Source organism: Castanea sativa, chromosome 9 (assembly GCF_040712315.1).
Source record: "Castanea sativa cultivar Marrone di Chiusa Pesio chromosome 9, ASM4071231v1".
Lineage (NCBI taxonomy): Eukaryota > Viridiplantae > Streptophyta > Magnoliopsida > Fagales > Fagaceae > Castanea > Castanea sativa.
In genome coordinates, this window is record NC_134021.1 from 38,212,058 (window position 1) to 38,284,146 (window position 72,089).

General features: G+C 35.7%; 3 long non-coding RNA genes and 1 pseudogene across 3 annotated transcripts; 1 reads left to right on the forward strand and 3 right to left on the reverse strand.

Moving 5' to 3' along the window:
• Positions 1-14,815: 14,815 nt before the first annotated feature.
• LOC142610229 (uncharacterized) lies at positions 14,816-15,356 on the forward strand. Its single transcript, XR_012839791.1, has 3 exons — positions 14,816-14,976; positions 15,070-15,160; positions 15,334-15,356. It is a non-coding gene; the product is annotated as an uncharacterized LOC142610229 (long non-coding RNA).
• A 23,603-nt stretch (positions 15,357-38,959) lies between these two features.
• Positions 38,960-50,569, reverse strand: LOC142610920 (uncharacterized). Its single transcript, XR_012839900.1, has 9 exons — positions 50,484-50,569; positions 50,301-50,329; positions 48,085-48,246; positions 44,798-44,929; positions 43,544-43,689; positions 43,285-43,338; positions 43,089-43,148; positions 39,830-40,281; positions 38,960-39,191 (listed from the first exon to the last, which is right to left on the reverse strand). It is a non-coding gene; the product is annotated as an uncharacterized LOC142610920 (long non-coding RNA).
• A 4,348-nt stretch (positions 50,570-54,917) lies between these two features.
• On the reverse strand, positions 54,918-58,846 carry LOC142609476 (uncharacterized). Its single transcript, XR_012839616.1, has 5 exons — positions 58,719-58,846; positions 57,971-58,176; positions 57,773-57,873; positions 56,582-57,655; positions 54,918-55,029 (listed from the first exon to the last, which is right to left on the reverse strand). It is a non-coding gene; the product is annotated as an uncharacterized LOC142609476 (long non-coding RNA).
• Positions 58,847-66,639: 7,793 nt separating this feature from the next.
• On the reverse strand, positions 66,640-69,889 carry LOC142609175 (syntaxin-51-like; annotated as a pseudogene).
• Between the last annotated feature and the right edge of the window lie 2,200 nt (positions 69,890-72,089).

Consider the following 72,089-nt stretch of genomic DNA (forward strand, 5'->3'; position numbering starts at 1 on the left):
ATGGGCTTTAAATATATTAATTTATTAACAGAGTCCATGTAGGTTTTGCAATGCCTAACAACTTATGGTGCTTATGTGCTGCCTCTTGCCTCTTTAATTAATTGCTAATTGTACGTACCTTATTAGGTGAGAATGGATCATCTTTCCACTTCACGCCTACTGTGAGACTAATGAAGTAACAGAAGATTTGGTAAAAAAGGGAAGTATACAACATATGGCGAGTTGTGAGTGTAGGAAAAAAAGAAAAGTATACAACAAAACATAAATTTTGTGTATAATTCATGCCTGAGTTTTGTGCTTGATAAGTACCTATGAGTAGGTTCCATATAGACATGCTTAGAGAATGCCCCGTTTCTTTATATGTGAACATATAACTGTCTTTTATTTTTTTATTTTTTATTTTTGATAAATCATGTAACTATCTTAAATTAAAATAATACCCCTTTTGTTTAAATATATATATATATATATATGAGATATACTAACAATTATTATATCAAATCCAAGTTATATGGCATCTGTAACTTTCGAAATTACAAGCCATATTATGCAATCTTGCAAAAGAACCATATGCACAGATTAACAATGACAAGGCTATCATTGAACTTTGAAAATTAATCAATCATTGATACACGTGCAATCAAAATCATCAAATTCATGGACTCTCGTTGAAAGAACTTTTTTTTTTTTTACACACTTGTTAATCTATCGATCTATACTATATATAATCGGATTCCCCTTTTATGTGATTCAAAAGTACTCTCATTAATGAAGAATAAGTTCATTTAGAAATAAGATTATAAATGCCAAATAAAAAATTTTATTTTGAATTCAAAAAGATAATTCCCAAAAATTTAGAATTATTTTCCCCTTACATTCAAAAAAGAAATTACAATTACTGTTTATCTCTAAAATTTATCATTTTTATTTGTTTGAAAAATAAATTATATATATTTAAATTATAATAAATATAAATTATTAATTTTTACCAAAAAAAAATAAAGAGCCTATAAGCACATGCATGCTCATAGGCTAGTAGAACATTAATTGTTCAATACTTGCACTAAAACAGGCTGGGTAGTACAATTTAACAAAATAAATTTAAAGTTGGCAGCAATAATCGATTCTATAATTACGCCGAAAGACAAAACATGTGCAAATTCAATAATTTATGCAACAGTAATTATAATTCGACTCTGTATCTACACTGAAAGACGAAACATGTTTGGCAAATTCAATAATTTATGCAATAGTAATTATGAGATCAACAATCATGGTACGATCTCTCGTTCCAGTTGTTAAAATTAAACAAAGTTACATAAAAATTAACGTTGATAGTTGACACACACAACTAAACAAAGTAAACCAAACACGAGATTCCTTTCACAATAATCACAAATATAAATTAATTGAGAATTAATTTACATTTTTTTAGAAGATTTAACTAATTTACTTTTTTGATTATATAAACAAGAATAATATACTAATCTAATCATAATCATAAACAATAGTATAATGATGAACAGCACATAGAAAAAGGATTATAATTCCCATACACAACAAACAAAAATGTCTCTTTCTCTTTGGCTTTATGTAAAATATGAAAATGTGAGAACTGAAAAAAAAGTGTAGGAGCCACAAATTCACTGCTCACAACTTGCCATGGGAACAAGTTATGCCAAAGTTGTATATTTTGTTGTGGTACTGGAATTTATCGCAAAATATAGTTTTATGAAGAAAATATAAAGTAACATTTTGGAAAAACACCACGTTTATTATAAGGGACTTTTTATTTATAATTTTATATTTTGCCTTATGAACAGACACATTAATTGGGACGGCCCACATAGACATTAATAATAATAATAATAATTTATATAATATTGGGACGGCCCACATAGACCCACACTCATCAAGAAATAAATATACATGCACACATTTTAAAATTAAAATTTCAACCTATTTGGGACTCAGATTCTATCAATTCAAATCATCTTCTATTTGGTACTTTAAAAGTCAATTTCTCATTCACTTTTTAAATGGTTTTGGGTAAGTAACCACATAACATTAGTATCCAACAAAACACTTGTTAAAACCAAATTTTCCAACACTTATAACATCTCAACATAGTAAGAAAATAAATCAAAATTTATGTCTAATTTTCAATTATCTTTCCCAAACATGGCTTGAGCTTGCAACTAGTATTTGTTATTTTAAGTTGTTAGCGACACACCTTACGTGGGAGTCCCAGCACAATATAAGAGAATAATAAAAAGTGAAATTGACATTTTACATTTTATGGATGGAAAAAACCGGTACACTCTTGATCTTTTGTTAATGTCACACTATTCCTACCAATTTTTTGTCAGCACCATCGAATTATAATATTGTCTCTTTGTACCCATCATGCTTAAAGCACTAGCATCGGGTGTGCTAAATGCTAAATTTTTAGCATTTAGTACACCAAATACTAAAAAATATATTGCATGAGGTGTTCTAAAAGGTTTTATATATATAACAAAGTTTCTCTCCAAACTATCTCTCCAAACTTTATATTGAGTGTGAATTTTGAAAATCTAACCGTTAGATTGCATGTTCTTATTACATTCTTAATGATTACAAAATTTCAAGAAGATCAAATATCAATTCCTATGTCATCAAATAAATGTTATAATTTCAAGTTTTTGTGATCTAAAATTGTATATAAAAAAATAAGTTAATTGATCAAATAGTAAATAACATCTAATTTGAACTAAATTTGATACGTATGTTAAGAAAATAAGAAACATGAAATTCAACGGTTAGATTCTCAAAATTCACACCCAAAAAAGAAATATATGAGAAGTTTGAAGAGTTTCTTTCCAAACTAGTTTGGAGAGAAACTTTGTTCATATATATATATATATATATATATATATATATATTTCCAAAGTTCTAAAAAAATATTTATTGTTTTTTTATTCTCCCTCAAATATTTTATTATTTCACTCTTTTCTCTCTCTTCCCACTCCTTAGTCCTCTCTGTTTGCGCTCTCTCTCTCTCTCATCTCTCTCCTCTCTCTCTCTTATCTATCACTATCTCTTCTCTCTCCTCTCTACCTCCCTCACCAATCAAGCTACCACCATCCCCGCCGGATTGAAGCCGCCATCACCACCTTAGTTTAAAGCCACCATCTCCACCTCTGCTTAAAGCCCATCTAATCCTCGGTCTGAACCCATCTCAACCACAACCTAAAGCTACCATCATCGTTGGTCCGAAGCCCATCTCTCATAGTATGAAGCCGGTTTGAGCCACTTTGATCTAAAGCCCATCTCTCATGGTATGATGCCGATATAGAGCTTGTGGCTATGGGTTGTTGCGGTGGTAGCTATGAGTTTGTGGCTATGGGTTGTTGCCATGGTGGCTGTGGATTTGGAGTGGTAATGGTTGTGGGGTTGTGGGTATTTGGCTAGATTTGATTTAGTTTGTTTTGAGTTGTGTTTTAGGTTATGGAGAATGCGTTGGTGGTTGGTGGTTATGGCGATGGTTGTTGGGTGATTGGGCTGAGTTAGTAGTTAATTAGTATACATTAAGAAGATTCGAAAAGTTAGTTATTATTATTTTTATTGTCAAAGATACCCCTAATTTAATTAATCTATTCTTATTCCTTAAAAAGAGAAATAAGGTTAAAATGAAAAATCAACTAAAATTTTCACACTACCTTCCCACTTCCCAGCCCCACTACCCCACATTTCTAACCAAAAATAAGAAAGAAAGGCTACCTACCCATGGTTCCTATATATATATACACACACACACACACACTCACACCACATAAAATTAAAAATACACTAGCTTCTGAGCAACTACTCACATCACATAAATTTTTTTCATCACAAGCGCTTAAGACTCATCATACTCTTACGTTTTTATTTTGTGATTGAAAAATATATTAATCCTAAATTATAATTTATGCAAATTATTAACTTGAACCCAAAAAAATAGAAGAGCCTTTAGGCATGCGCATGAGCACGTGCTCGAAGGCTAATATTATTTTAATGTGTTGTATATATTATTTTAATGTATAAAATCGAAAAATAGAAGATGTGATGTAGTATATATTGTAAAATAGTGTGTTAAAATAATAAAGTAGTTTTTTGATATTTTGAAATGGCAAATTTTTGCAATGGCAAATGCTAGTGCTCTTACAAAACATCATGTTCATAAGGGATTAATAATTATCTTATATATAAAATATTTAAATTTCAAATATTTTGCACTTAAATTATATACAATATGTGTTCATGATCGAATAATAAATAATATCTTAAGGCCTGTTCGCTAAGATTATTGATTTTTTTTTTTTTTTACTATAAAATGGTGGGTCCAATATCTGAATCTATTGTTTGGATGCTATTTTCTAAATACATTTGTCAAAAAATTATATCCTATTTTCCATATCCAAAACAAGATTTTTAAAATGGTCGAAAGGATGTTTTCAAGATAAAAATATTTTCAATGGCATAATTGTAGATAAATTGAAAACAATGGACTCCCCAGATTTATCCAAACTCTTCTATCTTTTAGATTAAGGAGCTTATCTTTATCACACAAAAATTCTCATACTTCAAATTTGAAACTTATCATTATAAAAAAATTTTAAAAAAAAGGCACATAAGCCCTATTCCCTTATCATTATATATATATATATAAAGTAATTTACAAATTCTACACGTCACTTTTTATAAATTTTTATTAAAAAAACTCAAAAATAGAAATGGTGTCCCAAGCATCATTTTTTTTTTTAGTATTTTGAATTTTTTTTTTCTTAAAAGTGAGAGCCAAAAACTATAATGTAAAAATTATTATCAGAAAACTAGTTTCAATTTCATTTTTTTGAAAATCATTTTCATACTGTTTTAAAATCAAAAACAAAAACCCTCCCTCCAAACAAGTTCTTATTAACTAGAAATTTGGCATGTATGTAATCCAATCATAGGATTTTCAAAATTTTAATTTAAAAAGAAAAAACTATTAAATAATATAGTTGTTAAGTTCAGCCAATGACTGAAGAAGTTTAAAATAATTACATATTTTTACCTTATGGCCTGTTTGGATGGAAGGGGGAAGGAGGGGGAGTGAAGGGGAGTAGAGTAGTGTTGGCTAAAAATAAACTAATTTTGTGCTAAATCTACTCTACTCTACTCTACTCCCCCTCCCTTTCCCTCAATCCAAACAGACCATTAATCTTCCATTCCGCTTATGCATACCATTCTAATTTATTGAAATGGACAGTTGATTTTCCAAAATTATAACTCTACTTCTCCCTTTGCTTTATGTTTTGGTGTTGTATGATAGAATTTAGCATTGAAAAATCAATTTACCTCTCTCTCTCTCTCTCTCTCTCTCTCTCTCCATTTATTGACTTTTGAGATTGGAGAAATGGGGTAAATTGTCTTTCAATATTTAATTTGGTAAAAATTAACACCAAAATAAATGATAACAAGTAAATTGTAGAAACTTTTTTTTTTTTTGAAGGGGGGGGGGGGGTGTGGGGGGTTCAATTGCAATAATTTAAGAGGTTAAACTTAAAAATAATTGGAGTGAAAGATTAAGGTGGAAAAATGTAATTTTCCATTAGGCTATGTTTAGTTGGAGGTGAAATTCGGAAGATAAAAAAGAAATGAGAGAAAATTGATGGAGGAAGTGTTTGGTTGGGAGGGGGAGGGAAAGAGGGTGGGAGAGAGAATTTTGGTGGGGCCCAAGTGCCTCGAGCCTACCAAAATCTAATCTCTCCAATTTAGAGAGATTTTAGGAGATAAAATGGGGGAAGAGAGGAGCTTTAAGAAAACACCAAAATGACCCCTTCCCCACCACTTTGTACTATGCAAGTGTTTCAACTTTCATGTTTGTTTTGTATTTGGTTCCTATTCTTTACACTATATTTCAATTTGGTCAATATATTTTCAATTGTGTTAATTTGGTTTCTAACTTTTCAATGTTATGTCAATTTAGTTCATGTTGTTATCTCTTTGATAAAAATTGCTAACATGGCTAACGGCCAAAATAAAAATAAAAAAATAGTTTTTGTTGATGTGGCAATAAACTAATTTTTTATTTTGACTGTTTGCTATGTGAGAAATTTTCATCCAAAAAATAATGGCAAGAAGTAAATTGACAAAATATTAAAAGATTAGGGATCAAATTGACACAATTGAAAGAATGCAATTTGCCATTTAACATGATTTTTGAAACATTTTCATTAGTAAGCACATTTTTTAAACTATTTTGTAAACTAGTGTCTCGAGTTCTAATCCAGGCATGGAACAATTTGTTCACGTGGAACTCAAGTTTCTTAAACTCAAGATCTATAGAAGTAGATCTGAAAAAGGAGAAGTCATTGAGACTCGAGTTTGGTGACAAACTCAAGCATTTAAGACTCGAGTTCTAGTACTAGTGTAATTTGTCCACATGATAGGTTCTTGTAACTAATTCAGTAGCTTGCTTATGTAACTATAAATAAGCAAAAATGCCCTCATTATAATAAGTTGAATTTGAATCCAAGAAATCTCTACTTATAAGGTATTATTCCAATAGTGTCTCTTGAAGAACTAGTTCATTCTTTCTTTTCTCTAAGCAACAGCTTTCTAAAGTAGCTTTCCTTTTCACCATTTTCCTCCATCATAATTTGGTATCAGAGTTTAAGATTCATTTGAGAATTCAAGTCCTTCCTAGTCCTTTCTATACTATAGAATAAGTCAAGATTCAATCATTGCACTCATTTTCTTATTCTCTACTAGTGAGCTTAAGGATTTGTGTAGATGACACCAGTAGTATACAATAGAAGGAACAAAAAAGCTTCCGCAACACGTGAACCTAAGGTGCAGGTTCATCCCAGGAAGCTGCAACCAAACCAAGAAAAAAAACCCCAGGTGACATTGGTGCAGACTGCGAAGCTACTAAGGGGGCAGATCGCTACCTTGACTGGGGAAGTAAGGAGAAGTCAGCTTCATCATAACATAAGTGATTTTGAATAATCTGAAAATGCTGATGCAGATAGTAACAGCAACTTCAACAACCCATTAGACCAACCTGTGAAAAGAAATCAACGAGTGCCTGTGCAAGAACCAAGGCCAGGTCTTGTGCATTTGCAGGTTCCTCAAAGAGAAACCAAAATGTGAGCCAAACATCATAGTTGACCTTCCAAAATACAAAGGGAGCCTGAATACTGAAGAATTTTTGTACTAGTTGAATCAAATTGAGAGGATGTATGAATACTATGAAGTCCAAGATTCTAAAAAGGTGAAGTTAGTCTCCATAAAGCTAAGAGGGTGAGCTTCAGCCTGGTGGAACAACTCCAAGTTCAAAGAATTAGGGAGGGTAAAGGAAAGATCCAAGAATGGTTCAAAATGAAGCGAAAATTGCAAAAACAATTTCTAACGTTTTACTATATGCAAGCTATCAACAAAAACGATTCTTGGCAGACCAAGATTGATAAGGGAAATGCAGCAACTAGTTTTTTTTTTTTTTTTTTAATGTGGCATCTGATTCATCAAAGGCAGCCAATACATGCAAAGAAGAAGGTATAGCTTTATTCCTTGATAAGAAGAAGAATAAGTGAGTGATAGCATATTGCCGATTGAAGACAATTAAGAGGAAAGAGGAAGTGAAGTTAGAGTTTCAAAAGGGTGCTTAGGGTTCTTATCAATCAATAGCTTTCATCCATGACTAACTAATAACTACCATTAGTGAAAAGTCCACTACCAATAACATGTACAAATATAATTAGCATATAGGCAAAAGAATGCTAATTCTAGTAAGTCTGTCAGATTGTGCACTATGCATCATTCTAGAACTCCTACAAAATACTAAACAAAACAAAATAAACACATGTTAATAACAATAAAATATTTATAATTATCAAAAACGAATAATAATAACAAATATATTTACATAATACTAACTATTAACTATCTCCAAACAAAGAGCAGCACATCACTCATCCAACAAAACGGTGCTTAGATCCTCCTCCATAGGAAGTAGGCAAGTTGATGCAATTTCTACTATCTCATTCAAAACAAAATGATACTTAAGCATTGAGCAAATAAACAAACAGTTGATGCATACAATAAACAAAATGAACATTTTTTTTCTTACCGGTGTCAATCTCAAAACCCTCCATATCCTCCAAATTATGTTAAGTTCTTGACTATTCAAGAACTTAGGGAGATAAGGGTAGTTACTTCGAGGGAACTGACCTCCAGAATTAAGAACACAAGAAGATGAAGTTATGAAAGAAGATGAGAGAGAGAGATAAGGGAAAAGAGCAAATAGCTGAGTAGTTTCTTTGTTTAGTTCTTCAATTGTGTACTTAAAACTTATATACCCGAGCCTCTCTCTATTTCTCTTCAATTAACAACTAACCAAAACACTAACTAACTTCTCATGCCAGCTCACTTATATGCCAGCTCATCACTAACTACTTGCACCGACTAACAATTACAAGTAAAATATCACTAACTAAAATATCTATGACTAAAATATATAGTCAACACAATACAAACCAGCCAATTAAAATATCCATGACTAATACAAATCAATCCAGATTAGACTATGGCACTGGGATTCCTAACAACTACTCCTCCCCATCAAAACATCTTGCCCACAAGATGTGGAAATTGCCGCTGAAGGGACAAAAGATCCTCCCATGTAGCATCTTCAGGGGAACAGCCTTGTATCTTCTTGTGTTCTTAATTCTGGAGGTCAGTTCCCTCGAAGTAACTACCCTTATCTCCCTAAGTTCTTGAATAGTCAAGAACTTAACAATTGGTATCAGAGCTTGCTTTCCCACGACCATGACTGAAACTAAGTCCTCTGCTTACATCAACGAATCGTTATCCCTTCTCAAAACTACCACAGACCACCATGGTCACTCATTGCAAGAAATCAACAAGCAATTGAATGCCAACACGCAACAATTGAATGCCAACAAGCAGCAATTAGATGTCAACACTCAACAATTGAATGCCATTAGTTTGGCTCTACAAAAGTTGACTGAAGCTGAAGAACAAAGACAGCAACAGGTCATGTCTCCAAAATCTTCATCTCATTCCCCAAATTCTCCAAATGCCCATGTTGTCCCTCTACCTATCTCGCAGCTGTCAAAGGTTATTAGGTTGGATTTCCCTAGATTCAAGGGTGATGATCCTGCTTCGTGGATATACAAAGCAAACCAGTATTTCAGTTTTTATCACACTTCATTCAGTGAAAGGTTGTTAATGGCTTCTTTCCATATGGACAATGATGCACTGGTGTGGTTTCAAGATAGTGATGACAATGGAATATTTGGGACACCCTTTCCAAATAACGTCACTGTGCTAATGATTTCGTTAGTTGGCCGGATTTGGAGAGTATATGGGAAACTAACATCTCGAGTTTCAGAAACTCGAGATTTAATTAAAAAATCGAGTTTTTAAAACTCGAGATATGGTGTTTTGTTACTTCCATTACGTGGCCAAATTTTCCATTACGTGGACAAATTTTCCACCTGGAGGAATTGAGCCACGTAGAAATCGAGTTTATAAGACTCGAAATCTGCACAATATTCTCCCTCTTTCCCTTTCAAATGCAAACACTCTCACTCTCTCAAAAATCCTGAAACACTTTCTCAATCTCTCAACTCTCAGTGTCTCAAACGCTCTCTCTCAATCTCTCAACTCTCAGTCTCTCAAACGCTCTCTCTCAATCTCTCAAACACCGAAACCAGTCACCCTCACCCTCTAACGCGCGCCTCTTTCAGAACCCTCTCTCTCTCGCTTCTCGCCCGCCGCCACACCGACTGCCGGTCCGCCATAACACCGCCGGTAAGCCTCTCTCTCTTCTCTAATTCCATGGGTGCTTACACCTTTTGGTCCTGTTACTCTGTTTTGGTGTAATTTGTTTGAACATGGCTTTTTCTGAAATGGGTTCTTCTAGATTAATTCACAGAGGCATGCATTTAGGAATTTAATTTTGTTTTTACTGATATAGCAACATTTAGACATCAAAAATTGGTCTTCTCCTTTCTTTAAAGGAATTGTTGTAGCATTGATCGCCGGTTGTGTAACAATATTAGCCCGACCTTGTGACAAAATGCTTCAGTATTATGGTTTTTAAATTTGGGTAACGCGAGTTCTTATTTTTTGTTTGAATGTTTATCATAGCTTGTGTTATCTTAATAGCGCATGGCATGTTACTATACTTCCCATCTTGTTAAATTGATTAATCCAGCAAAGCATGAGGAAGCTAATCTGTTGGGCATTGATCAAATTATGTACTTCACAAAAATTGCAAGATATGTTTGATTCATATTAAAGCATGAAGTAGGAAGCAAGATAATTTATGGACAATGAAATTCGTCAAACATAAAGGCTGTTTGCGTATTAGGTCTAGTTGTGATAAACTATTATATTGTAAAAGGAACTTCTCTCTCGGAAAATAATTGATAATTATAACAAAGGCAGTAGATGGGCAGTGTATTCGGGGTTTAGAGTGGCTGGAAGGACAGTCAAGTTGCCGATGATTTCAAGTCTTTTATTTGCGGATGATACTTTGGTATTTTGTGGGAATGATATGGAATAACTTTGCCATTTGAAATGTGTTTTGTCGTGTTTTGAAAGCATATCTGGTTGCAAGATATCTGCTTCCGCCTATGAAATGCTTGGGGTTGTTGTTGGGGGCTAGTTACAACTCCAAAGCGATATGGAAACAGAAGTGAGAAGGATGGAAGAAGCTTTACTTGTCAGAAGGAGATAGAATCACCTTAATAAAGAGTACGCTCTCAATTTTGCCCGCATATTTCCTATCCCTGTTAGCATTGCTAGTTGCTTAGAGAAATTACTAAGAGTTTTTTTGTTAGGTGGATAGGAGATGATGTTAAGTTTCACTTGGTAAATTGGAAGATAGTTTGTGAGCCAATTCAATGTGGGAGTTGCATTAGAAGTTTTGGATGTCCTAATAGTGCTTTGTTTGGGAAGTGGCTTTGACATTATGCCATGGAAAAAGACACATTATTGAGAACTTTGATAGATAAAAAAAATTTGGGTTTGAGGGAGGCAGTGTGTTTTGGGGTAACCAATGAACCCTATGGTGTGTCCCTTTGGAAACATATTTGCAATGGTTGGGACAGATTTTCTAAACTAATCAAGTTTGAAATGAGCAATTTTTATTATTATTATTTTGGCATGATCCATGGTGTCGTGAGGGGATGTGTAAGGAGACCTTGAGCAATTTTGAATAGCCCGAGATGAGGAGGCTTCGTGGTAGGCCGTATGGACTAGTGGAGCTATTCATTGGGACAATATGTTCACTAGAGCTGTCCATGATTGGGAGTTGTCATTTTTACATGTGGACAGCTGCTAGTGGAAACATTCATACCATGGATAACTTGCTAAAGAGAAATATTTGTATTGTAGAGTGGTGTTGCATGTTTAATAGTGTAACAACAATGGGGAGTTTATAGCCCATTTACTTCTTCACCGTGATTATGTGCAAAGCCTATGGTTATTGGTGTTTTAATTGTATGGACTCCAGTGGGTTATGCCTAAGAGGGTAGTGGATTTGTTGGGTTGTTGGAAAGGCGGTTGTGGCGTACATCATTTTGCACGACTTGGGGAAATTCTATGATGCCTCATGTGGACTATTTGGAGAGAATGAAACCAACATACCTTTGAAGGGATTAAGAGTTTGCTGAGTTAAAACTGATTTTCTAATGCTTCATGTATGATTGGATGGCTGCTTTGATTGGAAACTCCTTTTCTACCGAAGGAATTTCTGGATTTATGTAATTTTCGATGATACTTTTAGCGTCCCTAGCACACTCCCTGTCTACATGGGGTGTATACTGTTTTTAATAATTCAATTAAATTCTTCAATTACCTATAAAAAACCGATAATACCCGTGTTGTGTCAATGCAGAAGGGGAATGTCCCTTTTTTAGGGGACTTCTCTCATATGAAACTCAATTATTTTTTCCCCTTCAAATAAGTCCAGATAAGATTCAAAGTTGTCATGGAAGAAATTTGTCTTTTTTTTTTGGGAGAGTTTTAAGTTCATTACTACTCGACCAAAAGGGGAAAAAATCATTACCGGTTTCAAATTGTTTTGTTTTGTTTTTGGAGTGAGACTACTTTCGCAGTATGTAGTGTGGCCGATGTAACGTTGACTTGATGAGCAATACTTGGAAGGTTTGGTAATGGCATTGCCAATGTTGTTGTTGTTGGAGTTGGAGGCTTTGGAGGTGTAGGTGATTGAATTTGAGGATGATGTTCGAAAGCTTCTAATTGATCAAAAAATCGATAGGTTTTTCCATCGGGTTTCCCTGCGACCTTCTTTGGTTCTTTTGTGGTACATGTACACGTTCTCGAATTTCTCCTTGCATTTCTTGGCGCTTCGATTATAACCAAGTTATTTAGAAAATGAAACAAAATAAAAATCCATGAAAAATATTTATTAGAAAATAAAAAAACTCAGTTTCGTTTCTATCACACATTAATTTTAACAAGAAAACAAAGTAGCATTGCCACATAAAATAGACAAGAAGAGTTATGACATAATGAAAACAAGATGCTATAGAAGAGAAGGATGAAACAAAACATATAGGAGGAGTTAAGAATTGGTAGATAACTAAGCACTGTTGTCTCCGATGGAAATTATAGAGCTCAAGCTGGGAGAATTATTCTAGATTTAATTTTCCTAGTACTTTTCGAGAACTAAACTGAACAAGAGTGAACAAAGTGAGATAAGAAAACCAACTGATGTTTATAGACTGAATATAAATTCGATATCCTTTTTGGAATATTGGAAAAGGGGAAAATGCTTGAAAAGAAAACAAACCCGAATTCCATATGCCTAGAATGAACCTTTGAACTCAACCTACATGTTATATGAGAGAGAGGAAATGCGATTAGGTCCAAAGACCCCGGGCAATTTTCCATAAAATTTCAAGAATAGAGTCTTGGCCTTGTGAAAACATAATCAAGCAGCCAAAACCGCAACCCAAATCCTACAATCACAATTTTTTCTCTAAACATACTACTATCATAGGGTGCGAACCAAGTCTAAGTGTTCAAGTTGAACCAGAATTCTGTCAAATGCAACCCAACCATTGACCTTCAGCCTAATACTACACACGGCTTAAAGAGCATCAATCTCCCTTACACTAATGAACACCGGAACAGATTTAGGCACTACAATGACATCAAACCCCAAAGAACACCAGCATGATAAGCAAATCGAAAGAATGCATCTTCCGGTTCAAAAAATACAAACACCAACTTAGAGGGTGCAATTTGCATTTTAGCCTTTATTTTAAGTTTGTGCTAAATTCAAGTCAGTTGACAAGTCTGATCTCACTTTTGACTAGTTGGTATTATTGAGTTAGTTGTCTCTACAGAATCTTTTTTTTTTGTTTGATAGGTCTCTAGAGAATCTTGAAAGTAGTAGGTATTTGTTAGGAGAATATAGAACTATAAAAACCAGGTCTACGGCTAATGTAAGGCGGTCTATTGCCGATTAAGAATACTATATCCCATTTAGGGCTCATGTCATTTCAACCTGTTTTGTCTTCTCATAACTGCTTTAGATTGGTTCCAAGCAACCCTTGGCTGCATTCATGGTTATATAGAAGCTCAAGAATCGAGCCTAGGAAAATTGGAGTTCGGTTACTATATTTCCTAGTTTCGGTAGGAAGAGTAAGAGCCTCCATTTTTTAGCTACATGCCCAAAATCTACAGGTGGAATGCAATCTAATGTGTTTAAATTGTTAGTTTTAGACTTGTTATGTACATACATACATATACACGTGTGTGTGTGCGTGCATACTTCAACTTTAACAGCCTTTTTAAGAAATGAAATAATTATGTATTTTAACAATTTCACTAGGCTTAATATAATTGTTTGTGGGCATTAGAGTTATTTATGAAGACTTAATTCTGTGGAATATTGTTGCACTCTTTGCAGTATGGAGCCTCGGGATCGATGAGGAGCCGTAGATTGTGCGCCCTGGTCCAGAAGATCCTTCATTGTTGACGCGACAACGAAATCATCGATCAGAGGACATTTGGAATGGCGAGGTGAAATATCTAGTTTTAACAACTGCTTTAATTTTTACGTCGTCTTTGACTTTTAGCAAGTTCTTTGAAAGTTGTATATCTAATTCTAACGACCGCTATAATTTTTATCCATTTTACAGGACTCGGGCTCACTTACATGCCGTGGTCGCGCTAAGGAGATGGCAAAGATAACGATGCAAGATAATCGGGTGATTGATATTATCAAGTTAGTGGGGTTAGAAGGATTGTTTAGGGTCCCTTCCAGAGAGATAGATCATTGCCTAATATCGGCCCTAGTTGAGCGATGGCGGCCGGAGACTCATACGTTCCATCTTCCACATGGTGAGATGTCAATCACCCTAGAAGATGTGGAGGTCATTTTCGGACTTCCTATAGACGGTGAGGTCTTGGTTGGGCCGACTACTGTGGTGGATGGGAATTGGAGGCAACTGTGCGTGGAGTTGCTTGGTTTTGGCGTTCCGGAGAATGACAACAAAACTTTGGTGGGGCAAAGAATTCTCATTAGCCGCCTTGTTGAGCGCATTGCGAGCCACCGCCTCATGATGCAACGGAGGAGCAAGTACATCGGTATGCCCGGTGCTATATTTTAGCACTACTAGGGGATAAGATTTTCATGGATAAGTCGGGAGATAGGGTGCATCCGATGTTCTTGGAGTTCCTACGGAACCTTCATGATCCGCCAAAGTATAGTTGGGGTAGTGGTTGCCGGGCATCGTTGTATAGAGAGTTGTGCCGGGCAAGTGATAAAGAGGCATCGCAGATTGGTGGGGCGTTGCAATTGGTCCAGTATTGGGCATGGGCGAGGTTGCCATTCTTGTGCCCGAGGATAGAGCCTCCACCTGGATGCGATTATGGCCCATGGCCAAAAGCTCCACTTGCATTTAAGTAAGTATTCTCCGATACTTAGTGTGTGTTATGCAATTTACTATTCTTAGTAACTAAGTGGTAATATCTTATGTTATTCGATCGTAACTGTAGGTGGGTGCGGGTGCCAAGCCCGAAGAGTAGGCCATCCGGCACGGCGTTGATCCATTATCGTGAGCAATTAGCTAGAATGCAGCCGGACCAGGTAATAATATACAAAATTTCTGTGGAAGTTATGTTAATTTTCCTTAAGAATATGTTGAAATCATTGCTTTAACATATCTTCTATTTTAATTTTTGTTTTTCCCTTTATCTATGTATTCTCCTTTGTTTCACATTTTAAGATGCTATGATAATTGTATTTTGTTTCTACCGTAGATTATATGGCAGCCATATGAGGCGTACTTCGGCCACCTTCCGACTTCTGCGTCGCGAGGAGGGATACGTGGACGGCAAGGGTGCCACCGGTGTGTTTTTGCATAGTAGAGACACACCACCCGGATCGTGTCCTTCGACGGTTTGGGTTGGCGCAAGAGCGGCCCGACCATGTTGTGTACGATGATAGACTGCATAGAATAGACTTACGTGGGAAGGTGGAAAAGAATTGGAGGGAGGAGCATGGACCGTATATCCTTACATGGGATACGAGACAACAACGAGTTTGCCATGCACCTCCTCGCATTGGTGAGATGCCTCGCAATCATGATTATTACCGCCGGTACCGTTCGGTCACTCGAAAGTATGTCGACCGCAACAGCGCTAAATTAGATATAATGGTAATGTGTTAAATTAGATTTTATTGCCTACGTTGTTTTTTCTTCGGTACATGTAGGAACGTAGAATCAATTGATTTCTTTTTTCGGCAAATCTGGTTTGATCCGACCGACCTCCAATTAAAAAGACTTTCTATTACATATAGTATTCTAATAACACTTTTTGTTTTTAGTTGAGTATTTGAGTAGATCAAATCTGATTGTACTGGTTCTTTCTCCGTTTTAGATTGAAAGACATTTAGCACTGTTGGAGATGCTTCCTGTAGGCAGCCGAGCACACAACCATGTCCGACGTGTCCTAAATAATGTGGCCGGGCTTGGTGGTGGTCTTGCAGCAAATGGGCGAGGCAAACAATGGGCATGAGGCTGAGTCAACGGCTACTGCAACCCCAAGCACAAACCCAGCACCCCGAAGTACATCGACCCGTGGTCAAGGTGCTCTGCAAGCCCAAGCACAAGTGCGGCTAGGGGCCGTGGTCGGCCTGCTACAGCAAGCCCAAGCACAAGTGCAGGTAGGGGCCGTGGTCGGCGTGCAACAACCCCTCGGGTTGTAACTAGTCCCGAGGTACCTGCACCCATCCCACACGCATCTCCTCCACCTGAGGTTCCTCCACCCATCCCAGATGCATCTCCTCAACTCGAGGTCCCTTCACCCACCCCTCCTTCGCAGCCTAGTTTTGATCTTGGTTTTGATTTTCATATGACCCCTCCTACGCACCCTGAGACACCCTCATACCCACCCACCAGCTCCAATGCACCCACTTTGCCCATGACAATGATCCCCACTCCTAGCTATACAGAGCATCATTACCCACCTACCTTATCCTCATCCGACCCTTTAGGGCCTCCAGTTGGGATTGACACTGATGTACCGACGAGCATCCCCCTCGGCCCTCACCCCCACGAGGTAGACCACAACGTACTAGAAGAGCACCCACTTGTGGGACTGGTGGACACAAAATAGGACACAAAGGCGGCTCTATGGTATGATAACATTACCAACAATGTAATGATATATCTTGTGGTTCACTTTATTCTTATCATTACACCGAATATTGATTGTATGCATCTAATGTCTTTGCAGCACGATGATGAGCCTAAGGATGATGCCCCACAGCCTCCTCCCCCCGCGCCAAAACATTACATAAGGGTTAAAAAACGCAAAATTGGTGAATCTTGAAAAAGAAGCAATACTTGAAATGTGGTAAATAATTTTATTAGAAATTATTGGAATTTTAAGGTGGGCAATATTTTGCAATAACATTATGCATGTACTTGTGTTCTATTGAGAACTTGTTACTAAACTATGTGTTGGTCTTGTGTGATGGGACTCTTACGTAATCTAGGAAAAAAAATTTATGGCGAATGTGTGTTACCATTGAAAGATTACTGCATCAAAAACGAAGGTTCTTATGTTATTATAATTGATTTTATTATTATTATTGGTCTTGGAACTCGGGTGGTGCCTCGCTTCTACACTTGTTCACCCAATTGCTTATTCTTGCTGCAGGTTTTGGTGATGACGGCTCAAATTCTGTTGAACATTCCGAGACACGGTATAATCAAAATAGAAGCAATTAATCTCCTTATTCTGGATGAGTGTCATCATGCCGTGAAGAAACATCCATATTCTTTAGTGATGTCGAGTTCTATCATACAACGCAAAAGGAGAAGAGGCCATCTGTTTTTGGAATGACTAGGTAAGCAATTTTACTAAAATGCACTCGCTTCTTCTTTGCCGCTGTTTTTGCTTCAATGTTCGACTCCATCTCTAAACTATAAAACTGGGTTTCTTTTTTAACATTAATATATACACATACAATAAAAAATAATTGACATTTGTTGGTATGGACTATGGAATGTTTTTTTGCTTAAAACTCCTCTATTATTTTCATATATGTTCCACAAAACAATTATAGAGATCCTATATCAATTCTTCCGTGATTGGACCCTCGATATATGTATTGTGTACGTCTTTGGCTTGATTTTATTTTCTATCTGTCTAAAAATGGAGATGCCCTTTTGTCCGTTTGGCATTGCTCTAGAAAGTAAAGCTTTAACTGTAGAGCTGTTTTAGTAAAGATGGAGCTTTACTGGAAAAGCTCTTTAGTGTCTTGAGTGTTTGGGAAATTACTACATTTACACGTGTTTTAAAGTCCTGGATTTACAAAGTGAATTGTAGAGTTTTTTAATTCTAAGTTAACCATGAATTTATGTGGACTGTTATCCAGGTTGGCCCTTGTTAGTGGGTTGAAATGGGTGGATGAAGTAATAGCCAATGCTCCTTATGAGATTTGTGTGCAACCTTACTAGGTAACCAAACTTGCTTGTTTTGGAGAGACTGATTTATGGACCTGAATGGCTGAACCCAATGTCTGTTGCTTTGGGTAGAAGGCGTCTGCCATCACACTAAAGCCCAACCTTTGGTGTCATGCATTCTTGTTATTGTTTTTTTTTTTTTAAAGGTTTTTAATAGTCATCATTATCAAAAAATAATTCTTTTTATGTGTCTTATGCATACAACCATATTCCGTCACATGTCCGAACACATATTTAATTAATGCGAATGTCACTTATGTTTAAGTTTATGGGGCTGGTTCTGTTTGGTTCAAGGTTTTTGACTTTTGTCGAAAGTGACCTTGTATTTGTTTCCACTGGAACACTGGTCATGGTCGATTGTCATACTCAGACAATTTTTTACTCTTATTTAGGGGTTGGTTTACTTGACCTGTGTGCATCCTCATTAACCAGAATTTTTTTTTCGTCGCTTTTGTTGCTTTCCTCTATCATTTCTGCAATATAAGGTTGATTTGCTGAAGAACAAGTTTGGTTTCAACGAGGCCTTCAACTACAAAGAAGAGCCTGACTTACATGCAGCTTTAAAAAGGTTAGTAGTATAGTAGTAATTTATGCTGTAATGAATATATGTAACTATCACATGAGACTTGACTAAGAATCTATGGTTTCTAGTTTCTACCGAAGTAAGTCGTTATTAACCATTATCTCAATATTGAAGACATTGCCTTATATATGATATTCAAATTCAAGAAACATGGTTTACCCGAGGGATTTGTTTGATTTTCATTGTCATACAAGGCAGCCCATTTACAACAGGTACTTTTCAAATCTGTAAGATGGGTTTGATTACACTTATTGTTGGTACACGAATAACAATTTTGTGCTTATTCTATTTAAAGAAAGTTTAAAAAAATGACAATGAGCTATTACTCAATTGGCACTTCGTTCTCCCTTAATAATGAGATTCACAGTGAGGTTGTAAGTTCTAAACCCACTAAGTATGTGTGCAACTTACTAATAAAAAAAGGAAAAAAAAATAGAAAAAAAAAGCTTCAAACATAATGAGAGGAGTGTAATTGTAAGGAAACAACATTTTTGACAACAGTTGACATGACTTGTTGCAATTTGAGTAACATCACTTTAATCTAAGTCCAATGCTTACCCAACTTTTCTCTCAATTGCTAATATGGCCTATTGTGATTAGAGCAACATCACTTTTACATGGGTGATGGGTTCACCATTAAAATCACTTTTATCATACACCAATCACAATAAATCATATCAGCATTTGCGAAAAATGTTTTTTTTTTTTCCTTATTGTTTTAAGTTTTAATCTATGTGCTTGGGGAACCAGGAGTGACTGATCATTGATTGGCATTCATGGTGCTCAAATCTAGAGGGTTGAGGTGTTTTTCTTGCAGTACTTTCCAGAAGGCATTGATATTTATTTTGAGAACGTTGGGGGAAAGATGCTTGATGCGGTGCTACTCAACATGAGGGCCCATGGCCGCATTGCCGCATGTGGGATGATTTCGCAAGATAACCTTGAGCACCCCGAAGGTGTGCACAATTTAATGACCGTGATTTGGAAACGGGTCCGGATAGAAGGATTCGTGTGTGATGAATACCGCCACCTCTTTCCAAAGTTCCCGGAGTTGGTTCTCGCCTTACATCAAAGAAGGGAAGATTACGTATGTGGAAGATGTAGCCGAAGGTCTGGAGAGTGCCCCGGCAGACCGATAGGGCTCTTCACCGGCCGCAATGTTGGAAAGCAGGTAGTGGTAGTTGCTCGTGAATGAATGACCTTGTATGCAACTTCATAGTCCAAAAACTCTAGGTCTTGGAGGATTATTTACCGCAAATGTTACTTCTATTGGGTTTTGTTGGTAACAACAATTTTACTTCCTTAGTGAAGTGTTATATTGTTGGAGTCAAAGAAATTCATAATCTTTTTACACAAACTCATTTAGTTGGAAATACTAAATTTATTATCTCACCTTGACGTATCTGCTTGATATCTGGAGTAACACTTAATGCAAATGGAGTAAAGTTTCCTTCGGATCCCAATTCCAATATGAACCCCATGTGTGTATCAATGTATACCATGAAGTTTTGTAATCACTAATAAAAAATAGCTTATTTAACGTTTTTACTATGTACGTAGGTCTGGTTTAACTGCTTATGGCGTTCCTTTATGAGGTATGCTCTCCTAAGAAAGGAGAGCATGTCTTCATTTAAGCAGCTTCTGGGTATTTGGTCAGCTTGTTCCACGGTTGCATAACTAGTAACAATCTTTTCTTTAAGTGTACAAAGAACTAGTGCAGCATAGCTATCTTTACTAAGACTCATTTAAAATTAATCTTTATAAAATAAAATTTTATTAATACTTACGTTGTTATATACATTTACCCGCCATTTAATAAATTTAGATTTTGAATAAGGCCTCTCAACCTAACCTTGTTGTCTCCAATTACATATGTAAGTACACAAAAATGGATCTTCCTGACCAAAATGGAACAAAGTGGATCGAATGGACCAAATTAGGCCAAATCAGACCAAATTAGACCAAATCGACCAAATCGTACCAAACAATGACACCAACTTATCCAAATCAGACCAAATTAGACCAAATCAGACCAAATTAGACCAAATTAGACCAAATTAGACCAAATCAGACCAAATCAGACCAAATAATTAGACCAAATTATCCAAATCAGACCAAATCAGACCAAATAATTAGACCAAATCAATGTTCCTATCCCAGACCAAATCAGACCAAGTAAGACCAAATTAGACCAAATAAGACCAAATCAGACCAAATAAGACCAAATCAGACCAAATCAGACCAAGTAAGACCAAATTAGACCAAAATAGACCAAATCAGACCAAATTAGACCAAATGGACCGATTTTATTTTCCATTACTCGTAACCAAAAAAACTCGAGTTTTAGAGACTCGAGTTCCACTGGGCAAATTTTTTTTCCCCAACTGCTCTGTTTCAGGCAGAGAGGCAGAGAGGCATGCCCTGTTTGAACAAAATTTTGCCCCAGTGGAACTCGAGTTTCTAAAACTCGATTTTCACTGGGCAAATATTTTTCCCTAGCATCATGCTCTGTTTCAGGCAGAGAGGCAGAGAGCCATGCCCTGTTTCACAAAATTTTGCCCAGTGGAACTCGAGTTTCTAAAACTCGATTTTCACTGGGCAAATATTTTTCCCCAAAGATCATGCTCGTTTCAGCGAGAGGCAGAGAGCCATGCCCTGTTTCAAAAAATTTTGCCCAGTGGAACTCGAGTTTCTAAAACTCGATTTTTACTGGGCAAAATTTTTTCCCAAGGAACTCGAGTGTCTAAAACTCGATTTTTACTGGGCAAATTTTTTTTTTCCCAGCAGAAAATGCTCTGTTTCAGGCATTGTTTTACAATGTAAATGCACTCAAATCACAACAAAAGTCATTCTCAATATATCACCATTCTAAACATGTCCAACCACACTTAATTTGCAATTCTAACCATACTACTCAAATCACAATCTTCATAGAGGTACATTGGATAGAGAATTACAAGTACATTCAACAACAATCAAAAAGTTCACATAGAGCCAATACAACGTCGTCCATGGAAGGATGCCTGAAAAACGTAGAGTATTTACGTTAGGAGACAAGATAGTAAACATCGAATGAACAACAATTATTTAACCGATGCATAAATTTTTGCCAACCTACCTAGTGTGGAACATGGCCGCTTGTGGAAGCACCGCGGGACTGCGGACATTTTCTGCGGTTATGCCCGGAAGCATGACACAGTCCACATGTCTGCTTCGGTTGACTCTCTATCAAATCTGCGTCCTCCCTCCGCCATCCCGGTTCTTGATCCTTATTCCTCACTCCATCCATCTCATTTCTTATTCGTGACTTCACCGGTCGACCTTTGGCCCGCAACAATGCCGGATTAGGCAACCACTTTGGCCCCATGGGATCCCTCCATAATGACTGTGACTTAGGAACCACAAATCCATGCTCATAAGTGCTAAGGGCATGGTTCAAACCATAACATGGGTGAATATACGTGGTCGAATCAATATGTAAATAGTCACATACTCTAATTGCATGTGAACACGGGATCCCTATATTTTGCCATTTCCCACAACTGCATGTTTTTTCCCATAACCGAACTTCGTAACTGTGGTTTCCCCCTCCTGCGCTAGACACGTTGAGTTGGGTAACTACTTGAAATATCAGCTCTTCATTGCTAAATGGCTTGAGATAGTGTTTCTCGCATTTACGCTTATTTCCATCCCACGTGGATAAGGCATATTCACTCCATTTCTTACCCTCTGACAACTCATAATGGTATTCTTTGCGCCGGTCGTGGAAATATTGAACAAGTTTGCTCCAAGTGAACTCAACCAACGCGGCAATAGGAAGGCCCCGTGCACTTTCAGCACACCATTGAAACACTCTGATATATTGGTTGTCATTGCTCCAAAACGTCTCCCACCATCGTATGACCGGGTCCACATGTCCACATCCTCGCTCATTAGGTATGTGTATGGAAGATAATCTTGATTCTTTTCCTTACCATCCCTCCCCGTCACCTTCTTCTTCTTCCTAATGGCCTCAATTTCCACCGCTTAATGGAGTCCATTATGGTCGCAAATTGAACGACCTGACTAGCATATCCCGCTTTCCCCGCCGCGGACTTGAGAGTCGAGTTCTGAAAATGGGTGTTGAAGTTGCGAGCACCATGTCGACGACAATAGCTCGGAAAGACCTTTGCTTTTCCATCATCCCTTTTAGGCCAGTTTGCAATGGCGTTTTTGATACCGAGATGTCGGTCGAAATTATGCAAATGCCGTCGTCGAGGTATCGAGGTGGCCAATCGTTTCTCCGAGGCATCGTAAAAACCACCTCCAACCGGACCCCGACTCACAATCCACAACAGCAAAGGCGAGAGGGAATACCTTGTTGTTAGCATCGGTTGCCATTGCGACCAACAACTTTCCCCGATATTTACCATACGGATGGGTCCCATCAATGCGATAACCGGCTTGCGGTATTTGAATCCCGATATGCATGGACCGAAAGACCAAAACACATAATGCAACAATACGGTGTGATCTTCATCGGTGGGTGTGACACGATAGCAAACCGGGTAGTCGGGTCCCGATCAATATACGCCATTAGCAACTTTTGCAGCCTTTGGTAAGATTCTTCCCAATCTCCAAACATAAGCGCAATCGCCTTTTGTTTCGCATCCCATACCTTGTAGTAAGAAGGCTTATGGCCATTATATTTCGCCTCTATCGGAGATCCGAGATGCTTAATTTGAGTGGTGTGATCCTCGAAGTAACTTGTTATGGATTTCGCCGCAATAAAATTACAACTCATCATTCTACCATCATTTCGCACCCCGGTCGGTAAACACGTGTGAGGACCCACATACACGGTGACCATCCATAGATTTTGGAGCTCGGGCTTCATAACCGCGTAGACATACCACTTGCACGACTCATGCACGCATTTCGCACAAAAATTTTTCCTCGTCGACCTAGTGATCTTAAAGTTTTTGTTTTCCTTGAGGGCACAAATTGTTAATACGCGCTTCACCTCCACTTTACTCGCAAAAGTCAACCCTTTGCACAAATTCATCCCCTCTCTCCAAGTAGACACAAATGGCATCTCAATATGCGAAGGATCAACCATATTTTCCCAAGTATTTGCGAGAGAATGACAACGCAGGAGGTGCGTAGGCGGGGATTGTGTTTGTAATGTTTTGGACACTAATAACATTGTCTGCATCAGGTTCACCGCCGTCCAATGTCTCATCGTCATCAATGTCCCTCTCAAAGTCCCCAAAGTCCCGAAAGTCCCCTCTCTCAATCATGTCTTCATAGTCATCTTTATCGGCAAAATCTTCACCGTTAATGGCAAGATTCTCATCAACATAGTCGTCATCATCATCATCATCATCATCATCATCATCGTCATCATCATTGTTAACGACAGTAGTCTCATCAACATAGTCGTCGTCGTCATCATCATCGTCATCATCATTGTTAACGGCAGTAGTCTCATCAACATAGTCGTCGTCGTCATCATCATCATCATCTCCATCGGCATGAACATCATCATCCTCTACATGTGTAGAATACTCATATTGAGCATCCGGAAGCGCAACTTGTAAGCTTCTAGTTGTTTGTTGGATATCCTCTTGCCATCCTACACGCGGCTCTAACTGTATGTACAACTCAATATTACTTACTTCAGCTATACTCTCCAACTTGTCAAACATGATCTTCACATGTTTGTCTTTTTCTATCAGCATATACTTGTAATTAATCCGGTGCTTCATGATTTCATTTGGCATACGATAAGTAATTTGCATGTTGTACGCATCAGGATTCTTACCCAACTCTTCCATGACAAGTATCTTCAATTCATCAAGGGTTTTCAACCTACGATCAACTTCGGCATAATAGGTTTTCATACCCGGCCCCTCAAATGGCAATCCCTTGTTGGCATTGGGATTCTTAAGCGGACCACCATGGTATATGATTATAAGAATATCGTGCATTGTGAACCTGTTCAAGTCAAGTCCTATGTTAGTTAAATCACATAGTCGTAAAGTGAGGGAAAAAAGTAATGCAATCTTACCAATGAACATATTCAAGCTAGGTTATAGAGTGCCCATTAATATCTAAAGGCCAAGACGTAAACCTTCTAATCCTAGTGGATGGAGAGACGGAATTATCTATTACTCCATTGTGTGGTGACCTATAATGCCTAAAAGGTGAAAGAACTAGGTGGGTAGAGGAGCATGATTACATACCCATTCACTACATTCATTCACTACCCATTTCATACCCAAACCAATGATAAATAAAGTCAAAAAAACTTGAAAGATCATGATAAAAATAAAAGCCTAGAAATGATAAATAAAATTTTGATAATTACATACACATTCCCATTCATTACATTCATTCACTACCCATTTCATACCCAAACCAATGATAAATAAAGTCAAAGAAATTTGTAAAATCATGATAAAAATAAAAACCTAGAAATGATGAATAAAATTTTGATAATTACATACTCATTCCCATTCATTACATTCATTCACTACCCATTTCATACCCAAACTAATGATAAATAAAGTCAAAGAAATTTGTAAGATCATGATCAAAATAAAATGATGAATAAAATTTTGATAACAAAAACTATACAAATAAATACTCAAAAAATTAACACTAACAAAACAAAGTTCTATAATTCACAATATTGATAAATTAACTAAGTTATGTTAACTATCTACAAAATAAATGGTAAAACTCTTTAACCCACACCCATAGACAACATACCCAACTATAATGACAATCAAATTATGCAAACCCTTACCTTAGATATGAATTTGCTGAGAGGGAAGAGTAGTGAGAGTGGAGAATGTGGTTTTGTGAGAGTGAGTGGTGTGAGAGAGTTATGGGTGAGTGAGTTAGTGAGGGTGAGTGAGTGAGAGAGTTAGTGAGGCTGAGATTTTAGGTTTTCTCTGTGTGTTGAGCAGTGAGAGTGGAGAATGTGAGAGAGTTAAATGCCACGGGCTGAGTTTTAAATAAACATGCCCAGAGGAAATCGAGTCTATAAGACTCGAGTTACTGCATAAAACTCGAGTCTCTAAGACTCGAGTTATATGCGTATAAACTACATAATTTATAATACGATATATAGTTAAACTCGAGTTTATAAAACTCGAGTTTAGGTAGACTTAAAACTCGAGTTTATAAAACTCGAGATCCAGGTGGCATTTTTCCACCTCAGCAAGCCCAAAGCGAGCATAAAGCGAGTTTTTGAAACTCGATTTATTATGTAAATCTCGAGTTTCAAAAACTCGAGTTGCTATTTTCCTACATAGTTTCAAACTATGCCTAACTTACTATATTCATGCATCCACATGCCTAATCTGCACATTCCCCCGAATATTTGCAACCTGGGAAGGCTTCGTGGAAGCTCTGTTGACAAGGTTTGGAAATAGTGCCTATTAGGATTCCATGGAGTCATTAACAAGGTTGAAGCAAACTGCCAGTGTTATTGCATACAAGGGCCATTTTGAAGCATTATCAAACAGGATTAAAGGGCTGTCCGAGAGCCACAAATTAAGCTGTTTCCTTAGTGGCCTTAAGGATGAGGTAAGATTGCCAGTAAAGATGCTCCATCCCAAGAATCTCAATGACGCATTTGGGTTAGCAAAAATCCAAGAAGAGTACCTTCTCAGTTGCCGTAGAGGTCAGAGACTTTCTCTTGATTATGCTAAGCCCTCAATTTTTGGTCCAAAGCCTGAGGTGAAGGTGGATTCCAAATGGAAGTTACCCTTGTAGCGACTGTCACCTACTCAGATGGAAGAAAGAAGAAGGAAGGGATTGTGTTTCAATTGTGATGATAAATTTCAGTTTGGACATCAATGTAAGTCTACTAAGCTTTTCTTATTAGAGGGTCTTTATCCTTTCCAAGATGCTGGTTCTAATGTTCAATTAGTAGAACTGGATGAGTCTGAAGTCACTTTATTGCATTTAGATGAGGATAAACTTGTTGACAATAGGTCTGACCTAAAGGAATGGATGCTGAGATTACATTGTATGCTTTGTTAGGAAGTCCCTCACCTGGTACTATGAGAATTAAGGGAAAGATTAATGGACATTGGTTGATTATTTTGATTGACACATGAAGTACACACAATTTTATAGATGTTGCTATGGTTTCTGTCTTGAAATTGTCCTTAGATCCTTCTATGACCTTTGAAGTAAAGGTAGCTAATGGGGATTCTATTAGAACACAGGGTGTTTGTTCTAATGTCAAGGTTAATACGCAAGGTCGAGTTTTTTATGTGGATTTGAATGCCTTGGCTTTGGGTGATTGTGAATTGGTCTAAGGCACTCAGTGGCTTAGGACCCTTGGTCTTATTCAATGGGATTTTCTATAAATGTCCATGCTGTTTCATTATCTCAATTCTTCTGTAAAGCTAGTTGGTTTACACCCCACTGGTTTGACCATACAAAAGAGTACTGAGTTTTTCAGGCCAACTGTGAAGAAAGGACTCATGTTAAAGATTGTTTCCCCAGTTGTTACTTACCCTTCTACTCCACAATGTGTTCCTGGTATTGACGATTTATTGGCTGAATTTGTTGCTGTATTTGAGACACCTACTGGCCTGCCTCCCTACAGAGGACATGAGCACCAGATTCTCCTAAAAGAAGGCATAGAACCTGTATGTCAGAAACCTTACAGATATCCTCATTTCCAGAATAATGAGATTGAAAAGATTGTCACTGATCTATTGGAGGTTGGGTTCATTAGACACAGCCAAAGTCCTTTTTCTTCCCCAGTGTTGTTGGTGAGGAAAGCTGATGGATCTTGGCACATGTGTATAGACTTAGAGCTCTGAATCAGGCCATAGTTAAAGATAAGTTTCCAATCCCTGTTGTTGATGAATTACTTGATGAATTAGCTGGCTCTAGCATTTTTTTAAAGCTGGATTTGAGGTCGGGTTACCACCAAATCCATATGAAAGATGAAGACATTCCTAAGATTGCCTTTAGAACACACGAGGGGCATTGTAAATTCCTTTTTATGCCATTGGCTTGACCAATGCCCCCTTTACATTCCAAGCTTTGATGAATGTTGTTTTTAGACCTTACTTGAGGAAGTTTGTTTAGGTATTTTTTTATGACATCTTGGTTTTTAGCAATAGTTTGGAATTACATATTAAACATCTTAGGCTTATCCTTAATCTACTGTTGCAACATCTGTTGTATGCAAAAAGGAGCAAATGTGTTTTTGGCATTCCTGAAGTAGAGTATCTTGGACATGTGATCTCTGGTCATGGGGTAAGTGCAAATCCTAAGAAAATTTCAGCTATGCAAGCTTGGCCCTTTCCAAAATTTGTGAAAGCATTGCGTGGATTTCTTGGTCTCACTGGTTATTATAGGAAATTTATCCAACATTATGGTCAGATAGCTGCCCCCTTAACGGCGTTGCTAAAGAAACAAGCTTTTGTGTGGTTTTCTCAGGCTGAGGATGCTTTTCAGAGGCTTAAGGTTGCTGTGTGTCAACCACCTATTTTGGTTTTACCAAATTTTACTAAACCCTTTACTATAGAGTGTGATGCTTCTGGGGTTGGTTTGGGTGCTGTTCTGATGCAAGAGCAAAGACCAGTTGCATTCCACAATCAGATATTGAAGGGTAAGACTCTACATTTGTTAACTTATGAAAAAGAGCTTTTAGCCTTGGTCACTGCAATGCACAAGTGGAGACCCTACCTGTTGGGTAGGCCTTTTATCATCAAGACTGATCAGCAGAGCTTGAAGTATATTTTAGAGCAACGGATTGCTACTCCAGCCCAACAAAAATGGTTGGCCAAGTTGCTAGGTTATCTATTTGTTGTTAAATATAAGAAGGGTTGTGAAAATAAAGTGGCTAATGCTCTCTCTAGGAAAATGGATGCTGATCTGGGTGATTCAGTGGATCAAATTCCTTCTTCAGCCTCTCTATGCTTAATTTCCTTCCCTTGCCCTTCTTGGATTGAAGAGTTGAAAGCTTGTAATGCATCTTCTATAGAAGCTCAAAAGATTCTTTAGGATTTGCAGTCTGATGCAAGTTGTCCTAGGTCCTTCTCCTTGCACAATGGTCTCATTCTATTTAAAGGTAGGGTGTTTCTGTGGCCTACTTGTGCTCTAAAGGCCAGGGTTCTTCATTTGGTGTATGATAGTCCCTTGGGAGGGCATGCTGGTTTTTTGAAGTCCTACCATAGATGGAAACAGGATTTTTTCTGGCAAGGTATAAAGGCTGATCTGAAGATTCATATTAAAGAATGTGGTGTATGCCAACAGATGAAACATGAAACTTGCAGCCCTGCTGGACTGTTACAGCCTTTACCTATTCCAGATAAACCTTGGTCTACAGTGAGTATGGATTTTGTTAATGGGATGCCTAAATCTCAACATATGGATGTTATTATGGTAGTTGTTGGGGGAAATTACACTTTACCATCTTAAACTATACACCAGATTATATTTTGCACCGTAAACTATTCAAATGCACGCTTTGCACCCTAAACTATGAACCTTGTTACACTTTGCACCCTGACATTAGTTTTACTGTTAAGTTAGACAGAAATTAACAATACATGACTTGCACATGATTTTTGCTTAAGTGACACAATGTTTAAAGACCAAAACACCCTTTTCACTATCAATTAAAAACATTTTTTTTAGACCATTATCTCTCTCGTGTGCAGACACAACTCTCTCCCAAGGTTTTTTCTTCTTATTGGACTGCACCTTTGAATGGCTTTTTCCAAAGTTGGCACCACCACACATTGACTGTTATCACCACCACCATATGTTGTTGCACCCGTTGAAGTTCTTACAGCAGTAGAACTTGCAGCACTAGCTTGGAGTTCTTACGCCTTCTGCCCAAGAATTTCTAGCAATTCTTGCACCTCCAACCTAAGAATTTCAACAGTTCTCGCACCTCTAGCCCAAGAATTTGGGGACCAATTGAAGACAAAACATTCAATACAACAATTGAAACAAAAAATGCTATTTTATACAATATTCCACAAAAAATCATTGTTTCTCTTGTAAAAACAAAAACCCAGTCATAATTAACAATTCCAAAAAGCTGCAAAACAGTAAAGCTCTACCTATTAGTCCTAACCCACCTTTCATCAATAATATGCCCAACCGGACCCATCAAAAATCACAACCATTATTAATAACATCATACATCAACCATTACCCAAGACACACTTGCAAAGAGTGAGACCTAAGAGAGCACTTGTTCTTGCCCAAAAGACACGGAGACTAAGTTGGGGATAAAAATTGTTGGATCTTTTTGGGTTTCAATTTGGAATTTACAGTTTCTTTTGTGAAAAGTGAGAGAGTGAGAGAGTGATTGAAGAAGCTACAGTTTAGGGCTTTCATCGAGGTGGTGGAGAGCAGTGGTGTCGCGATGGCGGAGCCGAAGATATCTTTGATTGGGGGATTTAGGATAACAGACTTACATTTGGGGAAAGTGAGAGAGCTAACTATGACTGTTCGACACATGCGAGAGAGATAAAGAGCGAGAGAGATAAAGAGTTGGGAAAAAAAACTTTTGTTTTTAATTGTTTTTGAAAATGGTATTTTGGTCTTTCGACAATGTGCCACCTATGTAAAAATTATGTGCAAGTCATGTGTTGTTAAAACTAACATTGGGGTGCAAAGTGTAACGAGGGTCATAGTTTAGGATGCAAAGTGTGCATTCGAATAGTTTAGGGTGCAAAGTGTAATTTAATGTATAGTTTAGGGTGGTAAAGTGTAATTTTCCCGTAGTTGTTGATAGGTTTACCAAATATGTGCATTTCATTGCACTCTCCCATCCTTATTCTGCTTCAAAGGTGGCTCAACACATTCTGAAACTCCATGGCATGCCTACTTCTTTAGTCTCTGACAAAGATCCAGTGTTCACTGCTAAGTTTTGGGCTGAGTTGATGAAGCTTCAGGGTGTCCAATTAGGTGTCTTCTGCGTATCACCTTCAAACTGATGGCCAAACAGAGGTTGTCAACAGAAGTTTGGAACATTACCTCAGGTGTTGACAGACCTTCTGAGTGGTGTGATTGGTTGTATTTGGCTGAGTTCTGGTTCAATACCAATTACCACACTGCTACTAAGCTTACTCCATTTGAGGCCCTCTATGGCACTGCTCCTCCTAAGCTACTGGACTATGTTCCAGGCACCACTCGGGTAGTTGCTATTGATACAGTGCTCAGGTCTAGAGAGCAAATTATGTCCTTACTCAAGCATAACTTGGTGGTTGCTCAAGCTAGGATGAAGCAACAGGCTAACTTGCATAGGACTGAGAGGACTTTTCAGGTTGGTGATTGGGTGTACTTAAGGCTTCAGCCTTACAAACAATAATTTGTGGCTTATAGAGCTTCTCACAAGCTGTCACCCAAATTCTTTGGTCCTTTCCAAATTATTCAAAGGATTGGGGCAATTGCTTATAAATTGGATCTTCCCTCTGGTTCCCACATTCATCTTGTTTTCCATGTTTCCTATTTAAAGCCTAAGTTGGGTCACAGGACTGTCCCTCTTACTCTTTTGCCTTCTGTTAATTCCCATGGAATTCTCGCCCATGAGCCTATGGCTATTCTGCAGACCAGGTCTATTCAGCTACGTAAGAGGACAATTTCTCAACTATTGGTCCAGTGGTAAGGCTATTCCCCGGAAGATGCTACATGGGAGGATCTTTTGTCCCTTCAGCGACAATTTCCACATCTTGTGGGCAAGATGTTTTGATGGGGAGGAGTAGTTGTTAGGAATCCCAGTGCCATAGTCTAATCTGGATTGATTTGTATTAGTCATGGATATTTTAATTGGTTGGTTTGTATTGTGTTGACTATATATTTTAGTCATAGATATTTTAGTTAGTGATATTTTACTTGTAATTGTTAGTCGGTGCAAGTAGTTAGTGATGAGCTGGCATATAAGTGAGCTGGCATGAGAAGTTAGTTAGTGTTTTGGTTAGTTAGTTGTTAATTGAAGAGAAATAGAGAGAGGCTCGGGTATATAAGTTGTAAGTACACAATTGAAGAACTAAACAAAGAAACTACTCAGCTATTTGCTCTTTTCCCTTATCTCTCTCTCTCATCTTCTTTCATAACTTCATCTTCTTGTGTTCTTAATTCTGGAGGTCAGTTCCCTCGAATTAACTACCCTTATCTCCCTAAGTTCTTGAATAGTCAAGAACTTAACACATTATCTATACACTCCCGAAGCTTTATTAGTCTTTTTTTCTTCTCATCCTTCAACCAATTTTGGGTACAAATAAGCGCTTCAACTGTGCTAGGAGATAGAGATCTACGGAATGAATCCAAAACACACCCCCCATACTAAAAACAGACTCTGATGCAACAATAGAGACAAGAATAGCCAACACATCATGGGCAATTTGGGAAAGAACTTGATATCTAGAAGAATTCACCTTCCTTTGCATCAAAATGTCTAAACCTTCCATGTTAGGATCCTTAGAAGATTTCCACAGATACCTATCCAATTCAGATTTGCATTCCACACTATCTTCATCCACCAAGTGTTGCTTAAATTTAGTATTATACCTTTTAAAGCGATCAAAAGCATTACCAACACTTGGATCGAAGTCCCTACACAATGAAGCGCTACTACCATTACTAACAACACTGGACGCTCCATTTTGACCCACTCTCTCCATATACAACCTTTTCGACGCATCTCGAACCCTAGAGCTTATCACATCCTCCTTGTCCTTCCCATACCATTCCCTAAACCAAAACTTGACATACTTCAATTTATACCTTGAGTCAAAAAACAACATCAACAAAAAGCACCAAATTGATATTATCAATACTTCCCCAATGCTTCTCATTTTTTTTTTCATGTCTCTCGCCATACTCCTCAAAAGAGAATCCCCATCAACACTCACAACTGTTGCAATTGATCTCCAATACTAATTAGCTCATGGAAGTATGTATTGAAGGTGATAAACAAGGACCCAGAAAATCTAAGTGTCGCCTCATAAAATATGCCAAGAAACGCCACAAAGGTCTTGACATTTTCCCAATCAAGATAGCGAGGACCAATGGGCTTTTTTCCCGTTTCCATTCGCTTAAAAAAAAAATAAAGTTTGTAACGTCCGTCCTCCTCTTTCAACCTATCAAATGCTCTCACAAATTTCAAAGCACAGTCTAACATGAGATAAGTCAAATTCCACCTTGTTGGTACATCAAGGGATAACAAAAATTTTGCTTTAATTTTCTCCTTATCAACACATTCTTGAAACTTCTCAAACCCTCCAGGAGAGGCTTTCACATATCACATCGCATTCCAAACCTTAACAATTGATTCATAAATGGACTTCAACCCACTTTGCACTATTGAATTCAAGATACGCATACAACAACGCATATGCATAAACTCACCACCCAATATGCTATTATTTCTTTCTTTTGTTTTCTTCTTCACATAATCAATTGTCACATCATTAGAACTAGCATTGTAACAATCTATAACCCACTTCAACAAACATTATTCAACCACCCTACCTATGGTGTCCCTATCCCCTTTGTGATTTACCAAGATTTTCTTTTGGTAAATCCAATCACTATCAATGAAGTGTGCGGTGATTACCACGTAGTTCAAGTTTTATATAGCGGTCCAAGTATTCATTGTCACACAAACCCATTGTCCAACAAAATCCCTTCTTAAAATATCCACCTCACTAAATAAATTTTCATACAACCCCTAGCAATAGTAGTGCAATGGGAAATAGCAAACCTAGATTCAACTATTTCCATAAATTCTTGAAAGTCTTGATGCTCCACAAATTTAAAAGGTAATTCATCAACGATGATCATCCTTGCCAATGCCATCTTTATCCTCTCTTCACTATAGTTCGCAACCACTAGCACATTTGAACCACTTTCCCCTTCCTTCTTAACTTGCAAAGACAAAAATATTTTGTTTATCATCATGGGAAAAAGGTCACTTCTTACAAACATCCATGTGGTGCACATTCCTGAAGTACCATATGTCTTGTCATGGCAATTATATTGATTTTTACAATAATAGATTGTGACTTTGGTTTCTCGGGATCACCATCGAGCAACTTAGTGAAGTACTTCCATGCTATAAATGGGTCTTTACCACCCTGTTTAGGTGGCAATGGGGAAAGTGATGCACGGAGTCCAATAGGTACTACAAGTTTAGGTAGGCTAGCACTACCAGGAGGAAGGGGGTCCCCAGGTCCCAGGTGCATCAAATCCAGGTGGAGCATCGACATCCATCTAATAAAAAAAATTCCAACTAAAAAAACAAAGTTTGCACAACAATGTCGAATAATAATTTTTCTAGTAAAAACAGTGTCAAATAACTTAACCTCAATCAATAAATATCACAACTAGATCCAACAATAGCAATAATTACTAAACGAGGTCCAACAAGGCAACAAGAATAGTCATTAGTCATCACTTAACAATTCATATTGTCACTAAAAACAATAACAGTAGTCAATCAGTTTCTTCTCAAGATCAAATTTATTTTTTCACAATCTACTAACCAATGTAAGTATGTAACATCCTATATTCCGTAATTAAATAAAATAAACTTTTTTAAAAAAATCAATAGCAAAATGAAACAGTAAAAGAAACATTGATATAAAAAATTTATATTAATTTCCTGTAAAATTTTCCAATACATATAAAGATAATAACATAAATTAAAAACGAATTCATTATATTATTCTCAATATAAATATAACATAAAAGCTAATTATATATATCTTAAAGCAGTGGTTACTACATATTAAAAAAAAAAATTCTGAATAGTGAATGATTAGAGATTACCTCTCAGAGAAAGATTGGAAAAGAGTGAGAAATCTCTCAGTCAAAATCACCCTAAAAAATTAAAATGCAAGAAAAAAAAAACTACTACTTTTCAAAGAGAGAGAGAGAGATTAGTGTTCAGTGATCACCTCTCAGTGAAATTGAAGAAGAGTGAGAACTCTTAGCTCAATCTATCTAAAAAAAAAAAAATCTGGGGAAAAAAAAGTTAAAAGACTACTAGACTCTAGACTCACTGTTCGGACTTTGGAGAGAGAGTAAAGGGAGTTACCGATGGTAGCTGTGGTGACTAGTGAGGCAGAGTGCCAGTAGTTCCAAGAGCGGTGAGCTGAGAGAGAGACTGAGGTCTGACCATCTAAGAGAGTTTGGGTTTTTGGAGAGAAAAGAACAAATTTATACTCCACAAAACTTGGCCCAAAACGACGTCATTTTGGGTTTTGTGTTTTTTTTTTTTTAAACCTCTAAATGAAACAACACATTTCTTTTTGAAAAATAAAAACCCAACCTTTTATTCCTCATCGGTTCGGTTTGAGTGTTCATCGGTGAAGGATTGCAGGCTCTAGCGTCATCACCGCACCGACATCGGAACAAGCTTCGCCCTCTTCTTGCCGGCATCAGCTTAGTCGGTCAGCACCAATGTATGTGCATCACTTGCTTCCCTATCATGCACTAGATCAACCTACAACTAGCCACACTTGAGGCAAGTGTGTATTCAGGTTTGGGTGCGAGTGTGGTGCGATAACTCGGCAATTTTTGAAAAAGTAAGGTGCTAGTGCGGTGGGATATGTTTATTAAAAAATTATTAAAAATATTTTTATTTTTATTTTCTATATATTGCTAAGCATACTTTTTCATATAATTGTAAACATATACCAATTTAAGAGTAATAGTAGATGATACAGTGTATTTTGACAAAATTTGAGATGAATTTAGGGATTAGGCAGCAGATATGTATATATATATATATATATGTATATATATATATATATATAATTTTTTAAATAATCAAATAAAATAAGATTTTTATTTTAAAAAAGAAAAACAGTTACCATGGTTCTTTAGTAAAAGACTCACATATTAGGGAATTCTAAACAATCCAACTAATTACTTTTTAGTTTTTCCATGCACCAACGTGAAACGCACCCACATCCTGACATCCCCACCTACTCATTTTGTTTACTTAAATTTTTAACCTTTGTCTTTCTTTACTTTCTAGTTTCTTCCAGCCTTTCTTTCTAACATCTTTACCGTGGCTCTATCTACTTCCCTTCTTCTTCATCTTCCTTTCACAAGTAAAATCGTCCACTTCATCTTGCCCGTTTTTTTTTTATCCACTTTCGTTCACACTTTGAAAGGGGCAGAATAATTTTGAGACGAGACTATCATCATCAACGCAACTTTTTTTGTTATACGGATTTTGGCCTGTTTCAGCCAATACCGGCTGAATCGGTGCAAATCGGCCCATTTCGGCACAAATCAACGTGAATCCAAAAAAAAAAACTTGCCACGAGCTATAAACAAGCCGAGTTTTGTTGAGTAGTGCATGTTCAAACTTGACTTGCCAATAAAAGTTAAAAGCTCAAGCTTGACTCAAGCTTATGACAAGCCTAAAATAATTTTTGAGCTTAAGCTTGTAGAAAAGTCATAAAGCTTGGGCTTAGCTTGGCTTGGCATAATTAATTAGTCAAGCCAAGCTCAAGCTCAAGCTTAAACTTAATATCAAGCTCAAACTGGAGCTTAGGTCAAGCTTTCGGGTTTGAGGTTTAAGAAAATTACTTTATTAAATGCTTAAATCTCCAAAATCAATTACAAAATAGTATATTCATTCTATCATGCTTCTTGTCACACTTATGATTAACCACTATTCAAATTTAAATTTTACACAATTAAATCCATTCATTCATCCTTCCTTATCTACAGTTCAAACAATTGTTTAAAATACAATTTTTACATTTACATTAGATAGTGAAGAATTAGAAAAATACTTGCTTGTACTTTTATGAATGACAAAAAATTAACATGTTTTATAACTTTACATTAAATGGTTGATGGAAAAAGATTATATGTGGCTCACTTAAATTTTTTTTTTATTGGAACTAAAGTCCAAAGTCTTGGTGCCTAGTTAGTTTAGACTTTAGAGGGAAGGAAAAAAAACAAGGTAATGGGTAGTGCTCTTATGTATGTAATGAATAAAAAGATCAAGGTAATGGTGCCAAGTCATTATTAAGACATATGTAATGAATTTATTTAGCAAACACATATAAACTTAAATGAGTCTATGCTTGAATTGTTTTGTATCAAGCTTTATAACTCACAAACTTGTTCATGAACAAATATTTTTGCTTGGCCTCAGCTTGTTTATTAAACAAGCCTAAAACTAAGACTCAAACTTGGCTTATTTATAAACAAACAAATATGAACGGACTTTTTATCTAACCAAACCTGAGTTTTTCATAAACGGCTTGGGTCACTTACAGCCTTACTTGCCACAGGCACGCGATTAGTAGCCTCGACCACTGCACGACGTGTCCATGCGTGTTGGTTCAGGTCCGCACCTGTGCTTCTTAGGTTCCAAAGAGGGATAGTCCGGATGCAGTTCATTTTAAAAATTAGCTGTTTACTGGTGCTTATGTTGTGTGATAAGTAGTTTCTTTTACTTGTAACAGAAAGTTAGTTGATAAGATTGTTAGTGATAAGTGCAATAGCCAATTAGTTAGTTAGAGAAGTTTGTTAGGCTTTGGCCAATCACGTGGTAGGTTCTTGTAACTAACTCAACAACTTGCTTATGTAACTATAAATAAGCAACGCTACCCTCATTGTAACTAGTTGAATTTGAATCTAAGAAATCTCTACCTATGAGATATTATTTCAAGAGTGTGTCTCTTGAAAACCTAGTTCATTCTTTCTTTTCTCTAAGCAACTTAGTTTTCTAAAGTAGCATTCCTTTTCACCATTTTCCTCAATCAAAGAAGATTGCAAATGATATGACTAGTGAAGAGCTAATCCAACCACCTCCTGGCTATCCTTCTTTCTCAGTGCTACTATAACACGAGGAGTTTCAAATTGCAACAGTAAAAATACTTGCAGAAGGGAAGCACTCGTCAAGTATATAGCTGCCCTCATTGTAACTAGTTAAATTTGAATCCAAGAAATCTCTACCTATGAGGTATTATTCCAAGAGTGTATCTCTTGAAAAGCTAGTTTATTCTTTTTTTTCTCTAAGCAAATTAGTTTTCTAAAGTAGCTTTCCTTTTCACCATTTTCCTCCATCAAAGAAGATTGCAAAGGATATGACTAATGAAGAGCTAATCCATCCACCTCCTGGCTATCCTTTTTCTCAGTGCTACTAAAACACAAGGAGTTTCAAATTGCAACAGTAAAAATTTAATTACTAAAAATGAATGCATTGCATCACTGCTAAAATTATAGCTGCTATCTCACCTGCAAAGAATCAAATCTTGAAGAAATGATTGAAACCTCCTACAATCTTGGGCGCATATTCATCCAGTACGTTTGCTGTGTCACTCTTCAAAACTGTACAGATGGGACTAATCTCGAGCACAGACCAAAAAGGTTATAAACACCACTGCCAGCCCACTGGCAAAAGATATTGAATTCATCAATTCAGACGAGAGGAATTTCATTAAATCTATCCATAATAAAATCAAATTCCATCATTTTCTTCATAAAAAATACTCAAAAGTTATCAGAGATAAATGATCTTACCGGGAATGAAGAGATTCCAAAGTGAAGTCTGCTACAAAGGGCCTGTTTGATTCAGTATGGGTTTGTACTCATTTTCATTTTTCGTACTCATTTCCTCTTCTCAAATCTTGTAAATATTTTTTGTTCTCAACTCATTTTCTATTTGACACCAATTTCGGTCTAGTGTTTGTTTCGCTCAATTCTTCTATTTACTGACAAAATCAATGGTGACCCTATCTCCTGCTAGAAACCTTTCATCTACTTCATCAAACCCAGCCGCAACTCCAGATCATCATAATCAACCAAAAACCAACCACAGCTCCAAAAATTACCATTTCATACCACCTCCCTCAATATGAAAAAAATATATATTTAAAAAAAAAAAAAACCTACGACTTGCATTGCTTACTTGAATGTAACACAAGAATATTAGCACAAGCATGTAGCAAACTAACTTTTGGGAATAAACCAGGACAATTGGTAATGTGTTGAGCAAGACGTTAAGCAGCAGGTGAACTAGGTGAGGTCACAATGTCAATAGAATAAAAGTAGCCAATTAATCAGCTGCAGATGTGCACTACAATGACATTTTGAGTTGACTATTAAAAGGATACACATCTCATAATAGTCTTATGATAAAATCATAATGCTTCTAGGGTAATTATTAATGTAACAATCATAGTTATTTTGATGAGTAAGTTTTGGACCAAGGGGAGAAGGAATGGAAGATTAAAACTAGTGAACAGGTGTGGTCCCAATGATACCTTCAGGGTTTTATTTAATAATCATTATTATAGGTAACAGAAAATTCTTTCTTGCAAGATAGAAGGATCATGAGCATATTAAAAATAGAAGAAAAAGTCACAAGAGAATCTAAAGAAATTAAAAAGAGAGAACCCTATACAAACTTGTATCGAGATATTCAAATTAAACCTTTAAGGCATGCTTCAAGAGATCCAACAATACACAAAAATGTGCTTGTATCTAAATTTAAAATAAAAAGCCAAATGACAGTTGAAAAGGATCTCCAAGAAAGCAAGGTAGGCTTGAGCCAACTGCAAAAAAGCAAAGAAAACGGACAAGAAAATATTATATTTGCGTTAAACATGAATGATAACAACATTGTAAAATGGCTACTGAATATACTGTACATGATGAGAACTTTCACCAAGTGCATGCAAAATCTGCTGTCAAGAGTTTTAACCTAAAATAATCCTTATAATTGGGCAATTAAAATAATTCTTTCAGTCATCCAACTGGGGATGAAGATAACATAAAATAGAAAGCACACATACTAAAGCATCATTACTAAATGCTCTGTAGTCATGACTCATAAATGCACCGTGCATTCAGTAAGATGAGATCAGGCAAGTTTCTTTGAGAGCCCTTAAGGACGGGTTGCTCTTAGGTCACTCTCAGAAATTTTCTTTTTTGATAACTGATAAGTCACTCAACAAATTTTAGGCCCTATACAGCCTCCATTTGTCAGGCCATATATCAAATGATCATAATCGGTTCAATTATAAGCTAAAAGCAACCCCCTTCACCTATAAATAGCTGCACGACAAGTTAAATTAGGATCTTTTCTTCAGTCATTTAGTATTTTGAGGGGTCTAAGAGAATGTATTATATCTTGAATCATACTCTGAAGGAGAACAAGTCCATGGAATCATTAATGCATCTCTTTGAGTACCTTATGACTGACTTTCAGAACTGCTTCATGTTCTCATTGAGCTACTTCATTCTCTGCCTCATTACTCCTTATCATGCCCCTTCCCAAAACAAAGCTTCTTCCCCACAACAATCGTTAGCACTAAGAATTCTGTTGGGCATCTTTTCTTTCCTTCCCGACATATGGAATCTTTCTAAGAACCCTTTGGAGTTGCTTACCAACATGAAAAGAGAGACAAGGAAACAGAACCAGTGTAATGGAGGTGCATATAAATTCTGTAAAAGTAGAACAATCAAGAAGATCCAACAAACTAGAGAAGGAATGACCACCCATACTAGCCATCCAATCTTACAAAGTGCGCTGAAAAATCAACTTCACTGCCACCATAGGTTGTTCAATGCCTTTGAATGTCCAGCAATTCCTTTCCTTCCAAATGAACCATGTGGTAGAAAGATGGAAAAGTAGAAAATGCACTTTTGCAAAAAAAAAACTTGTCATGTGTCAGCAAAATTAAAAAGATTCAAAAATTGGGCAAGAGATACAATATATGAATTCTGTGGCTTTTCTTAGCTTATTAACCGGTTTGACTAAAAGTGCTCTAATATATGATCAGCTTTGTAGATAGGTAGGAGATACAGTGACTAGGAATGACATATATTAAATATTTTTTATTTTCTTGTTTTTCCAATTTACAATCTAGTCAAGCAAAGCAGTAGCACATGCTCATTTATAACTCCTCTTCCTAAAGGGGGGACGGTAAAGAAGACATGGATAATGATGCCACCTGCCTTGGAATTACAGACCCATTTACAACAAGGTTATTAATTAGAAATAAATTATTCGCGGAAAAACTTTAATATCTTAAATAAAGGGGTTTTAACATTGTGATCCAAGTAAATTTTCAGCAGATCTAACCCAATTGTAGACAGCGTTATAAATAATATTACATGCTCTATGATGTTTTACTGTGTAGTAATCGTATATTTCGTTATGTTTTTCAGACATCTTATTGCTGCTTTTTTATATTTAGTTGGCATCTAGTGAATTTCTTTTTGGCATATGACCAATATTATTAAATATCTATAAAGAGAGTAAACCTTGTGATTTAGGGGGGTCAAAGCATCTCTAAGTTCCAAGTTTGATTTTAAAACTGATGCAACATAATATAGAGAAAAACAAAACAGTAATTGATTGGTCCATGTACAAGAGATCCACCTTTTCATGTAATTGAAACTATACTGGTAATTTAACATTGAAAAAATGAAGTCAAAACAAATATAATCCACTTTGCACGAATTCATTGGTGCAAGTCATTAAATGGGACAAAACTTCAATTGTGTAGCGTCATTTATAAAAAAAAACAATCGCCGTATAGAGGCTAGCTGAAACAAGCACTCCAAAGCTTGATATTAAACATTAGGGAGAATCTAAGAGTTAGTAAGGAAAAAATAATCAACTCACATGTTGAGCAGAAAAGTTACAATTCAACCTCAAATAAAGAATTTTCACCAAACAAATTGATGAAACCAATGAAAAAAGGGATCAGCTAACAATTTGACATTTCATATGTTGAAAACTAGTATGAAAGATCGTAGTAACATATAATATAAAGGCTATAACTTATAATACAACAAAAATTACACTGAATTTTAAATGAGTAATGTTTCATCCCAAAACTAACAGAAGATTAAATCTTAACAAAATTATTTTGACTAAAAAATATACATAGTCAGCTATGGTCCCAAAAAAAATAATAATAATAATCAATAATTTAAAAACAAATGTCAATTTGATCACTCCACAAGAATTACGAAGACGAGCCAACTTTAGGTTACACTACACAAAATAATAAAGATGTGCTTATATGAACAGATCTATTTACAAAGCTTTTAGAGGATATGTTATGATAAAAACATAAGAGTAAATTCAAACACAATAATATAGTTGAAGAGCTGGAGGGAAACTATGCTTTTATAATTTGACACCAAAAAACCAGCCCAAAAAATTGTAATTTTTATGTTGAAAAAACTTGTATGGAATTCCTATGACAGTCTTATTTAATAAAGGGATAAAATGATATAACAAGGACAGAAACTCTTCATCATGTGATATGGCGGATAGTGAATAAACTCGTTAGTGACTACAGCAAAAAGAGGACACTTGGACAGATGTTTAGCAACATGAGAAAATCATGAATTGCATACACAATTAGAAATGTGAGGTGTTCACCTATGGCATTCAGATCTGGATGGTTTTACTGTAGCATTCTTTCAAGCTTGTTGGAGCATAATGAAAAATGACATAATGGAAGTCTCAAAGAGCAATGTGAGTGTGATGCGGTTCATTTTTAAAGCTTGTTGTTACTAGCTTATATTGTATAATAAGTAGTTTCTTTTTACTTTTAATAGCCTTTATCACTTGTAACAGAAAGTTAGTTAAATGATAGGTTGTTAGCAATAAGTGCAATAGTCTATTAGTTAGTTAGAGAAGTTAGTTAGGCTTTGGCCAATCACACGACAGCCACATGGTGGGTTCTTAGAACTAACTCATCAGCTTGATTATGTAACTATAAATAAGCAAGGTTGCTCTCATTGTAACTAGCTGAATTTGAATCTAAGAAATCTCTACCTATAAGGTATTATTCCAAGAGTGTGTCTTTTGATAAGCTAGTTCATTCCATCTTTTCTCTAAGCAACTTACCTTCCTAAAACATCTTTCCTTTTCACCATTTTTCCTCCATCAGAGTGAGCCCCCTCAACAGGAGATACCAGAGGAGAACGCAGAAGACTCGAGGTGAGTTCCCTATGGCCAATTGGAGCCAACCAGTGAGGAGTTTGCAGCAATGTCGATAGGAAGAGATCCAGCAGTAGTAGCGGTGGAGCCTCACGTTGCAGGACCCACCTAGAATTCATGCCCGGTGGCTGCCTCAGAAGAAGCAACACATCTAGCCCACGGTTCCTAGTGTCGGCACTCCTAGCTTTAGCAGTGGCTGGATGCATCCCTTGATGGTTGGAGGTTAGTTCAAGGGCAAGGGGTCAAAGGGCAGATGGCTTGATGGGGATGAAGATGTGGCTAATGGAGTAACTTTAGAGGAGGAAGTTTATAAAAATAAAAAACCGTTGAGGAGTAAGTGTTAGAAGTTACCCCTTTGAACACCTTCTTTACAATCAATGTCTTTGCTTCTCCTACTTCTATACAGTAAACTAATCAACATTTACTCAAACATTTCAAAAATGTTTATGGGAAAAAAGTGAGGAGAGAGAAAGAGAGGAGTACTGACTACCGAGTGGAGGAGAATCGAAATCGATGATCCCTGAGAACTGGGGAATACCATCATCGTCTGCAAGAGACACAATATTCAATAATCAGGGTAAATTTTGAATAATTTATTAGAGAGAGAGAGAGAGAGAGAGAAAGAAAGAGAGAGATGAAGGAGTGAGTATCGAAAGAGCGCTTGGAGGAGCAGAGAGGCCTACGAGAAGACAGTAATGGCGATCGATGAGGCTCAATGGTATCTTCCTGTGCCCTTCCTGTCCGCCATTTTTGAAGCAGAGAAGAGAAGGAAGGAATATAAAAGCAAATTATGTGTCTTTTGAAAATGTACTTTCTGACGAGTGTTACTTATACTAGATAGAAATATTAGTTAAGGATATAAGGATAGTAAGCATGTTAAAAGCAGAACAATAAGTCACAAGAAAATCCATAGAAGTTAAAAAGAGAGAACACTATACAAACCTGGGTCGAGATATTCTCAATTAGACCTTTAAGACCTGCTTCAAGAGACCCAACAGTCTAAATAAATGCGCTTGTATCAAATTTAAAATAAAAGCCATATGGCAGTTGAAATGGATCTCCAAGAATGCAAAGTAGGCTTGAGCCAGCTGGAAAAAAACAAAGAGAAAGGAAAAGAAAAGATTAGATCTGCGTGAAACATGAACAATAAGAACATTATAAAATGGCTACTGAATATTCTGTACATGATGCGAACTTTGACCAAGTGCAAGCAGAATTTGTTGTCAAGAGTTTTAACCTTAAACAATCGGACAATTCAAATAATTCTTTCACTTATCCGACTAAGGAAGAAGATAACATAAGCTAGAAAGCACACATACTAAAGCATCATTACTAAATGATCTATATTCATGACTCATAAATGCACCATTCATTCAGTAAAATGAGATCAGGCATGTTACTCTGAGTAGCCCTTAGGACATCCTGCTCTTAGGGTCACTCTCAGTAAATTTCTTGTTTGATAAGCCACTCAGAAAATTTCAGGCCCTATACAGCCTCCATTGGTCAGGCCATGCGTCAAATGATCATAATTTGTTCAATTATAAGCTAAAAGCAACCCCCTTCACCTACAAATAGCTGCACAGCAAGTTTAATTAGGATCTTTTCTTCAATCACTCAGTATTTTGAGGGGTCTAAGAGAATGTTCCAGTTCTTGAATCATACTCTGAAGGAGAACAAGTCCATGGAATAATTAATGCATCTCTTTGAGTACCTTATGACTAACGCCTATACTTATAAAGTCTTTCAGAACATCTTCACGTTCTCATTGACCTACTTCATTCTCTACATCATTACTCCGTATCATGCCCCTTCCCAAAACCCATGTTCTTCCCCACAACAATCGTTAGCACTAAGAATTCAATTGGGCATCTTTTCTTCCCTTCCCTACTTATTTTCTGGTCACTATAATCTTCCTATGCTATGGGTTTCCATGCCCTCTATCCTATCAACTAAAATTTGGAATGGGTTAATCATCTTCCATTCAAAATTATACATTGTTCAGGGCCCTGTGTGTAGGTTGGTTCAAGTAAGTTTAGTATGAATTTGTAATTAAAAAAGATTAACAATGAAATATCTCAGTGATGCAGGGAGATCATACATTGAATGGAAGTGACCAGTAGGAATAGTTCTCTTAAAAACACAAACACATCATTGAAATCTGAAAGGAACAATATAACTCAAAGCTAAAGTATATACCTTTCAAATTTTCAAATAGATCATCCAAAGGAATAGACAATATCATTCGGAGAGCAACATCTAGAGCATCAACAAGAGATCTATCACCATAAAGTTCAAACACACCAAAGTTCACATAGTTCCCAGCAAGTGCTGCCAAACAGAAATGAACCACATATAAATATGCATACTGCACAGAAATGTTTCTTGAGTCACTTTTCAATATTCTCCTGTGTCTCTTGTTGCTTGGATGCAAGACATCCTTAGATTCCTCTTCTAACATTTTGTCATGTGAATTTTTTCTCATTGGATCGAAGTGTATTTTTTAGTTAAGTAGCCACATAGCCGAACCTTAAGAGAAAAACCTAAAGAATAGCACCTAAGATATTGTAATTAAGTTTTTTTCCTACAAAGAAATACGAGATGATATCAACTTTGGTTGTCAGGAAACCAGTTCAAGCAGAGCATTCAAGTATATAGCAACTTTCAAAAACATGCTTCTCCTGGTCTACAAGACCTAGAGACACAAGAAATAATCCCCATACCTCTAGTAAGAATGGTCAAACAAATCCATACTCCTTTGTATTTGAAAGTGTACTTATCTGCTGCATTGCAAAGGGGCAAAATACTTGATACAAAGGCTACAATCAGTTTGCTGATTTCTTGAAAAAGCAGTATGACATTAGGAGATTATGAATCAAAAGCCACTCTCAGATTATTCAGCACCAACTCGGCAATAAATTTCTACAATGGAGTTGTGACCTATACCATGGTTTTCTGTCAAAAATTCCTTTGAACAAATGGAGAATTCAATTTCATCTAATTTAAGATGCACTTAATGAGATGACTAGGTCAGTTTATACACCCCTATAACTATCCAAGTAAAACTATCCTTAATCTTGAATAAACAAGACATAGAATCAGCTGCATTTCCTCCTTCATGCTTTACACCCTCCATGACAAAAGCACCCTATCAAAAGTTCAATAGTATAAATACATCCAGCCCAAAAAACAGAGTTCCCCATAAGCTCTGGAGTCAGGATGAACAATTGGTTAATGGACTACACCTTAGCCTCCTATATAGGATAATGCCCAGAAAAAGTGCTTACTATCTTATATTTTGGTCACAACCAGTCCAAAGCCCGGAAAATGAGGATCATAGTAGGTTGACGGTCAACATAAAATGTAGTCACTTTATTAGGAATGGATCCTAACCTGTTTTAAGCAAACCATATTAACATTCCCGCTATGCAAAAAATAACATAAAAAAAAAATTAAAAATTTTAAATCCCAGTAGGCCATTAGTCAGGATCATGAAGACCATGAACATTACTCAAAAAGATCTTAAGACTCATATGAGCTCCAATCCCCTCTGCTAACTTCACTTCCCTCAACTTCCCTTTCCTAACTAATAATATACAGCCATTATGTTTCTTAACCTCTTAACAAGTTGATGTAAAACGTGACCTCCTGCTCCCCATTTGCCAACCTCCTTGTTTCTTCATCCAAGACCATTGGCTCCAACCACATAGCATCATTTTAAAGCCCCTAAAATGACACTATAATTACTGAAGCTCATTAATATGCTTCAAAACCCAATGTAAAACAGCAATTTTCAAGAATAGTATTTGGCTATGTAATTCAATTCCAACATACAAAATGTAGGTAGTCCCCATCTAACAGATTGAAAAATCCCTTAATGATGTAGTTTGGAAGTTAGAAAGTCTGCTTGCTAATTGTCTCCCCTTCACAGTCCTCCAACAACTTCAACGACATAGAAAGGATTGGGAGGGAGTTGCCCTCAAAAACATAAGCTACCTAACCATATCCCTCACTTTAAGTAACATGTAAACCCTAAATATTAACCGCATTATCGGTAACTCTATAAGTCCACATTGTGGCAACATCTCCATTGAAATCCTCCTTCAGCAACTAAAGGGCTCATTTCTTATGACTTACTACCCAGCACTTCCTTTGTTTTTGTTGCATAAGACATTCTGACCATCAACTTCCTTTGACGGTTGCAAATCAGCTCCAACTTCATTTTTACCTCTAGCAACAAAGAATGCAGACTGTCATGAATATGTATAAGGAGGGAGAAATTTAAAATTTTGGAATTACTCACTTCTAAATAAGATGTATTTGTGCAAGTGACCTTTAGGTCAAATAGCATTTTCTAGTATTTTACAAAGACAATTAGGGTTCGAACCTCCCCTCCCCACTTATTATGTATCCAAAAAAATTAATGTGTGTGTGGGTTTGGGTAAATTAATTAAACCTATAAACATTTCCCAAAGCACAATGTTGTATTAAAGAACTAAAGCCCCTTTTAACTGCCAAAGCCAAAGCTTCACTGTAACCCAAGTTGGGTAACCCAACTCTGGCGACGACGTCATTCATATCCTCCTAGGCTTCAGGGACCACACTCAAACACAGACCAAGATATTTATACCCTCTCTAACGTCAACCTCACGATGACTAAATTGTGACTGTCCCTACACCTCTGATCACTACCAACAGTGTGAACAAACCCCCAAAACTGGCACCACTTCTGCCAACTGGGCCAAAAGGGCACTGAAGTTTTAGGAGCATCATTCCAGTTCTTTTATAGGTAAGAAACACATACACACCAAATAGTCTTAATCCACAATCATTTTTCCTCTTACAACTAACACTGTTGTAATTTTTTTTATTTTACAACTAACATTGTTCCACAGATTTTCATTCAAGAAAGGTTGAAAGAAAGAATTAGGTTCTACAACCACCCTTTAAACTGAAAATGTTACAACAATGCTGGGTATAGAATTGTCTCAGGGAAAAATTTAAGAAAAGAAAGTAGGTCAATTGTAGAGACCAGATATAAACATCATGATTTTCTGACAAATATCATCCAATAGACATAATAATAAGCCCCACCATAGTATAGGTTGTCCATTAAGCAAATTTATAATAACTCAAACAACATTGTACATATAGCTACACATTTAGGACATCTATATACTTATATTTTATCTTCAAAAGAGAGTTTTGCAACAAAATGAAGAAAGATATGCAGTGCCATAAGTTCTTTTTCATGATTACACTTTTCTCATTCCTCCTCCAAACAATTTTCAAAAAATAACACAAATATGTCCATGAAATACAATGTATAGAATAAAAAAATGTTCTTGTCCTACAAGAGAACAAACTCATGATGTGAAGAACCCAAGGCATAGATTTTCAAATTTCATTCAGCTGGGTAGTTAAAATGGCTATTATAAACACAAGCATCTTATAGTTATAAATTATTTTGAGATTAAGCAAATTACCAATCAAAAGGAAGCAATTAAGCCAAACAGATGACATAAGGCACAACTGAATCAGTTGAATGCATATATTGCGTAAGCACAAAGTCAAAGTCACCAGATAATTCACTTTAAAGCAGCCAAGCAGACAACAAAATGCCTGATAATTATCATGATCAGCAAGCCCTGCCTCCAAACCAAAAAGGAACAAATTTCAGTGGGGATGAAATGAACCATAAATTAATATAATCAATACACTATTATATTAGCAAATAGACGGGCAATAAATGTTAAATATTTAAGCAAGTTTTAAAATGACCCAGAACAGCCAAAGTTTTAAAGTAATCAACGCATTACAATAAATTAAATGAATTATCCCAACACCCCCCAACAGTGCATGTTATAAATCGTTATACTTATAGCTGACATCATGATTTGGATCACAATGTGCAAAAACTTTGACAATGACAATTTTCATGATGATTAGTAATGAGAGTTATAGAAAACAAATAATTTTTCTTTAAATTTTTATGGGTGAGCTTTACCCAGCCTCCTATTGCTTTGCTGGATAAAAAGTCCAGAAATATATTTTTGAAAAAGATCACAGGCTCAATAGTCTTGACACACGTTTATGAAGCTTTAAGTAAATTCATCACATATTTTCCATTGGCCAATAAAATAAGGAAAATAACCAACGAATTTATTCTTAAGAAAGAAATTGCCAGGGAAACAAAACATATCCAAAAAGAAACAACAATCAAAACATCATGGTTATTGTTGGAACAGTTTGTTAATCGTTATACTTATAGCTGACATCATGATTTGGATCACAATGTGCAAAAACTTTGACAATGACAATTTTCATGATGATTAGTAATGAGAGTTATAGAAAACAAATAATTTTTCTTTAAATTTTTATGGGTGAGCTTTACCCAGCCTCCTATTGCTTTGCTGGATAAAAAGTCCAGAAATATATTTTTGGAAAAAGATCACAGGCTCAATAGTCTTGACACACGTTTATGAAGCTTTAAGTAAATTCATCACATATTTTCCATTGGCCAATAAAATAAGGAAAATAACCAACGAATTTATTCTTAAGAAAGAAATTGCCAGGGAAACAAAACATATCCAAAAAGAAACAACAATCAAAACATCATGGTTATTGTTGGAACAGTTTGTTTGCAAGTACAGTAAGAATGACTTCTCTAATGAAATCAACAAGTATCTCCTCAAAAGTGGCAAGCCTACATCCCCCTCCCCCTACTTCCCTTTCCATCCCTTCCCTCGTGAGTTTACATGTTAGTTTTAAATCATCACATTTAACTAAGTCTAAACTGAATAATTTTTATGCTAACTACTTTTTTTTTTAATTATATATGGAACTTTCTAAGAAAGAACCCTTTGAATTGCCTGCTAAAATGAAAAGAAAGCCAAGGAATCAGAACCAGTGTCACGGAGGTGCATCTAAACTATGTAAAAGTAGAACAATCAAGAAGATCCAACAAACTACAGAAGGAATGACCATCCATATTAGCCATCCAATAGTACAAAGTGCGCAGAAAAATCAACTTCACTACCACTATAGGTTGTTCAATGCTTTCGAATGTCCTTCCTTTCCTTCCAAATGCACTTTCGTAAAAAAACCAACTTGTCATACGTCACCAACTTGATCCATAGGCTATGATAGGTTTGCTGACTACTCAAAAAAGCAGTATACCATTAGGAGATGATGAATCAAAAGCCAGTCTCTCAGATTTATTCAGCACCAACTCAGCAATAATTTGCAACAATGGAGTTGTGATCTATACCACGGTTTTCTGTCAAAAATTCCATTGAACAAATAAAGGTGAGTTCAATTCCTCCTAATTTAAGCTGCACTGGATGAGATGACTTGGTCAGCTCATAGGAAGTTGATTGCATTGAAGTCACCATTAGATGAACAATGTCATGAATTTAGGGAAAATTGACAAACACAACAGTATAGTACAAGGCTAGCTATTTATTTCAAACACAATCAGAACAAGCAAACGACTTCAGCAGATACCCACAACTTAAAAACAGATTTTGCATCCAAAACATGCCTAAAATATCTAAGCAAGCACAAAATTAAATCTCACTAACCAAGCACAAAATGAACTCAAATTCATTATTAAGATCTCCAGTTTCCAGAAAAAGATAAAATCAATATCTTTTCATGCAGATCAGTATGTACAAGAGGATCAAAAGGGTAAATTGCAAACCTCTGGAGTATCAGTCCAATATGCAATGGCTTTCAAAAGAAGTGGCAGACGAGCCGGATACAGCCAATCAAATTTAGAAAGAGCGAGGAAAAAAGGAACATACTCAGCCTCAAAATTAGAAAGTAACAAATTAAAAATTTAAAGCCATTGACAAGAAGATGCCAGAAATCAAACATTACCAACCTCTTTCTCGCCATTGCTCTTCCTCTTAGACCCCACATCAAAACAATCAATGCATATTTTACAGCGTCTAAGTGGAATGATGCATCAGATGCTGATTCCAAACTAACAAAACCTCAGGTGGCATAAACACCAGAACAAAAATTAATATTATTCAAGAGAAAGAAGCCAATCAGATGCATATCAACATACTACCATAAGCTTGAAGAGTTAAGCTATTCATTTAAATATAACATGAGTAAATAAGACAACAGTGATTCAAGCACAAGTTGATAACAAAATTAATGCACATGCAGACTTAAGCGAACACAACCAGAATTTACAATCGGTTCTGGTATGAGCAATATTTTATAAGTTATGAAGGCAGTTTGGTCATATTGCCTTTAATGCCTAATATATAAATAATAGATGGGTATTAGGGTTAATCAATTTATAATCCTTTTTTTAAGACAAGGGACCCCATCAAGGTATGGGCCAATAGGACCACCCCTGAGGAGCAAACCCTAGATGCCCACATAACCCCATTGAGCAAGCATCGAGTAAATCGTAAAATGCCTAAGCTAGAAGTCAAACCAGAGACTTCTGGGTTTACTATTAGTCCAGGCACTCTCCCATACCGCTGAGGCACCCCAGGTGGGGGCAATTCATAATCTTGAGCCAATTATTGGTTTCCATGGTATCAAAGCCTAATGGAAATAATAAACCCACCACCCCGAATCATATCTGACCATCACCAACAACTCATAAACAACAATTGACCATTGCCAAACACCCACATACCATACCCGACCACTGGTCAATCTAAATCAAACACAATTGAGCACAATCAACCACCACCTGGTTCATCATCATAGTTGTCCTTGTCTTCTACAGACACACTCAAGCCCAATATTAAGAGCCCATACCTCCAATTTCTTTTGACTTCATTACATACATACCACAACTTTCATACCGCAATTCATGCAAGAAAAGATGGTGTTAAAGTCAAATTCATCAGCAAATTTTGAGAAATTTGAAGGGTTGTTTAGTTTAACCAATAATGAAATGTAAAACTTTTCAAAAGTATTCCTGATACAGGTTTTTTGAACCTGAAATCTGCAAAGGTCAAGTTGGAGTTCAACATTATCAAGTGGATCCTCAAAGAGTGCATCAGAAAATTCAGACTGTGGCAGATAAATGAAACAAAAGTAACGTAAAAAATTTAATTACTGAAAATAAAAGCATTGCATCACAGCTAAAATTATAGTTGCTATCTCACCTGCAAAGAATCAAATCTTGAAGAAATGATTGAAACCTTCTATAATCTTGGGTGCATATTCATCCAGTAGGTTTGCTGTGTCAGTCTTCAAAAACCGTACAGATGTGACTAATCTTGAGCACAGCCCAAAAAGGTAGTAAACACCGCTGCCAGCCCACTGGCAAAAGATATTGAATTCATCAATTCAGACAAGAGGAATTTCATTAAATCTGTCCATTATAAAATCAAAATCCATCATTTTCTTCATAAGAAATACTCAAAAGTTATTGGGGATAAATGATCTTACCAGGAATGAAGAGATTCCAAAGTGAAGTCAGCTACTAAGGGCCTGTTTGGTTCCCTATGGGTTTGTATTCATTTTCGATTTTCATTTTCTGTACTCTTTTTCTCCACTCAAGTCTTGTGCACATTTCTTGTTTTCAACTCATTTTCTGTTTGACACCAATTTCAGTCTAGTGTTTGTTTTGCTCAAATTCCTCTTTTTACTGACAAAATCAATGGTCATCCTATCTCCCGCTAGAAACCTTTCATCTCCTTCATCAAACCCAACCACAACTCCAGATCATCACAATCCACCGAAACCCAACCACAACTCCAAAAATTACCATTTCATACCATTCTCCCCCAATATGAAAGTAAATAAATAAATAATTTAAACCTACGAGTGGCAATGCTTACTTAATGTAACACAAGAATACTAGCACAAGTATGTAGCAAACTTACTTCTTGGAATAAACCAGGACAATTGGTAATGTGTTGAGCAAGACACGGAGCAGCAGGTGAACTGGGTGAGGTCACAATGTCAATAAAATAAAAAGTACCCAATTTATCAGCTGCAGATGTGTACTACAATGACATTTTGAGAGTTGATTATTAGGACACGCATCTCATAATAGTCATATGATAAAATCATTATGGTCTTACACAATCTCCCAGAGCTTGGTTTGGTAAATTCAATGAAGTAGTGTTAAAGTTTGGATTGCGACGTTGCCACTCTGAGCACTCTGTGTTTTCTCATACCTCTGATAGAGGAAAGATTTTGTTGATAGTATATGTTGATAATATTATAATAACTGGAGATGACAAGCAAGGTATTAATGATTTGAAAAGATACCTTCAAAACTATTTTCGAACTAAGGATCTGGGTAAACTTCGTTATTGCTTGGGTACTAAGGTAGCACAATCTAAAAAAGGCATTAATTTATCACAAAGGAAGTATGTGTTGGATGTTTTGGAAAAAATTGGCTTGTTAGGATCTAAAACAAAAGAGACTCCTATGGATCCTAATGTCAAATTGTGTGAAGATCAAAGGGACTTGTTATCTAATCCTAAAAGATATCATCATCTAGTTGGTAAACTGAATTATCTCACAATTACTCGCCTAGATATATCATTTGCAACTAGTGTTTTGAGCCAGTTTATGAAAGATCCTCGCCTTCCACAGTGGGAGGCAGTTATTTGCATTGTGAGATATCTTAAAGCACATCCAGGCTGTGGTCTTTTGTATAAAGCTAATGGTCACCTATAGGTAGAAGCCTACACTGATGCTGATTGGGCTGGATCACCGTCGGATAGAAAACCACTACAGGGTATTGCACTTTTCTGGGAGGAAATCTGATTACTTGGAGAAGTAAGAAACAAACTGTTGCTGCCAGGTCAAGTGTAGAGGCTGAGTATAGAGTCATGGCACACACATTATGTGAGCTTATGTGAATTAAGCATTTGCTTAAGGAATTAAGATTTGTTATGAAGCTGCCTATGACTATGCATTCTGATAATCAAGCAGCAATTTACATTGCCTCCAATCCTATGTTCCATGAGCGAACCAAGCATATTGAAATTGATTATCATATTACTTGGGAGAAAGTAGAAGATGGTGTAATTGCTACTCTGTATGTTTCTACAAGAGTCTAGATTGCTAATATGTTTACTAAAGTTTTATGTAAGACTCGTTTGGGTTTATTATGTAACAAGCTAGGATTGTATGATATATACTCTCCAGCTTAAGGGGGAGTGTTATCAATAATAGGGGCAAAACAGTAATATCATGTACTTTATATATAAATAATATTTTATGTGTTAGGGTTGACTTATCAAACCCTAGACACCTTCACTGTAAAAAACTATACCATCATTTTTAAGTTGGTGCAATGAAGTTAGAGATATCTGGACATCTTGAAAACGTGACTGATCCTTAGCTATCTGCTAGGTTGATAACAAGAGTGTATAACCCTCAATACGATATAATGATAGAAAAAGATACATATAGTCAACCATGATTTAGTTGGGATTAAGACTTGATCAAGATGAGTTGAACTGAAATTCCAATAAAATGACATCTGTCAAGTGGTATAAGCCAAATCTAAGGACTACAAGCAAGAAAGCAACCAAAGCTCTTATTCATTATTATTTTCAGTACTATTACGAACATCCTTGTCAAAGTAAATCCCAGCTATCACCATAACACATTCATTTTACAAACTGGCTACAATGGAAAATAGAAGACATTAAGTGTGTGTGTGTTTGATAAAAATTAAAAAACTAGCTTATTTTACTATTCAGCTTATTTTTGCTAATATTCATGGGCCCCACTGCACTTTTTGGTACTATTCATGGATCTCACGGTACTATTTCAGCTAACTTTTATCATTATCTACAGTATTTTTAACAAAAAAATTTTAATTTCAGTAAAATAAGCAAATCCCAAACAGACCCTAAGTGCCCAATTCTAGAAGAAATATTATCAAATAACAAAAGATAGGTTCTTTAATATAATTTTATTACTTATCATAAAAGCGCAATAGGCAATTGTCCAACACTTGAATTTGGGTTCGAATACGCCTTTTAGCCCAAGTCAACCAAAGTAGTTTAGGCCAAAAAACAACGTTATTGCCAATAATCTAGATAATTGGTATCAACCTAGAAGACAAAAAAAACCAATGCATACAATTATTTATGACAATGATGATGAAGACAAAATATTACCATAATAATGTAACCAAAATGTTATTATATAAAAAGTCATATTCTAACAACCTAACACAACGAGAAAAGAAATATGCCACAGGAGAATTTCATGGTATATATTTCCTAGAAGCAATCATTAAAATAAGATGGGCAAAAAAAAACAAAACAAAACAAACAAACAAAAAAGTCATCACCTGGCACAAAAATTCATCGCCTCTTTAATCACCTCTTCAAAGCTATCATCATCAAGCCACCCAAACTTCATAACACGACACAGTAGTTGAATTAGAGATCCGACCACAAAAGGCGCCAACTCAGGATCCTCTACAGGATAAAAGCCAGTTCTAGAAAATTACTCCACAAGATATACATATGCATAAATATCCACAAGCAAACAAGAATATTACAAATATCAAGACAAAGCTGCACAAAAAAACCAATGAATCTCAAACCAACTATAGATGTTTAACCAATTAATCCAGATTGCCCACATGTATTCTTCTTTACTATTCCATCTATGAGATAAGACTATCACATTCACAACAATAATCGACAACACAGTAGATAAATCCAACCATGTAGTTTATTGATTAATGGAACCACACGTTTGAATTCAATCGAATACCTAGGTACTATGCTCACAAATGTGTATTGTGCCCTAAGTGAGAATCATATAACATGTAAAAGAATATGTAATTCTAGCCTATAGAAATCATAAAGTATCAACATTACACAATTGATTTAACAGAATTAGCAAATACAATGAGTGCAATAAAAAATTTTGTGAAAATTAAACCAAATACAATCAAAGTACCAAGATAGAATTATCAGTTTGGGATTCAAATTCGCTAATCGGAACGGCGCTTTCTTACTTGAAAAACGCACAAGCTCTGTATTGAAAATTAAAAAGGAAGCGTTCTGAGAGAGAGAGAGAGAGAGAGAGTATAAATAAACAATGAAGCAGATAGCAAGCTTGTAAGTTTTACGATTACCACCACAAACCACAGAATATATGCTGAAGATGCCCTTATGTTTGACCCCTCTACGTTTTTTTTCTCAAATAAACCCTCACTATTTATTATCATTATGTCGATGAAATAAAAATAAATATATAAAAATTTATATAATTTTATTAAATACATTTTCAAAATGAAATTTATTAAAATATTAAAAATTAGTAAAAAGGATAAACATATCAAAATAAAATAAATTGCTAACTTCTTGTTCTTATGACGCGCATTCAATCTTTAATGGATTTTTTAACGTGCAAACAAAAAAATAAATTAACATTTTTTCTAACTATTTTTTTGTATTCATTATTTAAAAAGATAAAAAAGGAAACACTCAAAAATAAAATTTGAATTATACATAAATCTATTGGTCATATAATTTTACAAAGTAAAAAAGAAAATAAATGTTATTTTGAGGGCATGCTATTTGTTAGTGACTGGAAACTCACACCGTAGATAACATCTAGTTTGGTCAAATTTGGGAGCAAGAGAGGTAAATCAAAATAAAAATTTACTCATGCATATTGCAAAAGATACCATCCGGTCCAAATTATCATGCATATTGCAAAAGATAGAAAAACATAAAGTTATGAGGCTGCAGAAGTCATAAGCACAAATAGGATGATGAACAACAGTAAAATGGAGAACACAACAGTAAAAGACCCAACCAGAAGCCTAGTATGTAGGTTAAGTTCCTCATTGACAGCCAATGCAATGTGTTTTGAATTTGTTACTGTCTCCTCCAATCTTTCAAACTCTTCTTTTGGTTCTGCTTCGAATGATAGTATGTAACACAGATTATAGATGTACATACTCTAATCCAAGAAGCATAAAAAGTAACATGCATCCAAGTAAGAATCACATACCTTTTATAATTTTCTGCTGAAAGCCAACAAGACCATGCTTGTCCAAAGCCAATTGTTCTATTCATTATGTCATCCTGTTTTAAATTAGGCCCAAGCAAGCAATCTCTATTGTTGATGCTGGACATATTAAAAGTTGCAGCCATCTGGTTGACTTTAAAACTCAAACGTTTTACCATGTCTTGTCGTAGATTCATCTCATTTCCAGTTCTGACCAACTCCTTTCAATAGATTTACATTGCTCAAAGAAACCTGCTTCCTCAATTAAAAGATCACATACATATCTATGCTTGCAAATGAATACACAAACATACACACGTACAGGTATTAAAGAAATTTATTAAAATATTAAAAGTTTAGTAAAAAGGTTATACATATCAAAATAAAATAAACAGCTAACTTTGTGTTCATGAAGCTTATTCAATCTTTAAAGGGTTTTGTTGCGTGCAAACAAAAAAGAAAATTTTATATTTTCTCTAACTTTTTTTTTTTGCATCCTTTTTTATAAAAGGAAAAAAAAAACACTCAAAAACAAAATTTAAATTATAGATAAATCTACAAGTCATATAATTCTAGAAAATAAAGTAAACACTTACCAAAAAATATAACTAGGTACGGATTTAGATTAGTTATCTGTTGGTGAATGGAGACTCACACCATATATAACATCTGGTTTGGTAAAATTTCAGAGCAAGAGAGGTAAATTCAAAATAAAAAATTAGTCATGCTTTGTACAATTTCTAATATTAGTATCCAAGACAAATGTCAATGAGTCATGACAAACGAAGAGATCTACCATTCCAGGAACTTCAAATTCATATTCAGTTATTTAGTTTAAGAAGTCTACAGAACCTATTTTCTCAAATTATTCTAATACCAAAAAAATAGATGTTGGTTTTTTAACATGGTTACCCCCTACACTCAAGTTCTGGAGGTCAAGTGTTAAAAATTTGGATGCTTTGGCACAAAACAAAGTGAAAGCTGCCATGCACAGGGATTCAAGGTCGATAAGAGTGCAACAATAGTAATGGTGCAACCTGTAGTTGGGTATCCATTGAGTCCAACTTATCCTGCATACTGCAAGAGATGGAATAACATAAAGTTATGAGGTTGCAGAAGTCATAACTACAAGTAGGATGGTGAACATCAGGAAAAAGGAAAACAAATGGAGACCATATCAGTAAAAGACCCAACCAGAAGCCTAGTATAAAGGTTATGTTTCTCACTGACTGCCAATGCAATGTGTTTTGTACTTGTTACTGTCTCCTCCAATTTTTCAAGATCTTCATCTTGTTCTGCTTTGAAAGATAGTATGCAACTCAGATTACAAATGTATATACTCTAATCCAAGTACCATAAAAAATAACATGTATCCAAGTAAGAATCACATACCATTCATAATTTGCCACCGAAAGCCAACAAGACCATGGTTGTTCAAGCCATTTGTTCTGTTCATGATGTCAAACTGCTTTATATTTAGGCCCAAGCAAGCTACCTCTATTGTTGAAGCTGAACATGTTAAGAGTAGCAGCCATCTGGTTGACTTTGGAACTCAAATTTTTTAACGGGTCCTAAAATCGATTCATCTCTTTCCGGTTCTGTTCATCAGCAGAGGCAAGCTTTAATGAGGATGTCAGGATAATGGTTAGGGTTTTAATGAGGTTGTCAAGATAATGGCTAAGTGATTGAATTCACACCTTCCTAACAACTTAAACTATTGGAAAAAATCAATATTCAACTTAATATCAAAGAAAATGGTCCTAAATTCAAATTCTCTCCACTCAACCTCCCATTTGAAAATTTTCAAAATCCCACAGGTGGGACCTCAAGACGTTGGGCCCACACATTGGGGAGGGGGGGGAAGTGTAAGGATAATGGTTAAGTGATTCTTTTCTATCAATTTAAGTTTTTAAGAGAATCAGTAATTAATCAAAGGACAAGATGAAAACAGTAAAAGAACAATTTGAATCTCATAGAAAAGTAGGTAATTGTTGCTTTATAAAAATTACTTAACTACAATTACATGTTGCACCTATTTGGCTATCATATGATTATAAATTAAAACCAAAAATCCTACGCCACTCAATCTCTAATAAATTTTCAAGACTTTAAATACTTTGGTGATGTCACACTTTAATACCTGATACCAGAAAATATGAATTTTGATGCAATGATGGAGAAACACCACATAACAACCAACGGCAGGAATGCATCATGTAGACAACAACAGCATGTATGCAAGGACATTCGACACAAGCAAGAGATGTCCTGCAGTCCATCAAGAGCTTGGAATTAAAAATTTTGAATACACTTACCAAAGCAAGAAAATAACAAATTCTTTCTCCCTTTCTAAGTATTGGTCATATGCCAATACTTAGAAAAACAAAGTATTTAAAACTGACGCAACATAATATAGAGAAAAACAAAACAGTAATTAATTGGTCCAGAGACAAGAGATCTTCACCGTATCATGTAATTGAATCAATAAAGGTTATTTCACTTTAAAAATCAATTGTCTTAAGTTTTCCAAGTTGCAAAGTTGATTATAAAAATAAAATTAAAAAGAGTTCATAAAATTTACATCACAATTGCATGATAATAATGTTGAAAAACGAAGTCAACATAAGTACAATCCAGTTTACCAACTCCATTTTGCAGGATTTCTTTGGTGCCTGTCATTAAATGAAACAGAAACTTCAATCATGTAGCGTCATTTACAAAAAATGACCACCTTATAGAGGAGCCTGGAATTAAACATTAGGGAACTACTAAGAGTTAGTAAGGAAAAAAAATCAACTCACATTTCGAGCAGAAAAGTTACTTTGCAGTATTCTTTGGTCTGTAATTCAACCTCAAAGAAAGAATTTTCACCGAATGAACAGCTCAAACAAATGAAAAATAGGATCTGCTAACAGTTTAACATTTCACACTTTAAAAGCATAGAAGCAAAAACAAAGTAATGTTTTATCCAAAAGTACCACTAAAAGAGAAAAGTAACTATATGCCAGAAAATCTAAGCACATTCCACTAGATGAAATACAAATAGATAACTCCCCTTATATAGTCTTCATCCACTTTCATTTTATTTTTTTTCTTCAATATCTAAATTTATCAAAGTTGTAAACTTTTTTCTTAACAGTAAATGTTCATTTCATTTGTGACGAGATACAAGATATTAAACTAAGTTAAAATCTCCACATCAATAGCCAAACACTCCAGAATGAAAACTAATCTCACCAGCAGATTCTATAACCATCTAAACAGTCTCTTTACACAGAAAAATCTCATACAAGCATCTACTCCTGCTAATAAAAAATGCCTCTGCTAAAAATATATTATCAAGAAACAAATTCAACGCAGAGAAAAAATATCCCAAACAATCCATTAATCCAGACTGCCGCATAAACTATTTATGTAGCAAATATAACAACACATATAATCTCTAATTAATAATCAAAATAGGTATTAACTTCTCACACAAAAAACCAATGAATCGTAAACGAACTATAGATCTTTAACTGACCAATCAAGATTGACCACATTTATTCTTCTTCACCATTCTATCCTATATAGTTGGGTTTCGACAGTAATGTCGATTTTCATTAAATCGACAATACGGTCAATAAACCCAACCATATGGTTTCACAAAATCCCCTAATTATTCCCAAAGTGAGAATCATATAATGAAATTGACATAGAAAAGTGTATTAACTTTTTTTATCATCACTATCATTATCTCAAGTAGAAACTTTAAATAGACTACAAGGACGACCTTCGATCTTAGCCTTCGCCGACTTCTCTTTCTCTACGAACCCACTAAATAAAAATCAAAATCAACCACATAATAAAACAACAAAAACACTTTCATTCATACAAAAATTTATACATACACATGGTGTACAAGATATAAAAGGGGAAAATAAATAAATACCGAGCAGAGAATCAGAATCATTGGGAATATTATCGTCGTCTTTGTTGACTATCGATGGTTTTGCTTCTCCAACATCTATACAGTAAACTAATCAACATTTACTCCAAAACATTTCAAAAATATTTATGGGAAAAAAATGAGGAGAGAGAAAGAGAGGAGTACCGACTACCGAGCGGAGGAGAATCAAATTCCATAATCCCTAAGAATTGGGGAATACCATCATCTTCTGCGAGAGACACAATATTTAATTTTCAGGGTAGAATTTGAATAGTTTACTAGAGAGAGAGAGAGAGAGAGAGAGTGAGACAGAGATGACAGAGCGAGTACCAAAAGAGTGCTTGGAGCGGAGAGGCCTTTGAGAAGACGGTAATGTTGATCATTGAGGCTTGGAAGTATCTTCTTGTGCCCTTCCTGTCCGCCATTTTTGAAGCAGAGAAGAGAAGGAAGGAATATAAAAGCAAATTATGTGTGTCTTTTGAAAATGTACTTTCTGATGAGTGTTACTTATACTAGATAGAAATATCAGTTAAGGATATAAGGATAGTGAGCATTTTAAAAGCAGAACAAGAAGTCACAAGAGAATCTGTAGAAGTTAAAATGAGAGAACAACATACAAACCTGTGTCGAGATATTCTCAATTAGACCTTTAAAGCATGCTTAAAAAGATCCAACAGGACAAATAAATGCGCTTGTATCAAAATTTAAAATAAAAGCCATATGGCTGTAGAAATGGATCTCCAAGAATGCAAAGTAGGCTTGAGCCAGCTGGAAAGAAACAAAGAGAAAGGACAAGAAAAGATTAGATCTGCATGAAACATGAATAATAAGAACGTTCTAAAATGGCTACTGAATATTCTGTACATGATGTGAACTTTGACCAAATGCGTGCAAAATTTGTTGTCAAGAGTTTTAACCTTAAACAATCCTTATAATCGGGCAATTCAAATAATTCTTTCACTTATCCAGCTGAGGAAGAAGATAACATAAGATAGAAAAGCACACATACTAAAGCATCATTACTAAATGATCTATATTCATGACTCATAAATGCACCATTCATTCAGTAAGACGGAATCAGGTATGTTACTTAGTCCTTAAGGACGTCTTGCTCTTAGAGTCACTCAGCAAATTTCTTTATTGATAACTCACTCAGAAAACTTCAGGCCCTATACAGCCTCCATTGGTCAGGCCATGCTTCAAATGATCATAATTTGTTCAATTATAAGCTAAAAGCAACCCCCTTCGCCTATAAATGGCTGCACAGCAAGTTTAATTAGGATCTTTTCCTCAGTAATTCAGTATATTGAGGGCTCTAAGAGAATGTACCAGATCTTGAATCATACTCTGAAGCAGAACAAGTCCATGGAATCATTAATGCATCTCTTTGAGTACCTTATGACTGACACCAATACTTATAAAGTCTTTCAGAACTTCTTCACATTCTCATTGAGCTACTTCATTCTCTGCAATCATTACTCCTTATCATGCCCCTTCCCAAAACCCATGTTCTTCCCCACAACAATCGTTAGCACTAAGAATTCAATTGGTCTTTTCTTTCCTTCCCTACTTATTTTCTGGTCACTAAAATCTTCCGATTTCATGGGTTTCCATGCCCTCTATCCTATCAACTAAAAAGTCTAAAATTTGGAACGGGTTAATCTGCTTCCATTCAAAATTATACTTTGTTCAGGGCCCTGTGTGCAGGTTGGTTCAAGTAAGTTTAGCATCAATTTGTAATTAAAAAAGATGAACAATGAAACATCTCAGTGATGCAGGGAGATCATCTATTGCAAAGGGGCAAAATCCTTGATACATAGGCTACAATCAGTTTGCTGACTTCTTGAAAAAGCAGTATGACATTAGGAGATTATGAATCAAAAGCCACTCTCAGATTATTCAGCACCAACTCGGCAATAAATTTCAACAATGGAGTTGTGACCTATACCATGGTTTTCTGTCAAAAATTCCTTTGAACAAATGAAGGAGAATTCAATTTCATCTAATTTAAGATGCACTTGATGAGATGACTAGGTCAGTTTATACACCCCTGTAAATATCCAAATAAAACTATCCTTAATCTTGAACAAACAAGAAATAGAATCAGCTTCATTTCCTCCTTCATGCTTTACACCCTTCATGACAAAAGCACCCTACCAAAAGTTCAATAGTATGAAATACATCCAGCCCAAAAAACAGAGTTCCCCATAAGCTCTGGAGTCGGGATGAATAATTGGTTAATGGACTACACCTTAGCCTCCTATATAGGTCAATGGCCAGAAAAAGTGATTATTGTCTTATATTTTGGTCACAACCAGTCCAAAGCCCGGAAAATGAGGATCATAGTAGGTTGACAGTCAACGTAAGATGTAGTCATCTTATTATGAATGGATCCTAACCTCTTTTAAGCAAACCATATTAACTTTCCCGCTACGCAAAAATAACGGGGGAATGTGCAGATTAGGCATGTGGATGCATGAATATAGTAAGTTAGGCATAGTTTGAAACTATGTAGGAAAATAGCAACTCGAGTTTTTGAAACTCGAGATTTACATAATAAATCGAGTTTCAAAAACTCGCTTTATGCTCGCTTTGGGCTTGCTGAGGTGGAAAAATGCCACCTGGATCTCGAGTTTTATAAACTCGAGTTTTAAGTCTACCTAAACTCGAGTTTTATAAACTCGAGTTTAATTATATATCTTATTATAAATGATGTAGTATTAAGAACGGCCTTGTCAAAGCACATAATGTACATATGCCAACCAAAAAAGCATAATCTACATATTGAGGATGGTCATAGTCATCAAAACCAAAGATGGAAACAAGGGCATCATAGACATTGAAACATTAAGACAGTGAAATAAATTAGAATGAAAAAAGCTATGAACAGTAACTATCATGTCAATCTAACTTGCCAGGCAAATGGCAAGCTATCCATAGAGTCTCTATAAACTACAGCATTATTATGGCATGATTTAAGGATGTATCAATTAACCCACTCACATGCCAGTACAAAATTTAAATGTTCAATTCTATTTCACATTAACTACTATGATCCCGCCAATGAGCTCTAGCTCAATTGGCACCTCCTTCCCTTGTAAGTGCTAGGTGGAGGGTTCAAGACCCTCGTAACTTAACAAAAAAAAAAAAAAGACTCCTGATCCCAAAATATCTTTTTGCTTATATGAAGTCCATAAGTAGAGAAAAAAAAAATCTTATTAAAAGTCCTGTAAGACACGGCTTATACATATAACTAAATCTCCATCAATACCTTTTCAGATTTCAGTATCCTTGTGCAATAGATATAATCATTATGTCCATTACCAAATGATTTATTGTGTTTTCAAATCGTCTTATAATTGTGTTTAGTCAAATATGCTCAACTTCTCCTTATTAATGATTAAGGCGGGAAAATTAGGCCTTGAAGTGGAAGATTCCAGGTAATGCATTTCTACGCCCCATTTTGCATATTGCAAATGGTCGTATGTCAACCTAAAGATAAAAGAATATATTATGAACTCAGAATGTAGCAAACAATTAAGAAAAAATTTTCCTTTTCTTTTTTACTAGAAAAATGACTCAAAACAGTCAGTACCATTCATTCACACTAGAAAGCATATCAATATAGCTTTCAAAATTTTAACTACACACAAACTGATAGTTAAAATTAATGAAACCATCTGGACCAACTTCATAGATACACCCAATTAGTTTCAAAGCTTGTAAGAGACAATTTCACAAACAGCTTCCATGCAATAAAAATCAACATTTGAACTAACTTAAAACAGACACCTACTACCAAACCCATACAAATTCTTGCATTTTATGTCCAAATAAAGCAGTAACACAGATGACAACCCATAAGCATAGAAGAAGACTAGCAAATGGAACCAACAAGAACTAAAGGAGAGGGGAAAAAGAATGTTACTTGCTGCAAGAAGTTGAAGTTGGGTTGCTGGCTGGCAACGATGGTTTTGGATAGGTGGATACCATGAAATGGAGAGAAGGGAGAGAGGCTTACCGGCGGTGTTACGGCGGACCGGCGGTCGGTGTAGCAGCGGTCGGTGTAGCAGCGGTCGGTGTAGCAGCAGCTGAGAAGCGAGAGAGAGAGGGTTCTGAAAGAGGAGAAAGAGCGTTTCAAAGTGACAGATTGAGAGAGAGCGTTTGAGAGACTGAGAGTTGAGAGATTGAGAGTACTGAGAGTTGAGAGACTGAGAGTTGAGAGATTGAGAGTACTGAGAGTACTGAGAGTTGAGAGACTGAGAGTTGAGAGATTGAGAGTACTGAGAGTTGAGAGTGTTTCAGTTACGCGTTTGAAAGGTAAAGTGGGGGAAAATTGTGTGGATTTCGAGTCTTATAAACTCGATTTCTACGTGGCTAAATTCCGACAAACCCAATAACTCGAGTTTTACAATCTCGATTTTTAATACATATTTCGAGTCTTATAAACTCGATTTCTACGTGGCTAAATTCCTCCAGGTGGAAACTTTGTCCACGTAATCGAAGAACAAACACGACAACTCGAGTTTTAAAAACTCGAGTTTTAATAAATCTCGAGTTTCTAAAACTCGAGTTGTTAGTTTCCCACATACTTTCCAAACCCAGCCAACTAACGAAATCATTTGCACAGTAACGTTATTTGGAAAGGATGTTCTATATTTCCTAGAAGCAATCGTTAAAATAAGAAGGGGGAAAAAAACAAAATCAAATAAAACAAAAGAAACAAACAAAAAAAGTAAAGAAAAAAAAAAGTCATCATCTGGCATTAAAAGTTGATCGCCTCTTTAATCACCTCTTTGAATCTATCATCATCAAGCCACCCAAACTTCGTAACACGACAAAGTAGTTTAATTAGGGATCCAACCACAAAAGGCTCCAACTCAGGTCCCTCTACAGGATAGAAGCCAGTCCTAGAAATTTCCTCCACAAGATATACAAATGCATAAATATCCACAAGCAAACAAGAATATTACAAATATCAAGACAAAACTGCACAAAAAAACCAATGAATCTCAAACCAACTATAGATGTTTAACCAATTAATCCAGATTGCCCACATATATTCTTCTTCACTATTCTATCTATGAGATAAGACTACCACATTCACAACAAAAATCGACAACACAGTCATTAAATCCAACCACGTAGTTTATTGATTAATAGAACCACACGATTCGAATTCACTAATCAGAAAGACGGTTTCTAAGTTGTAAAATGCACAGGCTCTGTATTCAAAATTAAAAAGGAAGAGTTCTGAGAGAGAGAGAGAGAGAGAGAGAGAGAGAGAGTATAAATAAATAATGAAGCAAATAGCAAGTTTGTAAGTTTTACAGTTACCCCCACAAACCACAGAATCTATGCTGAAGATGCCCTTTAAGATTAACCCCTATACTCTCTTTTTTTCTTGAATAAGCCCTCAGTATTTATTTTCATCATCTCAGTAAAATATAAATAAATATATAAAAATTTTATATAATTTTATTAAGTTTATTTACAGAATGAAATTTATTAAAATATTAAAAGTTTAGTAAAAAGGATAAACATATAAAATTAAAAAATAAAATAAACAAATTCCTAACTTCTTGTCCTTATGATGCGTATTCAATCTTTAATGGATTTTTTAACGTGCGAACAAAAAAATAAAATAACATTTCTTCCCACTATTATTTTGTATTCTTTTTCTAAAAAGATAAAACAAAATATAAAAAAAAGGAAACACTCAAAAGTAAATTTTCAATTATCATAAATCTATTAGTTATATAATTTTACAAAGTAAGAAAATAAAATAAATTTTTTTTGAGGGCATGCTATTTGTTAGCGACTAGAAACTCACACCATAGATAACATCTGGTTTGGTCAAATTTTAGAGCGAGACAGGTAAATCAAAATAAAAATTTACTCATGTTTTATACAAATTCTAATATTAGTATCCAAGACAAAGGACAACGAGTCTTGTTTTTCAATTTTGTTTAAGAAGTCTACACAACCTATTTTCTCAGATTATTTTAATACCAAAAAATTGATGCTAGTACTTTAACATTGTTACGCCCTATGCTCAATTTCTGGAGGTCAAAGCATTAAAAAGTTGGATGCTTTGGCACAAAGCAAAGTAAACACGGCCATGCACAGGGACTCAAGGTTGATAAGAGTGCAACAATAGTAACGGTGAAACCTCTAGGTGGGAATCCGGTGAGTCCACATGTTGGTCCAAGTTATCATAAATATTGTAAAAGAAAGAAGAACATAAAGTTATGAGGCTGCAGAAGTCATAAGCACAAATAGGATGGTGAACATCAGGAAAAGGAAAAAAATAGAGAACACATCAGTAAAAGACCCAACCAAAAGCCTAGTATGTAGGTTAAGTTCCTCATTGACAGCCAATGCAATGTGTTTTAAATTTGTTACTGTCTCCTCCAAATTTTCAAAATCTTCTTCTGTTTCTGCTTCGAATGATAGTATGTAACACAGAATGCAAATGTAGATACTCTAATCCAAGAAGCATAAAAGTTTCAAGTAAGAACCACACACCTTTTATAATTTGCCGGTGAAAACCAACAAGACCATGCATGTCAAAACCAATTGTTCTATTCATTATGTCACCCTGCTTTAAATTAGGCCCAAGCAAGCAATCTCTATTGTTGAAGCTGGACATATTAAAAGTTGCAACCATCTAGTTGACTTTGGAACGCAAATGTTTTAGCATGTCTTGTCGCAGATTCATCTCTTTTCCAGTTCTCTTCATCAGCAGAGGCAAGCTTTAATGAGGTTGTCAGGATAACGGTTAGTTAAGTGAATCTTTTCTATCAATATAAGCTTTTGAGAGAATCGGTAATTAATCAAAGTCAAGGTGAAAACAGAAAAAGAACAATTTGAATCTCATAGAAAAGAAGGTAACTGTTGCCTTACAAAAATTACTTACCTACAATTACATGTTGGACTCATTTAAATATTGTATGAATATAAATTAAAATTAAAATCCTAAACCATTAAATTTTCAATAAATTTTCAACACTTTATATACTTTGGTGAACTCAAACTTTCAAACCTGATACCAGAAAACATGAATTTTGATATGACACTGGAGGAACACCGCATAAACCAACCACTGCAGGAACGCATCATGTAGACAACAACAGCACGTATGCAAGGACTTATGACAAGAGTAAGAGATGCACTGCAGTCCATCAAGAGCTTGGAATTAAAACTTTTAAAATACACTTACCAAAGCAAGAACATAATGAAGTCTTTCTCCATTTCTAAGAAAAAATCGTAAGTTTACCGTCAAAAGAGAGCCTGCACATTGAGATATTATCAGCAACAGAATTAACGTGAGGTTTTATGGTAATAGTAAGTAGATTGTTGGGCGCGGGGGGGGGACGGAGGTCATTGCAGAAAGAATGGAGGGAGTAATATAGTGATCACAGTAGTATGAGCAGTGGTGTGAATGGAGAAGGCAAGCAATAGTTGGTCATAGTGGTTCAATGCGTAACTCCCTTTTGCTACACAAATGTGGTTATCAGAGCAAAGATTCTAATAATGAGCAAGACAGTATAATTGGTAATATTTCTGAGACAGCATCTAACAGTTATTTTCTGCTTTCCATGGTATTTTCTGAATTTCCCTCACAGCAGAAAATAACAAGTAATTTGCGTTTAAATAGATGAAATCAACATCTGGAAATTTGGACAAGAGAAACTATTAAACATGCATCCCAAGGTAACAAACATACTTCAATCAATTAGTTGTGTACAAGCGCCACAGGCTCAAGTTTGAAAATAGCATGACCTCATATGGTGATAGGTACCAGTTATATCTATCACACAGAAATGGAATGAACGTAGTTCTACGAGGAAACTAGGCCTCCTAGATTAGAATTGTAGAGAAAGAGAGAGAGAGAGAGAGAGAGAGAGAGAACAACAAGGAAGAAGACAATCTGCTTAACATTTTCATTGATACCCTTTACATTCCTTTACAGCTGTTTATATACAATCACTCAGTACAATCTGACATTCCGTTATTCCCTAACTAACTCAAACTGCCCTTGGTGGTGTACAACAGCTAACTAACTGCTTACATCCGCTTCATCAGCACCTCCTCTGACAAACCCAACTAAAAGATGATAACTAAACCAACTAACTGATGATTTTAACTACTGCTATACTGTTGCAACACTTATCATATAGCGTCAATTTCCTCAATGACCAATAATGGCCAGTTTGGAATGAGAACATGCGTCTCAAGCAAACAAACATACTTGAATCAACCTCTAGAAATTGCACCAATTTCCGGCCAACTCTACTCCACTCGCCCAAAATCCAAACTAGCCCTAACAGAACAGCAACTAGTGTATTAGTGTTCAACTATACATTAAACAGAATCCTTTTAAAACTGAGGAACCCTTACAACTTGCACCTACATTTCACGTCTTATGCTCTGTTTTTTTAACCTTAAAGATTAGCTAATGTATGTTTCCATTAGAAACATGGAAGTACATGAAACAATTTCTTTTGTGATGTGACTCAAGACACGTTACAGCTTATTCTCCTATAATGATACAAATTCCACTAGAAAACTTACATTGGCTGCATATTAGAAAGCATTGACAGAAGTAACTCCAGAGTCTCAAGTTTGGTCCATAATATTGTCATCTTTCCCCAAGCAGTTGACAAATGACGCCATGTTTCTGGTCCAGATGAAGACAGTGAACTACTTCCAGCAATCATACCTTTGATATCCTCAGCTAATTTTGACACTTCATTGAATCCTCGCATCCATGAATCAGAAGCAGATGTCATTGCAGTTGAACCAAAAAAGCATTGTCAGGTAATTGAGAATTTAATCATTTAGCTCTACCCAAAAGCATAAATTGTTAGGTAATTATGAACTTAATCATTTAACTATTACTCTAACAATCCTCCCACGTGTATGTAGGGGATTTAAACTTTTTAAATTTTTTAAATGAGGTAGAGTGGGGAATTACCATAATAAATTACCACTTGTCCTAACAACATAAGCTACTAGGAAATGAAATGGTTAGATTATTTATTTAACCATTATTCTAACAGCATGAATGTGGTCATCTAAAAAAAATTCTCTAAGGAAACAGAAATTATTAGCACCTTTGGTAGGAGGGACACTATAAATAAATTTTTATTAAAAGGGCAGTTGAGTTGGAGGAGAGCAAATAAAACACAATAACAAGGATGGAAGAGAGCTGGAGGGAAACTATTCTTTTAAAATTTGAATTTAAAAAACCAGCCTAAAAATTGCTATCATTATGCTGATAAAACTGGTCTGGAATTCCAAAGGAAAGCACTACTTAATAAAGGTATAAAATGACAAAATAACAAGGGCAGAAATTCTTCATCATACTATATGGCAGATAGTGAATAAAAACGTTAGCGGGTACAGAAAATAGAGGACACTAGGACAAAATGTTAGCAACATGAGAAAAGCATCAGTAGAAGTATACACAATTAGAAATGAGAGGCATTCACCTATGACATTCAGATCTGGATGGTTTTACTATAGCATTATTTCAATGCTGTTCGAGCATGGTGAAAAATGACATTATGGAGAGAAGAACAAGAAATGATAAAAATGCCCCAGTACTAATCTCATCTGAACTATCATCAACCAATGTCCCCATAATATCAAAAGATAAAAATTCAAGGATAGTGAAAGAGACAGTACCTAACACTTGCTACCATTTTTTTTTTTTTTTTTTGAGATTGGGGGGGGGGGGGTGATCAATAAAAAAAATCTGATATTCAATCAAAAAAAAAATTTTAAAGAAAAAAAAAATACGAATATAACTTACTAATATAAAAATCAGTGTATTACCATCACTTTAAGTTGGTGCATTGAAGTTAGAGATATCTGGAAAACCTGAAAAAGTGACTGATCATTGATAGAAATAGCTATCTTATGTTGATGCATAGAAGGCAATCCAGAATTGGGCTGACAATTGATGAACCAAGATGCAAGATGACATATTTGTAATCAAAACATTGACCAAGAATCATTATCTATTATGGAAAAAAGAAGAAGATTTTAACTAAAAGAATTTATACTAAAATCTGATCAGCAATTAAACCCATGACCCAAACTAAAGAGAAAACAAGCTGCTCGTTCAAACAGAAAGATAACAAGAAGATACGTTCACAGTCAAATGGAACTCTGCCTGTGTGATATTCTTAGTGTCCTAATCTTTATACACAGCTGGTACCAAGTCCAAAGAAAAGTGGTTGGTGCAGTAAATTGATAGCTAGAATAAAACTAGTCAAAATGCATGAATGAGAATGTGAGAGAGTAATTTAACTCAAGAGAGTATATCCTTCACCGCGATATAATGATAGGAAAAGATATATATAGTCAACCATATATAGTTAGGATTAATACTTGGTCAAGTTGAGTTGAACTGAAACTGTAATAAAATGACTTCTATCAAATGGTATAAGGGGAACATCAAGACTATAACCAAGTAAGCAACCAAAATTCATCTTCATTATTATTTTCAGTAACATTAAGAACTACCTTGTCAAAGTAAAGCCCAGCTATCACCTCAACACATTCATTTGACAAACTGGCTACAACTGAAAATAGAGGACATTAAGTGCCCAATTCTAGAAGAAAAATTATCACATAACAGAAGATAGGACACAGTTAGTTCTTTGGAAATTCAAGCAATCCAACACTCTCAATCAGTCAAGAACAGCAAACCAGATGAAAAGACAAGGACCCAATGAATATCAGATAAGGTGCAGATTGGATTTTGGACGACGAATCGGCCAAAGGAGGATCTGACCAACTCCTTTCAATAGATTTACATTGCTCAAAGCAATCTGCTTCCTCAATTAAAAGATCACATACATATCTATGCTTGCAAACGAATACACATACATACACACATAAAGGTATCGAATAAATTTATTAAAATATTAAAAGTTTAGTAAAAAGGTTAAACATATCAAAATAAAATAAACTGCTAACTTCTTGTTCATATGACGCTTATTCAATCTTTAATGGGTTTTATCGTGCAAACAAAAAAAATTAATAATTTCTCCAACTTTTTTTTTTGTATCCTTTTTTATGAAAGGAAAAAAAAAACACTCAAAAACAAAATTTATCTACCAGTCATATAATTCTACAAAATATAAAATAAAGTTAAATCACTTAAAAAAAAAAAAAAAAACTAACTAACTACTAAGTCTGGATTTAGATTAGTTATTTGTTAGCAAGTGGAGACTCACACCATAGATAACATCTAGTTTGGTAAAATTTTAGAGCAAGAGAGGTAAATTCAAAATAAAAATTTATTCCTGTTTTATACAATTTCTAATATTAGTATCCAAGACAAAGGTCAATGAGTCGTGACAAACAAAGAGATCTACCATTGGAACTTCAAATTCATGTTCAGTTATTTAGTTTAAAAAGTCTACAGAACCTATTTTCTCAAATTATTTTAATACCAAAACAATTGACGTTGGTTTTTTAACATGGTTATGCCCAACGCTCAATTTCTGGAGGTCAAAGTATTAAAAAGTTGAATGATTGCCGCAAAACAAAGTGAAAGCGGCCATG